The following is a 72,089-nucleotide window of genomic DNA, read 5'->3' as shown; positions in this document are numbered from 1 at the left end:
CTGCTCTGCCAGCTTGGCTTTCTGCACCAGGTCGTTCTTATCCATCTTTTAGGCTGAAAGACAAAAAAATAACCTTAAAATTAGGGGTATGGGGTATGGAAGAGCATTATTTATTTATTTAAATCAAAGCAGCAAACAACTCATTGAATATGGCAAATGGACCAAGTGGCATGGAAACCTCCAGGGTAGGTGACCTAATTAGGACATGAACAAGGAGGAGGTGGATCACTGGGCTTCAGATCGACAACCATTTTTAAAACTCAAACATTTTCAAAAACCTTAATAGATCTAAAAACTTAATCCAAAACAATCAATGTGTCATTATTTTATCCTTGAAGACTTTCAGCTCTTCAGACCCATCAGCAGGTCTAAGTGGGACCGTCGTACCTCCATCTCAGTCTTCAGGAATTACTTTAATGTTGGAGTTTTCCTCACCGTCATGAATCTACACATTTATCCATGACAGCAGAAGAAATACAGGTTATACTATTAGCTCTTATCAACTTTCTTCCAAATGAAAATTCAAAACTGCTGAGTTTAAGTGTTATTGGGGCTCAACTGACCTCTGACCTCCATGTGGAAGCAAGATGTTCTCTATAGCAAAATGAAAAACTGCCATTTTTGTTGCAGGCTATAGGTTTAATGTAGTTAAGTAGTGTTTTAATATGTCACCTTTTATTTGTTTTAACTGAAAAACAAACCTGACATGCTTTACATAGCAGTTATGCGTCCAGCCTGCACAGATAAGCAGCTGCTAATTTCCTCAGAAACACCTTTGTTGGAGTTCCTGTTACAACTGCTGGCACGCTGTAAACAATGACTCAAATATTCTGTTGTTAAGGCACAAAAAATTTAAACAAAGCAACAAAACAGAGTGAAAATATTTAGAAAAACTTCATCCCCCACATTCATCCAACAGGAACCCATAAGAGCTGAGAGATTCAGACATAAGAACCATTTCCCACTTACTACACCAACAAATGTAAACCTCAAATAATATTTCCTGCATTAAATAATTTAATAAAGCCAAAAACTACAAGCATTTGTGTAAATTGTGCATTTTATCCAAATACAAGTCTCTTTAAGGAACCTGGTGGTCATACGATTCCTTTTACCGTCAGGTCGGCATTTGCTCAACTAGTTAGACGAGGTATTATGTCATTTTGTTTCCATGGCTTTGACTCTGCATATCTTCAGGCAAACGCTGATGTTCTGCTGCAGCTGGTTAAGCATCTGGGCCTTGATAAAACACAAGATTTTCTCTGCAAAGGGAATGTGAAGCACCTTCAAAATGGGTTTTATTTCCTTAAGACACTTGACTTCTGTGCAGTAAGGTGCACTAATGTTAATAATTACCGGCTCAAAATGGGTGTTTGGTTAATTTATGCACATGTAGGGATTCATCACACCACCAGGTGGCACTTAAATCAGGAATTAAGCTTTTAAATCTAAAAGTAATTAAAAATAGCTTCAGATTGGCTTTCCAAGTCAAATTGATATTTGGCAATGAGAGTAATTAGTCAAAAAATACTGTAAAAATGTTTGAGTTGTCATTTAGCACAAAATAAACATCCCTCCTGAAAACTGCCAAATCCAAAACCAAACAAAGTGATTTGTGCTTTTAGCAACTGCTAATTAAAAGAAAGACATCAGTGGGACAAGAACAGCTCAGCCATTTGAAATGTGATGCTGAACAAACACCACAATGTATAAGAAAGTTCAGTGGTGTAAGATGCCCCACCTGCATGTCTTCATCACCTGCATGTCTTCATCACCAGTGTCATATTATCCAGACTGCGTTTCTTTGGACAGTCAGTCTTTAGCAACAAAGCTTTAATAGAACAGTGATCAGATGCATTTATACAACGTATGGGTATATGTTGGATCCAGTTTTTCATGTTAAGTTAGATTACAGATGGTTCTCTGCTGCATTTCCCTAAACTTTCACCACATCCTGTTTTATTTATTGCCAGATGGTGTTGCTTTAATCACGAGGGCAATTTGATGATGTGACTAAAAAATAAAGCTTTGGATTTTTGTATTTAGTTGCAGTAGTTGTGAAGCTGTACAGTTAGACACATAGAAAACACTTGTTCCATTTCTTTTCACCCTCAAATAAAAATAGAGTTAAATGATATACATTTTATATAAAATCCAGTTTGTGTTAAACAGTTTAAACAGGTTAAATTGACTTAAAGAGCTTAATTTAAATTTTTTTCCTATCAAAACTGATGGTTAAAATCTGTTGGTAACTCCAGTTAATCTCACAAGTGAAAAGATAAAACTAATCTGGGCAACTTATTGTGCGACCAATTATGCATGCTTCCTCCAGTTCTACAGGGTAATTAAACTCACAGCAGAGAAATACCAAAATCAATCACCTGATCAGATCGAGTCACATTCCATTCATTTTCCAAAATACAAAGTACCAAAAGCACCAGGCAGTGGTAAAACTATAAATTAAAAACTTGTTTTGCTCATCAGCAGATGAAATGCAATAGAGACAGTTGTGCTTTTTAGTGCTAGCTACATGCAGCATAAATAAAAAATACTGGCAGGGATGTGTTATTTTTGGCGTTTCAAAATGTGCATGTACACCTATTACTAAAAATATATTGCGTGTACTTTCACTTCCTCAAATCTAATACTAACGAAGACATACTTTCATACCTTGAGGAATCAATCGTTTTATTTTTTTATTTAATGGTTATTAAGTACGCAAGTAAGTAGTGGTTCAAGTAAAAATAGAGCAGAATTAATAAAGGAAAAAAAATGCATTAAATCCCTTCTGAAACACAACATGTTCCATGACTTACAATTCAAAGTTTTTATTTTAACTGTATTAAATCTGCATTAAAATACAACAAAAAAGGCATACATGAAATATACACGTTGCACGTATCTTCTTCTTCCTGGTGATAGCTTAAACACAAACATGTAAGGCTATTATTCAGATTACCTCTATATATGTAATGCCGCGTGTCCCGGTTTAGTTTTAAATAGATGACATTAATGACACACGGATCGAATAAAATTGATCGAACTGAGCTCCGATCATCCAGCACGCCAGTATCTCACTCTACACGTGCAGGGCTGTTATCCAACCACCTGGTTAACAGGCTTACTCACGCCGAAAAAAAAAGAAAAAAAACCCCAAAAGGCTCCATCTTCAAACCGCGGACAGGACCGAACACAACATAACGCATCGATTCACTAAAAGCTTGAAAAACAGCTACCGAGTCGGGAGCGTTCGGCTCCTCCGGCTGGCTCGGCGTGCTAACAGCTACGCCCTCCTTGTCGCATTCCCCTGCGGAATTTTAAGATGGAGAGATAGATTAGCGCCTACTAGCTTAGCCGCTAGCAAGCGGGACCTGACCGAGCGGCGACACCCAACCGAAGGCCCGATTCTCCAATCTGGGACAAATATAGCATTTCTTTCAAGCTAATCAAAGCGATTTGGAATTCCTAGGCAGCGATTTTCAATTTTCAGTAAAAAATAAACGTCGCATATGAGGCGAAAACTCCCGGGAAATATGGAGGGTGTGTTAGCTCGTTTCACTGCGCCATGACGGAGCTCAGCCATTCACAACCGCGCTACGTTTCTTATAACACCGATTTACATACAGCGATTGAGAACAAAATGTGCATTTATATAATCTTTTTAAAGACAGAGCTTCTTACAGGCAGTGCGCCGTGATGCGTACTTAGCACAAGATGCTAAAATTGTTCGGCTGCTCTCTCGCGACAGCTCGGCCGCTGCTAAGCTGTCAAAATGGCCAGACTCGAGAGAAGCTTCTCCCTCCCCACACGGTCTGCGGCTCGCATCGAGCCGAGCTCGTGCTTTCGAAGGCAAATCATCTGCAGCATACCGACTGCGCCGCTAGTACCAGCAACCGTGTCGCAAACGTTTTATAGCTTATTTCTCATTATCTGGTTACATTCTCTGGCCTAAATTCTCGCACCCAGCCCCAAACCACAATAGGCACCTTCCGCCGCAGAGGCAGCCCGCGGGACCACCGGTCCGACTGCCGTTCCCCTGTGAAAACTTAGCTTAGCCTTCATATTAGATGTTGCTCGATAAATACATTAGTAAACTCACATTTTGAGCGTATTATGGATCCTGATTTTATTCTCTTAACGATGGGAGTATCTCAAGCCGTCCTCCGTTCGCTGCTCGGGATATTCAGGGCAGTACCACTTCCGCCTGCTCTGACACTTCCGCTTCCTCTAAACCCCACCCCTCCCCCCGCCAGTATCTATGGCAACGGCGCCAGGGGGTTTCCTAACCATCTTGCGAGGGGCTTTGACGTCAGGAGGTCCATGGCAACCGCTACAGGATGACGTCCGCCAGTCTCCGTGGCAACTGTTTCCATGAGACCGTAGCTGTCGTATCTAAGTTCAGCATCATGTCAGCCAATGCGGCCTTGTGTGGGCAAATATTACATATCTATATAGTATATATAATATTTATAATACAAATATTATAGACATGTGTGTATATAGAAAAGCCTATTTCTAACTTGCTTTTTTAAAGATAAATTTTACAGAAACTTGTATTTAATAAATTAAACTTATATAAAGCTAAATACTTATCTTGTTTTAGATCCAGTTACCACACTATGGAAGATTTTAAATTCTAATTATACATTATTGTGTATATTATGGATCAGATCAAACTTTAATGTACATTTATATTATACACACAGACACACACACACACACACACACACACACACACACACACACCCACCCACACACACCCCCACAGCCCCCCCCCACACACGCACCCCACCCCATATATATATATATATATATATATATATATATATATATATATATATATATATATATATATAGATAGATATATAGATATATAAAATAGTCATGCAGCTGCATCCAAAATGCCAATAAAAGAAAAATAAATCACATTATGCCGATAGTTATTCACAGCAGCTATTCCCTGTTCGTCAATGGATAACATTTAAAATCTTGCGTCTATAAAGCACTGAACGGTCTGGGGCCTAAATTTATTTCTGCTAAGGCATGAACATGTAGACCACTCAGGTCATCAGTGACATCTTCACTCTGTGTTCCCAGGATGAAAACTATGTAAAGAAAGGCTGTATTTGGTTTCTATCTACTTGTGTGATGTTATTTTGTTAAAATGGACCCAAATCTGTGTGCTGATTTTGTGCCATGAAGCACTTTAGCATTTCTGAAGGGCAAAATGGTGGTAAAAAGTGTCCCTAATAACGTGTTTTGTCCAGACAACTAAAGATTGACCTTTGAAGGTATAAACGTGTTTTTTAGTGAAAAATGTAGAAATAGTAAAAGGTGTTATGTAATTTTACATTTAGTGATTTGCCTCCCCTCCATGAAATGTTTCTTAACTTCACTCATCACACAGTTTAAGTATTTCATAAAATAAGGTCAAAAATGTATATTTCCAAAATGATTTAGATTTTTAAAGTGACAGAAAGGAAAAGACCAAAATTTCCACAAGTTTGCATCCAGTAGCGAGTACAGCGCTTTGAAGCAACATTTGAGATAAACAGAATATCTGCGGATGTGTTTCAAAGCATCATACACATCACACAGCTTTCTTCTGTGGAGGAAAAATAAAACCTATGGAGAATTTAGAGAAACCAATTAACCTGACAGTCTTAGTTTTGGACTGTAGGAGGAAGCCGGAGTACCCGGAGAGAACACAGGCACGTACAGGAAGAACATGCGAACTCCATGCAGAAAGACCGCGGAAATCGAACCCAGGACCTTCTTGCTGCGAGGCAACAGTGCTACCAACTGCACCACTGTGCAGCCCCGTCCACATATCATGTGGATGTGTGCTGAGTGTGTGCGTATGGTTAAAAGGGGGGAAAAAGAGGAAGATGACGGAGCAAACATTTTACTTTTTAACAGTCTGCAACCAAGTTGAACTTGAATCGTGAAACAGATGGGTGAAACTGTGACACAAAGACACACATTGCTGGCTTTGACTCGGGTTGTTGAATTACAGCCACTTGAGTTGGGACTCCAAACAAACATCTATAGCATAACTATGTTCCCTTATTTTAAAAAGAATATCTCATTTGATATCTCAAGTGTCTTTATGACACTTGTAGTGTGTCCTGAAGAAGCACATTACAAGTTGTTTTTTGTCCCTATTTTTCAAGGGAAGCATTTGTGTTTGTAGGACTGTTATTGCTGTGACACACAGTCATACAGTTATTTAAAGAAGAAATAAAAATCAATTCTTATTGTCACTTTTGTCCGTATCACAATATTACCATAACATATAGCAATGAAACTTTACGTTGATATCGCTCAGCCCTAATATAAAGACACAAAACTTTATTTTCTTTTACTGCTTGACGTTAAATTAGTTTAAATGTTTTTGTAAGTGACATTAGGATTAACTAAATTATTTTCTTAATTAAAGTGGACAACATTTTTAATCTTTGTTAATGACAGAAAAACCCACAATGATCTCTGAAATAACTTGAAACAGACAAGGTAATAATAAATAAAGAGTTTCTGAAAACTGAAGACAAACTGAAGAGAAGGATAATTCAGAATCAGAACCAGAATCAACTTTATTGATCACCAAGGGGAAATGAATTATTTGTTGATAAGCTACTCCCATTCAAAGTATTAAATATTGAGGCTGAAATACCAAATGATAACTGTGTTCTTATAAATTTGCTTATCCTTATCTATAATCGGTTTTGTACTTCCTCATATTTCTCATTTTCCCCACTGAGGGGCAATACAGGATATTGCAACCATATTTTTAAAGGTTCTCTTTGTCTTTATGGTGCCAATTTTAATTTGATCTTCACATTATGTTTGATTGTTATTGTTGCATATAGTGTCTGTCTGCAAACCAAATGTATCTGTTCATGTAACACCAAGCTAAATAATTTAAAACCCCAAATCTTCATAACGTTCCTTCAGTGGGAGCAAACCTGTTACAGGAACTGTATCACTTCCCTAATTCCTCTGCAGTTCTTAATATTTTATTTAAAATTAAGTCTTTTTCAATAAGAATGGCAACATTAAACATTTTATTATCTTTGCTCCATCATTTATCATTGCTGAAAATCACTAATAGCATGGTTACGTAATATATTTCAAGAAATATTCACTCCATACTGGTGAAAAACTTACTCAAATGTTTTTTTTAAGTGTGTGTGTGAGAGGATGGAATAAACTAAAAGAAGAATATTATTTTATTTGTTGTTAAAACTCAGATAAAAAAAAAATCCCAGAGTTTTAGTTAACAATAGTGGCCACTAGATGGTAGCAAAGACTAGACTTACTGTTCTTCTTCTTGCCCCTACTTATAAAACCATTATGCTGGAAAGGAAAATAAAAATAGAGAAAATAAAAACATACTGCATCAATGCTGCAAATTTATTACATTCCGTTATAATTTTACATCCAGATTCACGCCTCACAGAAACTCCGCATCCTAAACGTGTTCAGTTAGTCGTTTTCTCTAAAGCTAAATCAGTTCACTGTGACCTAGAAGTGTGTTAAATTTAGACTCTTCCTCTGCGGAAAGCGTTTGAGCTCTCCACGCTCCGGATCCCTTTTTAAAGTCCAGGTCTTAAATGAATTCGTTCATCTTTTAGTGTGATGAAATTTCAGCTTTAATGTAGAGGCTTTAAGAACCAGGTTACAAGTGAACAGCGAGACAATAAAGAGAGGAAACTGCAGAGACGGCGTGCCGGAAGTTTTTTTTATGTTCGGATGGGAGAGTAACATTAAAAAAGTGTTAAAATATTTTAAACCTGTTAGAAGAAGATACAGATTTGGCTAAATTGGACCAGCAGTATTTATATATTTTCTCTAAACATTGAAATAAGATCAATATCAGATGAAAATATTAGCCATAGATGTGAAAATGTTCTAATATATGCACATCTATCCGAATTAGAAAATTCAGATTATAAAGTTCATACCTTGGAACATCATTCCAACTCAGCTTTTTGAATTAAAACCACAAATCCGCTTGTATTTCATTTTGATTTTACATGATACAGTAACACAAAGTAGCACATAATTATGAAGGGGGAGAATAACTATATGCCTTTCAAAAATCCTTGAGCTATAATCACTTGGCGAATCACCGTTTGCTGGGATCATAGATGCCATCCATCCATTTATCCATTTTCTTCCGCTTATCCGGGGTCGGGTCGCGGGGGTAGCAGCTTCAGAAGGGAGGCCCAGACTTCCCTCTCCCCAGGCCAGCAGAGAGACATCGTCCCTCCAGCGTGTCCTGGGTCTTCCCCGGGGCCTCCTCCCGGTGGGACTTGAACACCTCACCAGTGAGGCGTCCAGGAGGCATCCTGACCACCTCAACTGGCTCCTCTCGATGTGGAGGAGCAGCGGCTCTACTCTGAGTCCCTCCCGGATGACTGAGCTTCTCACCCTATCTCTAAGGGAGAGCCCAGACACCCTACGGAGAAAACCCATTTCGGCCGCTTGTATCCGCGATGTCGTTCTTTCGGTCATGACCCAAAGCTCATGACCATAGATGAGGGTGGGAACATGTAAATCGAGAGCTTCGCTTTTTGGCTCAGCTCTCTCTTCACCATGACGGACCGGTACAACGCCCGCTTACGGCAGACGCTGTGCCAATCCGCCTGTCAATCTCCTGTTGCCTTCTTCCCCCATTCGTGAACAAGATCCCGAGATACTTGAACTCCTCCACCTGGGGCAGGACACCCCCCCTGACCCGGAGAAGGCACTCTACCCTTTTCTGGCTCAAGACCATGATGGCCTCGGATTTGGAGGCACTGATCCTCATCCCGGCCGCTTCACACTCGGCTGCGAACCGCTCCAGCGAGAGCTGCAGATCATGACCTGATGAAGCCAGTAGGACCACATCGTCTGCAAAAAGCAGAGATGAGATCCTAAGGCCACCAAAACGGATCCCCTCAACACCTTGGCTGGTCTAGAGTCATAGATGGAAGTATTATTAAAATTATTATTTAAAAAATGTATTATTATTAAAAGCTCAGTCAGATTGGATGAAGAGGTACTAAAGGAAACTATTCTCTTCTGCTAAGTCAACAATTACACATTTTTAGAATTTTATTATCACCTGGTTCGAATCTCTGACCTAAACCTTCAGAGTCACATAAAGACAAAGTCGTCCTTCTGTCACCTGAAGAACATTTCCAGGATCAGAGGACTAATGTCTCAGCATCAGAGAAACTGATCCATGCATTTATCTGTAATCGCATTGATTACTGCAGCAGCGTCTCCATAAGTCTGCCTAACTAACTAATGCTAATGCTGCTGCTGCTGTTCTCACTAAAACCAGGAAGATAGAGCACACCACCCAGTTCTACATCACCCAGTTCTACACCACCCAGTTATCACCCAGATCTACAGTCCCTCCACTGGCTCCCAGAGAACAGACTTTAAAATGCTGTTGCTAGTTTATAAATTACTGAACAGTTTAGCACCACAATACATTAAAGATCTGCTGCTGTTCTATCGCCCTTCTCAATCTCGTTGTACTCTGTTGATGACAATGACAAATAAATCTTATCTTATCTCTTATCTTCCAGAACCCTCAGGTTCTGGTTTGGATCTGCATCCAGAACCAGAACCAAACATGGAGAAGCAGAACTCAGTTTTTATGCACCACAAATCTGGAACAAACTTCTAGAAAACTGCAAAACAGCTGAAACACTGAGTTCCTTTAAATCTATATTAAAAACCCACCTAGAAAAGATTTAGAAACATAATAAATGAAACATTGATCAATAATCTGATGTGTAGCAATGACAAAATCTAACGTTTCAATTGCTGATTGTATTTTCTCTCAGTTTTATTTTTGTGTTTTTATGATGTAAAGCACGTTGAATTGCCTTGTTGCTGAAATGTTCTATACAAATAAAATGTGATTGATTAATTAATTGATTGATCCCCTCATAAACAGCGTACTGATTTCTGAACAATTTTGGTTTAATATTTTTTCTACCTGCATGTTTCTTCTGAATGAAAGGAATAATCCTGGTTGCAGTTGTTCAGATCGAGTCCTGACTTGAAAACAACAGATAATCTGAGAAAGTAGACTAAGAACATTATTTGTAACTTAAATCTCTCAGGGTATTTTGGGTTTAACTTTATTCTATATTAACTTTGATTTAAAACACACAGCAGTCTTCAGTCCTTCTGATGATGATTTTATGCACTGCATTTTGAACGCTATTGCTTTTTGAAATGATTTGCATTTAAAGTTGACTTAATATTTTCATTTTTGGGATAAATAAGTAAACAGCCATGGGAACTGATCACCTTGAGCTCAAAGTGAGCTGCCTCCGACGTGTTAGTCACCCAGAAGTGACTGAGAGCTGCCTGCCATGATGGAGTCCAGCATCTCCAGTCTTCAATCAATGTGACAGAATTTTAATCAACATGTTATGAAGTCGTATAACTCAGGACTTGCTGGGGGCCTCAAAGCAGATGAGAGATCTACTGAAAATCAATGAAGTCACCATTTGAACTCCAAACTGTTTGCTCAGGGGGTGACGGCTTTTAAAAATAACAGCAATAAGACTGCAGTGTGGGCTATGAAGAATGAATGAATGGAAAGAAACAATGCAGAAAAGGTTAGAAAGGACAAAACTGGGGGCAACAATAACCAATCCTAATGAACGTCAGTCATTTGTTTATGACACTGATCATGCTGGTAGGGACAGAGAGGTCACAAATATTCCTCAAAACAACCAAGATTGATATTTGGACCATTTTGTATTTAATTAAAAGAAAACATTTAAAGGACAAATCCTCTCATTTTAGTTTTAGAGATACTCTCCTCTAAGAAACAAAGTTATTATAGTTTAAAACTGACAAAATAACAAAAACTGAAGTTGAAAAAACATTGAAATAAATAAAAGCCGTAATTAATGGGGAAACTATAACTAACTGTAACTATATTGGACATTTACAAAACTAAAACATACTGAAATTATAGATATAATATTCTTCATTTTTGTATTCATCAATCCATTTATTAGCCTTTCAAACTGATGTGAAATGGATTTTTTCCCCACACAAGCAGTTCACGTCAGCTGCCAGTGAATTACGGCGCTCTGTAATCCTGCTGGCGGCTGCGCTGGTCCACAAAATGGTTTTGGAGAAAACACCAGAGTCAGCTGGTTGTTCAACAGTAAAGTAACACACTTTTGAGTATTCACTTCCATATTTATATTATGAGTAAACTAATATTCTTAATTTCATCATTCAACCTTAAATATTAAAGATGTATTTTTCTCACATTTCATCTGTGAACCATATGACGTTATTCACTGCAGGACTGTGGGATGTTGGAGTGAAACAGGCGCTCTCTCTCCGGCCGTCTGGCTCTGGTTTTCAGGCTCCTGCTTGCCTCCTCAGATTAACATGAACAGAACAGTTATTTATAGAGCATGGAGAACTGGGGATTAGAGCCATTCCTGTTGTGTTTTGGATGCTCATCACTTGTTAGATGACTCAAGGTATGGAAGAGAGTACCTGTTTGTGTAAATGTGCAAAAATAAACTCTTTCTTTTATTGTTTTCCATTGGAAATGGAAAACACTTTTATTGTTTTCCATTGGAAAACAATAAAAGTGTTGAGCCAACACCAGCGAGTGTTGGTTCGCTGGTGGATTGGTTGTGTTTCATTTTCACTAAATAATACACAGATGCATTTCCACTGTGGTCTCATTTTTCTTTAAAGGTTTTATTGGTTCTAGTGGCCTTTATTTGACAGTGAACCAACAGGAAAGCGGGTAAGGAGAGAAGGGGGAAGACATGTGGCAAAGGTCACCAGGCCGGGAATCGAACCTGCGACAGCCACGTCAAGGACATGTGGGCCGTACTCAACCCCTGCGCCACCACAGCACACCCTGGTCTCATTTTTCTAAAAGTCTTTGCTTAAATGAAAACTGAAATCTACGACAGAACATTATTTTTTATTATAGGATAAGAAATTTTCTCTTAACAGTTTCTTTTAAGAAGCTGTGCTTGTTAATTATTTTAATAAGGACTATGTGAGGGTTTTTTTTATAAGAGCACTTTTCATACACAAGAGAAACACAATATGCTTTTAAAAGACAAAATATAAACAACAAAAAGAAAAACATAACAATTATTACCTAAACAAAACAAACAAAAAAATCAGGATTGTTTACTAAGCAAATTAAACTGATTTGAAAGAAGATTATGAGACACAGGAGCAAATATCAAATTCAAATCAGCATAAATTAGTGTGCTAATTTATGCTGATTATAAACTAACATAATAAAGGCTGAAAAATGATTTAAGATTAAAATAAAACTTAAGTCAAGTCAATTATAAGTCAATATAATTCAAACAATTTTTAAATAGTTAATTACTTAGAGCAATAAAAAAAACCCAAAATAAAATCAAATTAAAATGATATAAAACTTTACATATTAATGCATATTAATGCATATTTGGTGCTGGAGCTATTAAAACAGGCCACATCTTTTTATACATCTATAAAAAGTGTCCACATCTTTCACATCCACTCTGTGTTTGAAGAGAAAAGAGAAAAGTCTGGTTGTTTTTAAAACTGAAATAATTTTAACACGGAGTGAAACTTTTCTCATGAAACCGCTCAGGAGGAAATGTTTCAACATTTAAACAATACTTTTGTCATTCATTATCTGGTGATCTCTAGAAACAAATTCAGCTAAGATAAATGTTTCAGCTGTGTGAATACTTTTCTTTTACGAAAGAATGTAGGTTAAACTTGGCTGAATAAACAAAATGAAAACTGGCCTGATAATTAAGATTGAGTTCTAGTTTCTATATAAGATGAGTTTCTGAGGCCACGGCCCAGTTTCCACCCAAACTAGGCTGAAATGTCCTGAAAGGAGTTTCTGCTGCTCCTTCTTGACAAGCAGGTATTCAAGTAGTTCAGATTGTGAGTGTAGAAGTTCACTTCCATGATCCCACCATCTGAACCAGACTGAGGATTTTCTGAGTTTTCCAGACAAAGGAGGAAATAATCCAGTATTTTCGTTGCTTCATAATGATTTCAAAAGTGAGCCTTGTTGAGTGCTATTTAGCTGCAAAGCGTTGCATGTGTATGAGAATAAAACTGTCTGATGGGAACAGCTCAAGTAAAAAAACTCTCCAGGTCAAAATCTTAAGACCAGGGGAGAAATTCAAACCGCTTTCATTCCATGTCAGAGTGAAATAACCAGGTTTTAATACAACTTCAAAATGCAAAAATACAAAACAGGAACCGGAAACAAAAACATGCACTTGTGCAAACTATTCAAAGCTACATTTTAGTATCTTAGCTGATGAGACATTTAAACATTATCTTAAAAAGCCACAAGTCTGGCTTTCGTGTCATTTTGTGTTAGTCATTCACATTGTCAACACCTTCTGAAAGTAAAGGGTAAAGGTTTGTCTATCTTTGAAGGTCTTGTTGAGATGCTCAAGGTGTTGCAAGGCGCCTTCGCTGCCGATGCAGCAGGGCAGCCATTTTAAAATGAAGCATTCTGATGTGCATCGGGCTTTTTGTAAACACACAAACAAAATGAGACCTCCACTAATGCTGACTGAAGACAGGATCTGTCAGAGAAGGACCAGAAAAATCACCTTTAAAGGGCAGAAATTTTCCAGGCTGGACTTTGCAAGGCAGCACCGACCACTGAAAGATGGATGACAAAGAGCAAAAATATCAAAATCTTCCTGATAACTGCATATTATTTTGATACTCTCCGAAAAATGCATTGTTTTCAGAAAATGTAATGCTTTTGACCAGTTCAGTGTATGAATCCACAGCTAATCACACATCCAAGCTAAGCATGAACACACAGTCATGATCACAATCTGTGTTTTCACCTTGAAATAATGACCTCAGATGATGACAGAGCAGCAGAGCGTTATGAACCTCAACATCCTGGAACATCTGCAACATCTAACCTTTGAATTGAAAATGTCACCACCAGGAACAAAAAGAAGCTATTTGTGGAGCTGAGACGCCTGTGTTGTTACAGCCAGGAGAGGAAAAGCCTGGAGTGACACCATAAAGCTTTTCTGCAGCATCACATGAAGAAAAACATAGCACAATAAACATCAAAATGCAAACTTTATTTCAAATTAGTTAGTTTAAAATAAAGTAAAAGGTTATCTAAAATGCATCCTGTTAATATTTTTTATTTAGCTTTTTGATAGATCACTGAACTACAATGACTGAGTTTAAAGAGTATTATAACAGCTTTTTTTGGATGTTACTTAATTAAATTTGCATTGGAGAATGAGATGTCTTGAGAGTAAGAACCATAAAGAAGAACGTAATGGTTTGAGGGACGAGCCAAGTGATCCTTGAGTATTTTACATGATTTTTTCTGCCAGCCTGGGTTTGTTGAGACTTTAATCTGTTGGTGGGGATAAAGGAAACCTCAGGGGATCACAGGATGCTCATCCTGTGGGATACGAAATGTCATGCTAATCTTTACCCGCTGGATTCTGCAGGCTCTGGAATCAGGCAAACATTATGCAACTAAATGAACAAAAGCCTGATGACTATGCAGCCATATAGAATCTGAAAGCGGAAAGGCTTTCAGAGTGCACTGATAATGCAAAAGGCATGTTACTGTCATGGTGATTAGGATTTTGTGTCCTGTAGCAGTGTTTAGTACTTTTACTTTAGAGTTTCTTAATTTGTTTCCTCTTTTAATTGGGTTGATGTGGCTTTCTGGACGTCTGAGTGAGTTAAGTTGAAATAAGTGCTGCAGATTTTCATCTGATTGGTGTAATGCTGTTTTCTCACCAAACTGACCCGTTCCATGCTGACTCCTCTGTGTTCACCGTTTTTTTAGCTGATAAAGCACACTCAACACTGATATCATTGATTATTGCAAATCATTCTCAAAAACAAATGCCTCACCAAACTAGTAACAACAGTAGAAAACAAAGTGTGATCGTCAAGGTTCAGTCCAGGGTATACCTTCAGATTTTTACTTTTTAGCTTTTTTAGCTGAGGAATTTTTGCAATATTTGTAACAGTTTGCCAACATCTGTGTCCTTGACAAGTCGCTGCGTTTCCCTCTGTTCCTGCAGGAACTGTTGTCCCTTTGTGTCTGCTGTACAGTACACACACACACACACACATACACACATGCGCGCACACCCAGGCATGCATGCACTGACGCACACACACCTTCATAATCCAAACAAAACAACAAGAACACACACTTTCACCTGGATGAACTGATCCAGCAATAAAAATCAAAAGTTAAGACAAGAGTTTGGATAAAATCCATACCCTGAAACAAATGCTGAGACAGCGTCGCTAAATGTTTTATTCATTTTTGTTACATGTTATGTACATATTATATAAATCATGTTATTGGGACGGGTTTGTCTCCCACACTAGACCTCAGATAAACCAACTTTTGGCTCACTGTGCTGTGGATCCATTCTGTTTGCTATTTTTGGAAGTGAAAATCTGTTTCTGTCCTCCGCCAACTGCAGAATTAGATCAACAGACAATGTTGATGATTCTGCCAATAGCAGCAAAGTCGACGACATGCTAATCCTTTGTATCTTTGCTCGGTTGTTTACTTATGAAATAGTTGTTAACCAATCCACAATCTAAATGAGAACCAGAATAACCCACCTTCAAGCCTCTGGCGATTTCGTTGTAATAAAAGAATAAAACATATTTTTTAAGGTTACTCAGCACAACGCATTTTCTGTTTAGGCAGGCGACTTTTTTCAGGGTAACATTAATCAAAACAGTCATTATGGAGAGTTTCATGATTTTAAAGCAGTTTATGATAAAACAATTGTTTAATTTGTCATTTTTTTAATTAACAAAATGCATAAACAATTTATTAAACTAAATATGTCAATAAAATCTTTTTAATCAATATGTTACTAAAATACATTAAACTGAAACTAAGAAATGTCTCGTGATCAATAAACTCTTCTCTGATTGGCTCTCAGTAGGAGTGAGTACAGTACCCAAAAATTGTACTCAAGTAAGAGTAAAGATACTTCAATATATTTTTACTCGAGTTAAAGTATCAAAGAAATGACTCAAGTCAGAGTAAAAAAGTATTTGGTAAGAAGTCTACTCAAGCACTGAGTAACTGATCAAATGATCGATAATTTAATATTTAAAAATTACATCATCAGATGGACCAAAATATAAAGTTAAGTGGAAATATTGGTATTTAAAAAAAATGGCAATAAATCATACAAATAACTAAACATAACAAGAGAAAAATCTTCCAAATCATTTTCTTTCAATAAAAATCTATGAAACTTTAACATTCTGTGTCTGGTGAATTTTTGGTTAAAACATGTTTGTTTTTCATTCAGTGGGCAGAGAATCCAGAGTAGAAATACTTCAGAATAAAATTACTAAACTAAAAGTAAAAAAGTGCAGCGTAGCAAAAATATTTCTAAAAGTAAATTTTTCAAAAAAGTTACTCAAGTAAATGTAACTGAGTAAATATACAACCCAGCTGTGGCCGCCACTGCTTGGCGGAAGAACCATTTAATCAGCTCAGAATCGGGCGTCGTGATGTTTAGGCTGCAGGATGAAGACTTGTCCTTCTAAGCAGAATTGACCATCTATTGCAACACAACATATAACTAATACGTTTGACTTTGCGGTGAGCTTTGTTTTTCCCGTTTTTAGCAGTATTTGATGTAGTTTAGATCAAATACGGTATGATCAAAGCGGTAGTAATGCCGCTTTGTTGCAGCATTGCTACCGCCTGCGGAACTACATTGAGAAAATGCTTTTAAAATTTGAAGTTTAATTTAAACCTTTATAATTAAATTGCAGCTGGGTCGTGTGCACACTTATTAATTTCAAAAGATGGGTTGTTTCATTCGGCTATAATGTCTAACTGATTTTGGATTTTAGTTTTGCGCTTTTGACTCATTTTGTGGATGGTACGCTAACCGGAAGTAGGATTGTTTTGAACATAACTTCGCAGTTAAATTAATGACTTTTCCCAAGGAATACTGCATTGAAAGATCCATATGATTATCAGGTTATTTAAAGGGTGTATTGTATTAATGTTTTACCGGTGAGCTGATTTGAATGAATTGAATTGTTGTTGATTGTTGTTCTGGCTCTTATAGGTCAGTTTTTTTCTGCCTTCAAATGAAAACTGAATAGAACCGAACGGAACCGATGGTGAGCTGGTGGGACTTTTCTTTAGTTCCAGATATGTGGTGCATAGAAGCTGAATGCTGCTTTTCCATATTAGTTTCTGGTTCTGGGGATTCACACCAGACCAGAACTCATGGCAGAACCACATGAGCTTGTAAGTATTCCCATTAAACACACAGTAAGCCTGTATGCACAAATCCTGGGAAGAAAACTACACAGCACCTGTCAACAGCAGAGCATTAGAACAATGAATACTTTAAGTGAGACATTTTAAAAATTTACAAGCTTCAGTTAATCATCAATGCATCATTCAATATTTCTTCTGAGAGGAAAGTCATTAGGCAGTGCATGTTGAGATTTTCCATCTTTTCGTCTGAACTACGTCTGAAAACAACTAATGAACTACTTCACCATCTACGTCTGGAGATTAGATTCTGAAAACGATGCCTCCATCCACTAAATGTAAATCAGAAGGATTTGCTTCTGTAACAAAATTAGATATATTTATATTACACATAGAATGTAGAAACATTTTTTAAAGAGTAACTATCAGATTGGGGAGTTCATTGATGTAACCACTCTGTAATGCAGTTATTTATGTCTTCACAAAATAAAGAAAACAACAGCCGTCCCTTTCTTTGCTAGAGATGCTTTTATTGATTTGCTTGTTTTCTGCTCTTTGTCATATGATGAGTGGAAAGAAGTGAGTTTTAGAAAGATAAAACTACATGGACAGCTGGGCAAATGCTGCGCTGTGTGAAAAGATCACGAAATTTCTAAATGGCTGCTTCATGCCAAACCTGAACAATAAAACCAAAGGTGGAAGGTAGTAATAAAAAGTTATTTTGCCTTAAAGAGAAAAAACTGTAGATACAGTATTGTAATATTTCCCAACCTGAGTGCCTGTCTGCAGGCTGCCAGCTCACTATATTAACTTTGGGTTTATCTGAGGTAGAGGAAGAGAAGAATAAATGTCAGGGAAATGTTCCAGACTGAATCCACTTTCACTGCTGCTTAGGAAGAGTATATCTATTCAATTTGATGAAATCAAAGTGACCTATTGAAACTGTACAAATAAGTGATATAAAAATATTTTTACTTTGCTCTTTCCTGTCATTGTGGTTTCCAAACAGGCAAACTGCTGTTTTACTTTTATAAGAGGAAACTCACTTTAAGTCCTTCCTTATTCATATAAATTCTCTGTAATCTTAATGAATGGCTTGAAAAGTACATGAACTGGTTAAGTAATGTACACATTTTTAAGAAATTACCCCACATTGGAGGGACATTACCAGGATTTTAACAACTGGATCAAGCAAGAGATGACTAATGTTAATGTCTGCCTCGTTAGAGATGGAAAGGTTTTAATTTTGAGACTATAAATGCAGACATGGAATTTATAGCAAACCATTTTAAATCTTTCTTGTTTCTCTCTAGAGAAAGTTCTTTGCACAGAAACGTTTACTGTACTTCAGGTAGAAATGTAGGCAGAACCTCTAGCTCATGTTCCAGATCGCAGGCTAAAGTTTTATCTTTATTTGTGAAACATGAAGTAAACTCTATTTAGTATTTCCCTTTTTTGTGCAACACATCTCGAAGTTGGAAGTTCGTCCTGTGTGAATGAGTGAAATGAAACAGAACAAATAATGAGAATAATTTATTAGCTGATTTAGAAAAGTACAGCTTCAAAGTGTTTTCCCTGAAGGCATCATTAACTTTGACAGGTTCATTAGTGAGCCCACCATTCAAATTAATATTACACACTCACTGACTCATCTTTAAATTCCTTAACTGCCTGCTAAGTTTTTCACAAAAGATCAAATTGAGTAGCTGGTGCAGTAGAGTTTTTTAATTTGTGTGGATTCACTTTACTGGCAAATTCTTGATTTTATTTAAATCTCTTTGGAAGTCCATGGGGGAAAAAAAAGATTCGCTTTTGAAAGGAAGCATGGAAATTTTACAGAAAGTTGTGATGAAAGAGGAAAATTACCTCTTTCTGCAGTGAAGTTTTGTCCAGATGTTTGCTGACAACCTCTGAAGGGAAAGAACTGATGTGCAATGGGTTGAACATTTTGTTAAAAAGAATGAAATGTTATCCATGACTATCGAATGCTAATCGAACCTGGTCTGAATTCAGGCAACAGACCATTTGGCTGGGCTAACTGATTAGTAATTAATCGTGTTAATTTGTTTTTTTCCCCCAACAGATTTATTATCCTACAAATCCTACCTGGTGACAACTTTAGACAAATTCAGAGACTAGTTTCATCCAGAAGGAGAAGTAAATAGTGGATTTTATTCACTTATTTTTACTGTTTATTCTTCACATGAAATGTTTCCTTTCTTTGATTTTTGTATTCTTTGTTGCTCTTTTACACAGAGATAATGAATAAAGAATGAAGTTGAGAAAAGGCAGGAAGAAGAAACTGACCCACATTCTCCTGGGAATTTCCCAACATATAATTGGTATTCAGTCTGCAGAAGAAAGGTTGAATGCATTACCTCACATGTGGAGCTCAGCATAACTACACAAAATGTGACAGATACACTCACACACACACATGCACTGTTTTGTAATCAAAAAACAGGTAACAAATATAATTACAGATTTATGCTGAAATACGATGCTTTTAAAAACTTTTTTACAATCTGTTGTTTCCTAGATGTTGATCTTTTAAAAATTGTTCATGCGTGAAATTTGTTTTCTGGAGCAAAAGAATCGGATGAAAGAAATCTGGAATCCCTTGCTTTTCCTGAAACCACAACCTTGATTTTAAAAACATATTTTCTCAAGATAAGCATTGTTGTTACAGTAATATCATCAATTTTATCTAAATATATTCCGGTGAAACCAAAAAAAAAACAAAAACAACAACAAGCAAACAAAAAAAACCCTACATTTTACAATACATAAGAGTTATGCATTGTGAAAAATGTAAAGTTTATCTAGTTCTTCCATTAGTTATTATAAAAATCTATCTATCTATCTATCTATCTATCTATCTATCTATCTATCTATCTATCTATCTATCTATCTATCTATCTATCTATCTATCTATCTATCTATCTATCTATCTATCTATCTATCTATCTATCTATCTATCTATCTATCTATCTATCTATCTATCTATCTATCTATCTATCTATCTATCTATCTATCTATCTATCTATCTATCTATCTATCTATCTATCTATCTATCTATCTATCTATCTATCTATCTATGATAATTTTTTTCCCCTCAAAGACCACTAAATGTTATTTTTATATATAACTCTTGGCATTGGAACTGGAAGATTTATCCAAAATAAAACATAACATCCAAAGACAATGAATAAAATTGAGATAAAAAACACACAACTGAAAGCCTAAATAAAATGAATTAAGATCTACTTCTTTTGATTTATTGATTAGTATTTTATTGTGCCAATGGTCGGTCTGTTGCTGCTCCTGTAGCAACAAATTGATTGTTGTTAATCTCTTGCGGTTTAGTTCTGATTTAGGGGAAAAGAAAAGTTAATTTCTCTCTGTTTGACGTGAAATGTCCCATCCAAACTCAACTGTTGCCACTAATCAAAATATTCATAACAGTCAATCATAAAACACTACATAACAAAGCAAAACACCACACATTTTGTAGAAATCAAATCTCTTAACCAAAACTGCCTTCTTCTCTCCTGATTGTAAAACAAATGACTGACCGCGGTGCAGTCAATCATAAAACATTATATAATTAAAATGTAATTATTTTTTAAAAGTTTTCAAGTCCCTGATGTGCCCACTGAAGTTTCGTAGTTTAGTTTGTTTGGGATCCTCATTCATCTGCCGCTGTCCCTGTTCACACATCACTGCATTACATCACTGCAACTAGTTTTAGAAATTAAAAACAAAAAACCCGACATGGAAGCCAACATGGCAGAATACATTTAATTTTAGGTTAAGTACATAATTAACTAGTATAAAAGAAATTTGATAGCTTTCAACTTACTAAAATATTGTTTTATATGTCTCTTAATTTTTTCTGTCATTAAATAAACATCTGTTGGCATTACATCCCAGAGTTGGATATCACAGAAAAACAAAGAAAATGTGTATTCTCACTACATAATATATTTAGAAATAAGATCACAGTTCACAATATTTTTGAAAAACACAAACGAGTAGCTTAATCTAAGTTTAACCAAAAGGCTTCCTAACATTTAATTTTTTTCTGTGACACTTGCAGAATAATGACAACCAAGTACAATATGAGCGGCTTTATTTTGAATAATTTGAAGTCCATTAATATATTCTGTAAGTCCACTAAGCCAAATTCAAATGAGACAGAATGAAAGGTTTGAATAATTTTTCTTACGGCTTTTAATGACATTATTTCTGTACTTTGCATAATAATTTCTAACTCTCTACCCGTTCTAGTAATGATACGGCTGATTTGTTAAATCCATGACAGTATGAAGTTTTGAATGACGCTCAACAGGAACATCAACTACTCTGTTTTTGATTCAGAAACAATCATTTTAATTTTTGCCACATTCAAAACTTTTTAAGCTATAATCTCTTTGTCTTTGGTGTAGAGATGATGTTTGTTTATTGATTTAAAATCCTCTTTCTCCTAGACGGAAAAGTTATGGCAACCTTTTTCTCTGCAGTTTGTTTCTTTTTGTCTTTGAGGAAGGAACAAAATTACCTTACATCCGTGAGTATTTCACCTCAGACCTAACTTGGTCTGGACTGGCTAGTAAAGCTTGTGCTGCTAATTAAAACAAAACAGATTGCTACATTTGCTGGGAAACTTTGGTTGGTTAGAGAATATTATCCATGAGTTCTCACCCAATAAAACGGTGGAACCAAGTAGCAAGAGCTGAGGACAGGATGTGTTCAATCTGTTTCCCTGTGGTAGCAGAGGTGGTGGACATCCAGGTGTAAACACAATCCTCTCCTTCTCCACTTAGCTGGAGGTTAAGAAGAAACTGTTTTCACAATAAAGGCTCAAATTTCAGAGTAAAAGTCCTGTTTACCTCCACAATGATCTGCAGGCTGTGAATGCACAAAACCTGCAAACTACTTTTGTGATCCAGCTTACTTTATGATTAATTAATGTTTTTCTGAAGTTTTTTTTTCATCAGTAAATGGCTGAAGAGCTTACAGTAATTTGCTCACATATTAAAAGTGACGGTTATTGAAAAATGTTCAACAAGTTCAGAAAAGGAATGTGTGGGAGGGCTGGTTTTAAATGTTAACACCATCTATTAGAAACATGTTGATCTCCAGAACCAAGACAACACAAACACATAAAAAACTAAAATAATTCAAATCTCTTCTTTTCCCCGTTAACCAAAGCTGCTTTCTTCTCTGTGGCTGAAAAACAACTGATTCACTAAAATGGCTCATCTCGTGTTTTAGAGAAATTGAACAAATCCCTTTTGGTGTGATGAGAAGAGACAATGAAAGACAGAAGAAATGAAAGAGAAAACAGGTGATGAGAGGAAGAGAGAGAGAGAAAGAGTTTGAGACGAGCAAAACTGGAAATGGACAGAAAAAGGAAACGTCGACACATTTAACCTTGAGAACAGGAAGTTAAAGGTTAGAGATGAGGAACAGTAGCAACAGCTTATCCTCAAAGACTAATCAATGTCACCTTTACATCTGCATGCCTTCACACACACACACACACCCACACACACCCACACACACACACACACACACACACCCACACACACACACACACACACACACAAAAACACACGCACTGACACGCACGCACGCACGCACACACACACACACACACACACACACCCCTACACACACACACACGCGCACACACACACACACACACACACACACACACACACACACACACACACACACACACACACACACACACACACACACACACACACACACACACCAGATGTTGGTGCACAGCCAATCTCCTCCTGTTGTTTAACAATCCATCAGACACAAACACACAAAGATAACACGATTTATGGCTTCTCTGCATCTCTCCCTGGTTTCTGTCTGCTTTGTTCCTATTTCTCGCTGTGTGTACGCTGTGGTTATATAATACTCCATGTATGGTGATGTTGCTGCTTTCAGTGTTTATACAAAAATATAAGAATGTACTCGCATGAATACGTGAAGCCTGTAATACCGTGGAGACAGTACGAAAAATACCTGGATATTTTTCTTTAAGTTTGTTTTGCAGTGAAATGTGTAAACTTTGCAGTGAGAACAGGATAAGGATGACGTGTCTCCTAAAGCTGGTACAATCATAATGTCAGAGCTATTTTTAGTCAGTAAATTTGAATGTGATTGAGTTGATTTACTTCAGTAACTGAACAGAATAATGTTTTCAGTATTTTATTTTTGTGAATTATGATGATTTTCTGTTTAATTAAAACCAAACATTTAATTTTTCAGAAGATTAGAATATTAAACCATGCCTGTAGAAACATTTTTAATACAGAAAGTTGTATTAGATGTGTAAAAAATATGATTAATACCCACTTAAAAATGTGATTTTATTCTGACACAGTCTAATTAAATATATATTCTATTTTATTGAATGCTACTTTATTTTAGGCTGGGATGGTGCAAATATCTTAGTTTATTTAAAATAAGACAAAATTAGCTTACAAGTAACTTTTCAACAAGATGTATGAGCTTGTTTTAAGTCAATAATTTCTTAATATTGATGAAAAAATACTATTTCACTTACACACAAGACAACTTTCCCACATTGTAAATTAAATAATCTGACAAATGAACAATAATTTGCTCATCAATATTAAGGAATTATTGACTTAAAACAAGCTCATATTTGTTGCTGAAAATAAATTTGCACTAGAAATTAGACCCCAAATACCTGGTAAGATTTTGTGTTTCTGCAGGTCTCATTCTCAGGTTACATTTTTCTTTTTGCTAAACTGCAGAAAAAGAGTAACAACATTTTTATGAAGATGTATGTGCACAGAGATGGTTCTTGCTGTTCTTCAGCTTCGATTAAATTCATTCTTGCTCATCTGACCAAGACGTTCCTGCGCATCAATCAGATTCTCTGTCAGGGAGCTAAAATTGTACTCCTGTTGTACAATTGTACATCAAATTAAAAAAGATGGCTGACAACAAGCTTCAGTTTCCTGCACTGATACTGCAGGAAAATATTTCACTAAAATGTCTCACACTACAGCCATAAACTGCAGAAACATTTATAATAGAACCATAGATAATTTAGAGTCCTTTCTGTCGTTGGGGTCTTTATTGTGTGCACAAATCTATTTGGTTTGGCAGAGCTCACCGTGACAAATACACACACGCACACGCACACACACGGCACCAGGGCTACCTGGTGATCCATTATGACACGATTATATAACATCTTTATCTGCAATATCTCGCTACGTCTCCACATGGCCACACAAACACATCAACACAGACAGAAAAGCAGATAAAAACTAACTTCAGTCTTTTTTTGGTTCCTCGTCTAATATAAACACACACAAAGACACACATGTATGAGTCCATGCTGACCGGCCTTCTGTCTGTTCTGGACAGACCCCAGAGACACAGCAGGACCGACAGACTGACGTGAGCACGCAAGTTTGTGTGACATAAGCATAATCTGAAAAGCCTCAGCAATCATTTAATGGGAAAGCGTTCGGTCTTTTTCAGACAGCCACAGAAAAATGTTTCATCTGGAATCCTGCGAATGCTCGGATTTAGCTCAAAGAATCCTCCAGCTCACCTGCTTCATGTTTTCTCACAACTTCGTTTATCCCACCATTTTTTATTTTTCTTTTTTTTTCAGATTTGCCTCACAGAAATATAATCAGAAAGCCTAGAACACAACCGATACCAGCCAGGACTTTAATAACTTTAAATGCATCAGTCTGGATTTACATAAATTATGTCATTTATGTTTTACAATCAGCTTTCAGCTTAAAATTCAAAATCTACATTCAAATGAGGTTTTTATTAACAGGACTGCTTTTAAAAAATGTTTAAATGTTTTATTCTGCATGATCTCATCTTATTGATACCAAACATCTCCTTCTCTGACTTCTATAAACTGATATTAATGCAATCCAATACAAAGTGGGTTTATTCATTTATGTATTTCCTGGTGGTGTTTTATGGAGAATGCTAACTTTTTGGAAACAGATTAACTCAGAGAAAGCAAAAAAAAAATAGAGAATAAGTGTATTTTATACAGCTTTGAAAGTTTCAGTTATAACACCAAGTGACGGATTATGATGGAATAACACACATTCAGTTGCATAATCTCTGGTCTACATGGCTGTATGTATGAAAGCAGAGTTGGAAGGATTTTAAAATTAATCAATGCAGAACTGGACAACCCCCCCCTCCCCCCCGCTATATTTCAATCTATCCGCCTCTTCCATATATATTTTTTTTAACCTCATAAAAAAAAAAAATTCTCAGTGTGTTTCTTAATTTTTTCCCCTCTTTCTCATCCCGTCTCTCTCAGGGTGATCTTGTCATCTCACATCAGTGTCATCTGATCCTGACGCGCAGGCTGGTACTTGCAGTTGCCGTGGCAACACGTCGGTTTGGTTCGAGCCGGCACCCAAACACAGGCTGGATGTGACCTTTATATCACATACTGATCACACTGTTAAGGTCAGGGTTTGGATGGGCTTAGCTCTGTGTTTTAGCCAGATTATCGTGTCTGAAATGTCTTTATGGGCCAGATTCAGTTATGGAAACATTCAGAGCATCGGTGGAGGTGGAAAAGATGGTCAACAAACACATAAATGCAAATATTAAGCATATGCTACTGAGGATTAGTGCTGTATTCAAGATTTTGATTTGATTTCTAAACCTTCTGCAAAAGCAAAACGATCATTTTAATCACATTGTCTTAAAGGGGCAGTATTAGGTAAAGTTGACTTTTTTTTAGATTTCCATCATTCTATATTGTCAAAAACATACCTGGACTGTTGCTTTCATTCTTTCATGCATGTTTGAGAAATCCTTCAATCTCCATGGCAACCATTCAGCTGTGTAAAAAGCCTGGGTGGACCTAGCCCCGCCTTCAAGGCGCAGCTCCGCCTCAGTTTCCAAGCTTCTGCCTCACAGAGCAGCTCCTTCAGACTAGCCAGCAGCAATTAGCACCTGGTGGAACTGCTGAGCTCATTATAGGAGCTACTTCTCAGAGCAATGCAGGTAAAATGTTGTTAAAGGGTTAATAGAGGAGCCATGTTGTGATGACTTCCTGAAGATGAAGTTTCAGAAAGAGCAGGAGTTTTAAAGAAACAGAGACCCAATTTCAAGGCTTTAAATTACAAAGTCAATTTTCTTTTCAGTCATATTTGATTTATAGTCATATTTAGCACTTTGAGATTTCTTTGAAATGTAAGGTGCGTTACAAATAAAATGTATTATTATTATTATTATTATTATTATTATTATTATTATTATTATTATTATTATTATTATATACAGCATTTTAACAACTGAAGGTAACATAGTTACTTAATTATGCTATAAAATGGCACTTTGTGCCTGAAAACACATGATGCTGCCCCTTTCACAGATTTCTTCTCCATAAACAACAAAAGGGAAGAGCTGGTCTGCATACAGCCTTCACCAGCAATAGTTAGAGAACAATTTACCTAACAGTTGCGTTTTTGGACTGTGGAAGAAAACCCGGAGAAAGACCCTAGGCTGTGATTCAAACCCAGGACCTTCTTACTGCAACAGCGCTAACAACGCATCAAATGGAAAATAATGTGGATGAAATTGGTAGTAAAACAACCATCATTTCAAATAATCACCAGGAAACTAGTCAATAAAATGGAGTGAGGTTAAATCTGCTTTACATTTATACAGACACATAAACAAAACTCAAAGGGAAGACGACGTCTCGCAGAGAAACAGATGGAGGGAAAAAGCAGAGAGGAAGACTGTTGGCTGATGACGTAAAAAAGCCAAAGACAGACGATGCGGCAGGTGTAGTAAAAGGTCAACGCTCCTGTGATAAGGCGAGCTTGGACAGCATGCTCACAGCCAGCAGTGGAGTGCTTGTCGACACAATACCAGTCCACTTCACTGGCCGCAGCTCAGAGGTAAACAGAGACGGAGTCGTCACAGCGTAAAGACTCTGTTAAAAGCCCTGAGAAAACAGCAGCATGAAAAACAGGCCGTGAGCAAAAATGACCAGTAAAAGTAGCAAAATAAAGAACTGGTTATTTATCTACTGCTGCCGTTTGGACATGTGATAAATTATGCAAGATGCCTCAGCAGCGGAGCATTGTGCGTCCAAATCCAGACCAAATCCAAAATAAAGTCAGATGATCAGACAAAGCAGGATTACTGATGAATAATTCAGAGGCAGGACTGGAAAGATCACTTTTTATTTCTCAGTTCAGTTTGTTACCAAAGGCAGTAACTGCATTAGATTTAACATGTGTGGGGATAAATCTGTTACCACCCAAACTAAATGAGGAGAAAGTGTTAAAATAGATTAATCTTTTACTGCAGACTCCTAATCTCACATTGAATAATTTGGAAAAACCAACCTTTAATTTAGTTGAGGTAAAAAAGAAAATCTGTGTCATGTTATATAGATAAAGTCAATTAGAAGTCCCTAGAAACTCAGTGGAAGTAAATAAATGCTATTTAAATAACATCTTTCACAAGTCAAAAACCACAAAGTGCTTCATAATAAAAACAGACAAAACACAAAATGATAATTTCATCTCCTTTTCTGCTGGACTGAAATAGATTATTTAAAACATACCTAGTGATCTGTGCACACTTTGCTTCATTTGTTAAAACATTAAATGTAGTTTCTGATGGTCTTGTCTTCTGTCCTGAGCTGAATGTAGAAAACTGTTTCGTATACTTTAACCTTGTAAACGTTGACCTGCTCTACTTTAAAAGACTAAACTGATGTTTCCGTTTGGGAATCGTTTTGCTCTGAGAAGATGATGCTAAACTCAAAATTCACCAAAATGTTTTCCGGTGAGTTTCCAAGTAAAGATTCTGTATTTCACATATCATTTCACTCTAGTTTGTTGGAGCTGCTGACTTCAGCATCTCCACTGGTGACATTTTCATAAAAGCAACATGATATATTAGCAGCTCGCTGTTCTCTGACCAGCCATTAGTCTGACTGACATTGTGGAATAAACTTTGGTGGCTTACATATAAAAACTTGGTCATTTCTGCCAACTTTTGCTTGTATATTTCTTATGTTTCTGTGTGTGTGAGTGTGTGTGTATAATTACATGTGAGAAAAATACATGAGTCACCACATTTCCTCTGTGCTGTTGTGTGAAGTTGCTCATTTGTCTCAGTCAGTGCAGCATGTGTTTATTTGTCCCGGTGTTTGTGTGTGTGCATGTGTCGCCTATGGCTTCTATCTATGGAAGCAGAGAGATGAATGGAGCCCTTCGAAGCGATGTTGATTACACAGGCTCTTTCCTTCCTCCTTTGTCTTTCTGCTGCACAGAAAGCAGGAGGAACAGGAACAGGCAGAAAGTGCAACGGCAGGCCAAGAGTGAGAAAGGAGGAAAGAAAGAAACTCCTGAAGGAGAAGAGATTACGGGAAAGGGACACGCAAAAAGTAATAAACGTTTCTGCAGATAAAATGTTAAAACAGCCATCAGGATTTCAACAAAAACAGAACCTTTGGAACCATCGGGTAACAGATGTGCATGAAAAAAGCTTGTTGTCAAACTTTGGGAGACTTAAAGAACCACTTTTATGTTTTTAACAAAAAGACATTTTGGCCACTTTTCTAGAGACAGGTCAGTCCACAGTTTCTAAATTATCTGTGTCCTGGAAAATAAACCCCTGGACGGCCTGATGGAGAGCAACTTGCTGATTTAATATCTTGCATGGCAGATGTCTATGTTTTATTATTGTTTCTTTACTAAACCTAAGCTAGTTTTAGCGTCGTTTCATAGAAAAGAGAGTTAGGGGTTTTTACCCCGTGACTGCAGAGGCAAGCTTTTGCTCAGCTGTAATTTGAGTCCTGTCTTTAGACTGTGTGGATTTATTTAAACAGATGTCTATCTTTTATTTTCCCCACTTAAAAATCCTCTAATTGAATTATATTTTATATTAGGAAAGTAATTATTCCACATGTTCCAGGGCACTTCTCTTTCAGACTGCAGGTTTACTGGTGGTTAACAGTTTCTAAAAGCAGAACGGGAGGCAGATATTTTCATCTTTCATAAATACATTAATGAATTATTTGCAGTTATTGTTGCCATTGTATTACTGCTCCAGTAACTTTGTTCACTCTGGATATTTCATTTTAACAGAAGTGGTCCTCCTGATTGATCTCAACCAGGAAAAGGTTTTGACAGAAAGGTCAACTACATTCACCTCTGATCTGTTCAACCCGCGTTAATCAAACTCCAGTTCATTTGTCTAGAAAGTCTGGTTTGTTTGGTGTGAATGCTAATCAAACTCTGGTTTCAGTTTGATTAAAATTAACTCTGGTTTGGTTCAAATGTATGTGTGAACTCCAAATGGACCGGGGGCCAGTGCAAAACCAGGAAGTGGACTGCAACGCAGGGCATTCTGGGTAAATACAGCTGAAACAAATGCGTTTGCTTAGCGTTAGAAGGAGAAATGTCTCGTGGTCTTCAGCCTAAGACTAAAGAGAAATCCTCCAACCACTAAAATCTGACGCCTCCATTTTAGTTTCTATTTGGTGAAGAAGGAAGTTGCTCTCAGTGTCTTCAGAGGTTTTTGTGTCGTTTCCTTCAGCGGTTCTTGGTGCAGCGCCCCCACAGGCCAGGAGGGGAACAGGTTGGTTTAACTCAGAGAACCACAGCAGCTGGAGATGAACAAATGTTGCAGTTTTGGTCCCAATGGAACCGAGTCTACCAGATTATGTGGTGTAAAAACTCCTTAGTGAACTTTCTGTTCTGTATGTCGGTGAAGGAACTCTGCCCCAGTGCTTCTGTCTTTTTGCCCAGGCTGTCTTTTGTCCTCTCTGCCCCTTACAGCTAATTGAATGTCCCTTTCCACCGTCTCTACATCCTGAGTCAGGAGGTTGTGTTGCTGCTTTTGTGCTCATTGTATCTGTGTTGTAATGCATGTTTTAAATATCTTTGCTGAAAAAAATGTTTGATCAGTTAAAGGAGGCAGTGGAGAGACACTGTAAACTTGCACTGCCCTTCACCGCCTTGATTTCCTCTTAGCCACACCTATGTTCCCTCATCCATGTTTTGATTGGTCCAGCTGCCAGCAGCAGTCTAACTCTCCCTCCTCCATCCCTCTCTCCTCCATCCTCCCTCCCTCTCTGTCTCTGCCGCTCACCAGTGAATGAGTCCGCTCAGAGTCTCGCCGTTCCGTAGCGCAGCCTCTTCCTCTCTTTCTCTTCCACCGTTCTCTCTGTCCTTCCCTGCCTTTGGAGCAGACAGAGGAGCATCGGCACGGCAGCGGAGCCACACAGGAGCAACGGAGAAGCCTGGAAGCAAACGAGCTTCTGAACATTTCCAACATCAACAGATGCATCCAATGTGAAACAGTTCCAAAGGCAGACCGAAGCAACAGATTGCTCTTTAGGTGCAACTGTTGCTGAAACTGATGGTGGCCCACCTGATCTGAGACGAAGCTGGCATCTGCGGATTTGGGAAGACAATTTCTCTGAATGAAAGAAAAGCACTGACTCTGCCCAAAGCAGGAGGAACCAGCACTGCTAGGCACCGAGAAGAGAGGTATTTGATTCATTTGGGAAAGCAAGACGGTTCATGCAGGGCGTGAACATCACCTTTACCACCCCGTCGTTCACCCTTTTGCAGAAACCAAAGGTAACAAGTCATTTGGATGTTCAAAATAGATGGAGGATGTTAGTTCCGAGGTAAGCTGTGAATCGAGAAGAGCAACATCAAGTCTAATCGGTGCAAAGATGCAGGTAAGAGCCACCAAGTGACGGCAGTAAATCCAGCAGGAAATGACTTCTGAAGACCACAGAGGGTAAAAGAGCAGGATGTATACAAGTACCTACTGAAGAACGAAACCAGGGAGACTTGCAATGACTGGCAGATGTTCTTCTCCAACAAAAACTGTATGAACACGAAGAAAGAAAACATTCGTATCTCGCTTCACTACTTTCTTTTTTCTAGGATGTTTTGCACCTGTGGAGCTTGCTTCTTTAAAAGCATTCAAGCCTTTCCTCCTCCATAACTTTTGCTGCAGCTAAATCTGCACCGATTGAAGTCGGTGTTGGCGTTGTTGTTCCGACTCTTCTTTTCGGGGTGAAGCGGATCTGCCGTGGGGGCAGCTGACAGCCGTCCAAGACGCCGCGAGCCGTACTCCGCGTGAAGAATGCCCAGCCGCGCTTGGCCAAGCCGGCCGACCCGGGCCCGACGGCGGGCCTATACATGGAGAGATCGCAGAGCCGCATCAGCCTCTCGGCGTCCTTTGAGGCCCTCGCGATCTACTTCCCCTGTATGAACTCCTTCGACGAGGACGATGGCGGTAAGTGGGCATGAACACACACAGCAGGCTTGTTGCAAAAAGCAATTTGTCAATTAATCAATTAAGAATTTAAAATGAACTCAATAATTTCCATTTGCACGAGTTATTTTTACTATTTTTCTACCAAAAGCTGGATGATAAAAGTCTTCAGTCTGGTGTTTTGGTTGCCATTTTCTGAAGGTCAATTTTGTCCTTCTAAAAATTTGTTTTATTTGTTTATTTAAAATGTCTTTCTCTTTGGGCTTTGAGTATGTGTTCTTGCATCATTGTGCCTTTACCATTAAATTACTTGAAAACGGTCTCAAAGCAACAATATTATCGTTTATCGCGATAACTTCTGGGACGATTTATGCCCAGAAGTAAATCATCTTCTGGGGATAAGCAAAGTATCACCTTTGTTGTAATATTTCTCGATCCATTCAGCTTGTTGTTGACCTGACTGTTTTCACAGTTCAGATGTTTTTAAATGACATTTTAATTCCAATATTGGATCAGCATTTTTAAAGGACTTTGGTTTACATTAAAAATGCAAGTTTAGAAGTGGAGCTAAAATCTTCAGCTAATGACAGGATTATACCTGAATCTATCATTTATCCACAGTAAAAAGTAAACACCAGTTTTTGTGCCTCCAGCTGCAGGTAAAGATGATGAACCGTTTTGGATTTCACAGTATCAAACAAAAAGAAGCTTAGATGAACTAACTGGTTGTTTCCTAAACTGGATGATCCATTTTCATGTCTTGGGTTTAGTTGACCACTTTCTGAAAACAGACATTCATTTTTACAATCAGATGATTCTACTTTAGTGACAGACATTCTGTTAAAATCGAGACATTTTGGATAAGTTTAGAGGAAGAGGAGGAGCCTGTTGGTGGATGAGTTTATGATGATGTAATGCTTTTTGATCTGGACTGGTATTATTGCTGAATTTTATTACTCCTGGTTTGTCGTCACACTAATCGGGTCTGGAAAACAGCAGTAGTAGATAATCTTTTTGATGCAGTCTCATGTGAGAGATGAAGAAAGATTTTTACTTGGATGTGGTTCCAGTGGCATTTAGAGTAAAGTTTGAAATGTATTCTGCACATTATTCAAGACTGGAACATAATGAAATGAAATGGTGAAATATCAGTACCATACCAATAACAGGTTATAATAACAACATCAAATGGTACAGAAAAGCGCAGAACGATTCGCACCCTTTGAACATGTTTTGCTACATTACAACAACTTTCTTTATTTTATTGGGATTTTATGTGATAGGCTCAGAAAGTTGTGCATCATTTAGAAAGTGGAAGGAAAATGACTCATGGTTTAATTTTTTTCACAAATGAATAACTGAAGAGTGTGGTGTGCTTTTTCACTCTGATTCCCTGAGTCAATGCTTTTCGTCTGTTTGCATGTTGCAAAACCAGGACAAATCGCCTAAAAAACAGTTTTTACCCGATGGCAATCATGGCACTAAATTCAAAGGCATAAGAACTTCTGCTCTTGACACCACTTTGTTAAAAATGTAGATTCTGTTGCAACACCTCCAGGCGCTGCAACCATCTTCTGATGTCTCTTTATTTCTCATTTTGTACCATTTATTTCTTTATCTTTGTATATTATGAATATACACATAACCTGCATCTTAACTCAAGTCGAGCAAATCTCAATCTCATTGTAATCTGTTGATGGCAATGACAAATAAATCTTATATTATGTGAATGTGAGATAAAAACTCAGCAAAAACTGATTTTTTTCTTTTTTACAAATTGTTTTCAAATCATTTGCATAGGCTTCATAGTTTTGCCATTATGGTAAAACAAGGTACACGTTCTGGAAATCTTGAGGATTAAAGGTATAAATATTATAACCTGACCCTGCAGCGTCTCTCATGCCTGTGTAAGCGCTGCTTTTTGCTTCCGCAGCATTTCTCGATCCGGCGCTGAGCGCTGCAGCCGAGCAGCTGATGCGTTGCGTGTGCAGAATGTCATGATATTTATTATGGCTGCCATGTTAATCTCTGTCCCAGTGCTGCAACCACAAGCCGTGTAATGTTTCTGGGTGGTTCCTACTTTAAAGTGGCCGTCAGAACATTTTCTCGTGTTAACATCTTAGTCGTTTTGATCACGTTTTCTTCTGTCCTGTTGCCTTTAGAGGTCACCAGCAGACCAACCATCCCAGATACACTGCTCCACCAACCCTCTGCTTATCGTGCTTCACCACATCCACAAGCCTCCCTGGTCTCTGTCGCTCCTCCTTGGCAGCCATGCATCCACCATCACCTATCTAACATGCCTCTCCTTTGCACATCTAAGCTAAGACTAGTTGTCTCTAAACAGCTCCATTTGATTCTTTGATTCAGTTATTTCCATTGTGGTCACTCCCAAAATCAGAACATCTTATTCTCTGCCTCCAAACCAGATTATAGTAAATCTCACTACTGTCATGTAAACCTTTTCTTTCATTCTTCCACAGACTCATCTCCTTCACATGATGATTCTTTTCTTGTTTTCATTGACTTTCCTCCTTCATGTTTCCAGAGAGTTCACTCTGTTTCCTGAGCTCCCTGCTGGTTCTTAGTTTGATACTTTAGATCACAGGTGTCAAACTCCAGTCCTCGAGGGCCGCTGTCCTGCAGTTTTTAGATGTGCCACAGGTACAAAACACTGGAATGAAATGGTTTAATTACCTCCTCCTTGTGTAGATCAGTTCTCCAGAGCCTTTAATGACCTAATTATTCTATTCAGGTGTGGTGCAGCAGAGGCAAATCTAAAAGTTGCAGGACAGCGGCCCTTGAGGACTGGAGTTTGACACCCCTGCTTTAGATCATTGCAACCACAGATAATGAACAGGTACAAATGGTCAAACTGGATTAATATTGATCAGAGAAGAACATTTAAACTGCAGATATTACCTGGCAACATTGGTGAAATCAGTGCAGTTGACAAACTCAATGATCCTCTCAATCCTTTGGAAGGTCATCTTCTGGTGCCGATTCTGCAGAACTTCAGCGCAGGAGTCCATGCAGCCAGAGGGGAAATCATTCCTCATCCTGCTTCGTTTGGCAGACATGGACTTATAAAAAAGATACTGAACACCAAAAAGGTGACTGGAAATAACTTGTAACAAATAAAATATGAAGATCAATTCAGATTTCTTTTCGTCTGTATGAACACTAAATCTATAAAAGATATTTCAATTTCTTCAAGCCCATTTTCTGCACTCTTGATTTGGATCAAATTAATAATTTGGCAGAATCTGGTAATTTCTCAATGTGCTTAGAAATCAGAACAATTAAATCATAATGTGCTTTTAAGATTAAGCTAACAGTAATCTGTGCGTAATCAACATGAATAGTAATTTAATGGATGACGAAATGCAAGATGGCTGTTTATAAAAATAAGTTCATATTTGACACTCTCTCCTTAGAACATATTAATACACTTTACTACTGTTCTTCTTTTGCTTTTTTGATGCTTTTGTTTTCAATTTATTTTGTTTGAATATAGCTTTGTTAATTATTTTATTACACTACGTTCAATAAAGTCAAACAAACTGAATTAATGTTTTTACATGTTTTTTTTTTTACAGATATGTCTCGTTTTTATTTTTAATATAAATATTTACTGTAAATGACACTACTTCACGAATTCTGTCATAAATCATCAGCTACATCTCCTGTCGTGCATGTTGATTTTTTTTTAATCCTTCCATCAGATGAAAATTAGCCTCATTGGGTAAATCTGGCATATTTACGTGTATATTAATAATTGATTAATTTACACTGTCCACTTCATGAAATAAATAAAATTCATAGCAACTTTTTACAACCTTTAAAAAGTTTTATACCTTGATACTGGTAACCTACTGAAGCCCAGTTTACAAGTGTATTTTTAAACTAACAAAGCAGAGACACACAGATGGTGTAAGAAAAAAAAACTGATCAGGTCATTACCAAATAAGGTTTATTTTCATTGATTAAAATAAAAACAATGCTGAGCGTTTTGTTTGTGGAGTTTTGCTTTTTGGAGGTTTTATTATCATGTCTGGACACAGATTGTGAAAACGGGACTTTATGTGCTCAGATACACAGATGATGCTCAGCAGCTACACACAGATTTGACAGAAGTGTATGAGGTAATCAGAGCGAAGCGGCAGGCCGTGGTTTGTGGCTCTCAGACTAATTAAATGCTAATATGGTTGCTGATTGTGGCTGACTGCAGCTAAATAGAGGCCTGATTGCAGGTTAATTCTCGCTCTCCGCCTCTCTGTCTCAGCGTCTCTCTGTCAGACTTTCATTCTCTCCGAGTCATTTGCCCTCCATGATTTGAAAACCCGGTTTGCAGGTTAATTCTGTCCTTCCTTCACAAATTGCCTTTTAATTGCTTTACCACTTGTTTTCTCTCCACTCCCATTGCTCTCCCTGGTCCCGTTCACGCCTGCGTTTGCACCCGTCTGCTGCAGTATTCATAAAGTTGGGATGAGTTGAGAGTCGGTTTTAAAGCTTCAGACATGAAATGAGATCAAGCACCTCTGAAGGGAGCGCGGCCAGGTTGTGGCTACATTTTAGCAAGATGTACGAGGATGAAACTTTGACCATAAATAAATGATCAACTGCTGGTTTGTGCACTGCTACTTTGAAACCCACATTTATTCATACTGTCTGTGAGATTTCTAAACGATCCCCTGTGTTAGAGTCCGGCTCTAAGGCAGATTAATTTAACTTATGCAGCATTTCCAGTTTAACTTAGGCCTGTCACAATAACAAATTTTGATAAACCATAAATTGTCCCAGAAGTTATTGCAATAACTGATAATATTGTAGCTTTTGAGACCCTTTTTGAGCAATTTAAAGGTAATAACGCAAGAACACCGTCTCAAAGATCAATAAACATTTAACACTGCAACTGGAAGACATTTTAAATGTCCAAAAAAATAAACAACAAATAAAATGAACATAGTTATTTAATTGTGCTATAAAATGACATTATGAGCCTGGAAAACACACAATAGCGCCTCTTTAAGCTCAGCAGCACATTGAGAGGTGGAGGAAGGAGTCTGGAATCGAACTCACAACCATTTGATTGTAAGACCATTCATAGGTCATGATCAAAAGTATTTGTCTCTTTGTCTTTAGCTGCTCAGCTCTCACTCTCAGTGGCTTCACCCTGCACACAGCAGTAACTTGTTTTGATTGGTAGTTTTGATTGTCCAATCACATGGGAGAATTTTGGATCGTACCATTCTGTGAAAACAGTGGGGGAGGCAGGGGGTACAAACATGGCAGTCCGCTCCAGATTCTGTCCGATTTCTCAGGAGGAGAGTGTCACAAAAACAACAAAAAACAAACTTCAATATGACTGACACAAAGCGACACCTGGTTGCAGTTTGAAGATATTTCATAACATCATAATAAATTATTATTCCGTTTACTGGATGTGTTTGTAGTGTTAAATAGAAAGAAAGGTTGAAATAAAATACTACACAAAGTGAGAAACCCTGTTTATGTAACAGACCAAATACTTAAAAGTGAAGCATAAGGCATTTTATAAATTACTGAACTTCATATTTTCCACGTTAAACTAAAATATGAGGCTACAGACAATAATAAATTAGAGTCGGCTCTTAAAAAGTGAAAAAGTACAGAAATCACAGCACTATGCAGGCAACTATTTTTAGTTCAACTTTCCCTTATTGATCAAAAATGATTTCTTAAAACAAGATGACTTCAAGACGTGATACAAGAATAAATGAGAATAAACATATAATATTAATGCTCATGTCTCTGTAATCTCACTGATGCTCGCTCTCACACGCTGCCTGCTGGATGTGGCATCTAGCACCTCAGGTGTTTGATTTCTACGTGACAGACTGACTGTGGAGATGAATCACCTGCCTTGAGTCGTAAATGTAAGACATGACAAATTGAATGTTCACTCAGGCAGTCATCGATCCCTGTTTCATCGCCCTGATCAGCATTCAGTACCTCTTCATCTGAAGAACAAACGTTAAAAGGTTCCCAGGAATTTAATTTGTTTCTAAAAACCGGAGCTGTATTGGTCTCTCTCATGTTTCACTTCTCATTGTCAGTTTTCACACATTTTTGTTGAATGTACACTTGTTGCAGTCAGCTGTGTCTCTGTGCATGAAAATGGAGCGAAAAAGGAGGGAGAAGTGTTTGAGTTTAGCTCAGTGAAGCATTTTATTCTGTTTCCTCCTTCAGGAGAGGAAAAGCCAAGCTCTGCTTTTCTGGTGGGTTTCTTCCTGTTTGGCTGCTAAATTATGACCCGAGGTAGCAAATCAAACTGGTTTTATTTCACGATTCTGGGAAAACATTATTCACTTTATAGCAAGGTTTATAAGTAATGGCTGAATGTAGTTAAACTAGACCTTCATCTTTTATAGGATTTCTGATTGCTTTAGGTGTGAACCAATAAAAAATAATTCTAAACACTGAACTTCAATGTTCAAAAATAAAGATAAAGCAGAATCACGGCCTTTGATTTTATCCTGTTATCTGTCCTGTTAGCTGAATAGACACAGGAAATCAGGCGTTTGGGGCATGAATGTGATAAAAATATCAGCGTTAAGCAGAAATAATTCAGTGAGAATTTCTGAAATTCACACAGAATCCACTGTTATGAAATTAATCCAAACCAAACAGTTCAGATGTGGAACCACAAATTCATGCTGCAGATATAAAATATAAATCGAATTATTCCTGGAAAAATGTAGCTGTTTGTTCAAGTTCTGCAAATTTGAGCTGTAACCCTCTGATCCATCATATATTGACTATACAGTCTTCCATGATTGGGTCTTTTTGGACCCGTTGAAATTCAGACCCATTTCAAGGTGGTTTTTTAAAATATATATTCCACTAAACTTGAAACATTTCAAAGGAATTATATCTGGATAAAATCCCATTTTTCTGTGCAATATTTATCAAGGAACGGATTTCTGGCAGCTTTTTGGTAAAAATGTTATCTAAATATTTCTCAAACACAGTTAGAAAAGTAATTTCGTAGTTTCAGAAATTCGCAGGAAGAATTTCAACAAAAATTATTTACCTAAAACGAGTTTATGAAACTTTCAGTGTGTCATTAAGATGAGTTTACGGTTTAATGTAGTATTACTGTTTTTGCTTGAGTGTCCTGCAAGACAGAAACTTTTATTCCGATGAAAATGTAAATATCTGAAGGAAAAATATTCTCCACGAAAAGTTATTCATCATCTCTTTTTCTAGTTATACTCCTTTTATGTAATATGACTCAAAGAGTTTCAGCTGATTTACTTTATTTTCTGTAAATGGATTCCCTCTTCTGTCACTTTCTGTGTATTGAAAACTTTGATTATTTCATTTTTTATTTATCTCAACTTTATTTTCTAAACTTAAACCCACACAGAGGCCAGTCAGATGCAGTGAGGGAAGCATAAAAATAAAAATAAAGAACAGCTGGAAGGCTCCTACCCACTGGGCTGATGAATGTTGTTAATGTTGTATAGGATCAGATAATGAGACAGAAATTCATACGAAGCTGATGTCAAAGAGTTGAAGCGTAGTGAGGAAAAAGATGTCAGACTGAGAGAAAACAGATAAGTCTCTCGAGTTCTTCTGAGCCGAAGAGACGACCCAGAAAAGTCAGGATTAAAAAATGGACTGCTTGGAAAGGAGGTCTACTCTATAGGGAGAAGGAGGAAGAGGAGGAGAAAAATGGGGTAAAGAGGAGCTGCAGGTGTTCATTTGTTACACTGTATGGCAGCCAGGAGGGCATTTTTCACTGTGTTGTAGTTTAATCCAGGAACAGCAGCTGTGCTTGTTTCCCACCATGAACTCCAAAGCTGCAAAACGCAGCAGTGCACATCAGCGGCTCCACTTTCCACTGAGACGTTAAAATATACACCAAAGAGAGCCGGGGGGGCAAGCTGCTGATGCCGGGGGGCGGAGGGCTGGTGGCTGCAGATTCAAGTCCTTCCCACTGTACACTGCTTACAGAAACATGAGACATGGGTTATTTAAAATGAAATATTTAGTTCTTAGAATGTTCTTTATGGCTAATCATAAAACATTGAGCATTATGTACTAAACCTACCTGAAATTCATTTAAAGGGGAAGTATTATGTGTTTTGCAGACACAGTGTATAAATTTTATACCATAATTTAGTAACCATGTTATCTTCAGTTATAAAAATGTGATATATATTAGATATGACTCAAAATAAATTTGCTGATGTAACGCCTTGAAATCGGGCCTCTGTCTCTTTAAGAAGCTCCTGGTCTTTCTGAATCGCCGCCTTCAGGAAGTCATCCCAACATGGCTCTTCAATTAACAGAGATATTAACTGTCCCTCATGTTAGGGTTAGGGTTAGGTTTAAACGACTGAGCTCAAAGAAATGCACCTAGTTTAGTCAAAGGTATGGAGAAATGTGTGATATTTTTGATTTAACAAGCTCCAGTGACGGCTATGTTGGCCAGAGAGACTCAAAATCTGCTTTAAATAAAAATCAGGAGTTTTTCCCTTTAATATGATGCCAAACACTTTGACAAATATCCAACTGGACATGCACCAGAATCAAAAAACAGAATTTGTCCAAAGAGATTGTTGACCTTCTGAGCTGATGACCTGTTTGCATCCTGATGGTGGATGTTTTATGCAGACATGATTACAGACATGGAAGAGTGAATAATCCTACAGAGTAGGAAGCAGCAGGGTAAAACATAAAGCCGAAGTGAAACTGACACAAGCTTTAACGGGAGACAAAACCAAACAAAAGGATCCGTGAGATTCCTCTTTAAAAGGGCAATTGGAAAATGATTCACTTAGTGGCACAGCTGGTGGAGAGCCGGGCTTTGTGTGGCGGTGACAGGAAGAAAACCTGGATATGTTGATCCGACAAACTTCGACATCCACATCCCATTGTCTCTGGTGACAGCTTAAATCCTCTCCTTCTGCTTCAGCACACACAACATTGCTCTGGTTTGTCTTTTAGAGGTGAAATATAAATATTAATCAAGAGTAAAACTAGATTATTTGAGCTATTTTTTCCTGGAGTTTGTCTTTTTACCATCTTCTCTCCCTCCTTTCTTCTGTAAACTCATTGATAAACATCGTCTCTGTTTTCTGGTCTGACTGCTGAGGATCTTTGCTCTTTTATCTGAAGACTCTGTTATAATTTTCAGCAGCAGACTTCAGGGTTTGACCTGCTGAATTAATCAAACAGTTACATCAAATTACTTAATTGATACGCAACAAGGAAAAAACAATGGATCTTCATTCAAAATAATTACATTCTTTATTAATCCTACTTCAGGTTAATTTTTTGTTCCACAAACCGTTGCCTTTCTCTTTTTAGCTACTTTGGTATTACAGAAGGAGATACATATTTATTTAAAAAGAGAATTTTTATCCATACTGGGGCCTTTGCTGAAACTATGTGAACAATATGACATTGTTGTTAAAATGTGGAAGAGGAAACTTTCAATGTTTTAGCTTTGGATAAATTTATGCAGATTGTTGGTAATGAAAATTTTATTTTTTTGGTATTTTTTCCTGGTCCATAAAAAATGTAACAAAAACAAGCATCCAGTTCATTTGTGTTCATTTTCTTTTAATTCAAAAATAAAATGTAACAAATGCTGATGATAAAATACATGAACAGTAAATCTTCTGATGTAGATATAAACTGAATGTCCATATTTATGTCCAAGACCTTTACAGGGAATGCAAAGAAATGAAACTTTTCCACATTTTGTCTTGTTAAAACTCTGGAAGTTCATGCAAAGATTTGAAATGGGTTTAAATGGAACATAATCTCAAATAAAAAACAGAAAATGTAGCATTAAATAGATTTTAATTTGTTTTCACTTCCTTAAATTGGAGGAGCCTGAATGCACAGTTTAACCTGAAACTGTTCACCTCAACAAAATTAGATTTAAAAGTATTATCAACTAAAACATTGATAGAAATGACACAAAGAAAATGTTCAGAGTTTATTCAAATAAACCTTTATATTGTGTGAGTTTAGTTTACTAATAATGAACGCTTAATACTTACCTTATTGAATATGAAGGACTCAAACTATTTGGGTGTGATTGTTTACCAAGTAAATAAGTAATACCTACAACAATCACATGTCTGGCCTGTTAACCAGCAGAAGTTTGTATTTTTCTGTGTTTGCATGTGCAGCAGCTCTCCCATGTTTCACCAGGAGTAAATAAATAAATACACCTGGCAGTTCTGGCCAATGCATGGTAGCCTGCTGCATTATGGGCCGCATGGCCGTCCAAAAATATGGGAAAACAGAAGGGAGTAAATTTTCTGAAAGGTTTTTCTCTCATATATCCTGACAGTTGGCTTTTGGTTTTAAATGCATTTATTTAAAGCAGATGGATATGGGCTGGAAATTATGATGAGAATTTGTAAATATTCAATGCACCATATGGAATTTTTTTTATTTAACCTTTTATGAAATATATATTCACTGTGTTACTTTAGAGAAATATCTTAAAGGGGAGCATCTGGAAAGTGTTTGTATTATTTTATTTGTGCACTTTTAAGCGCATCCGAACGGAAGATTCATCAAAAAGTAACATTATTTTTTAAGTTTCTTCACTCAGTTTACCTTAATTTATCATAAATTTATCATGTAACACAGGGCCGTACTTTGGACACCCCTGATGTAACGCTTCTTTTGGAAGAAAACAAAATCTTTCAGGCTTGGTTGCTATCAGTTAATTCAACATGGACAACAAATACAGACGAGTTAAATCCCTAGAGACGTTACGGACCGGCTGTTGGTAAAATGGCTGCCCTGTAACTCAGAACATTTCAGGTTCTGTTGGTTCCCATCTGTACTGAACTCATCGCTGTAGCATAAAGATGCTGTTTGCTTTGATAAGATCTTGGCTTCATGAGGCTTAGATGTTATAAACACAGACAGAAGATTTTAAAGCTGTCATAAAAAAACACCAACAATCCTCTTTTTCAGACGCTGTTCATTAGATTCACTGTCTGGAAGTAAATGATCTGGGTGTTATCAAGCTTTATTAACGAAGCTAATTGAATCTGATACTGCTCTGATTTGCTGACTTCACCTCCCATGTGTTCAGACATCAGAACATTTCAGTTTTACCAGACCCCTTCGTCACTGACATTCAGTATGATACTAATTGCATTTTCTGTTAAACATCTTATTTACAGAAAAAACAAAGAGCATTAGCTGTTGTGGTAGAGCTCCTTCCAAATGACTGCGCCGTGATGTGAGCGTTCCTCTGAAGTAGTGAGGCATAAAGCTGATGGCTGAGCTGTAAAAGAAACACTTTCCTCCTCCAGCTGTATTTTACGGCTAAATGGAGCCTGTGGTTATTCAGCAACGTGTTGTCTGCTCCTCACTGAGCTTATGAGTGTTTGGAAAGCAGTCAAAGGGATAAAATCTGCTGTCATTATGTAGCTTAAAGATACAAACACTAAATCTGATATTGCTCTTCATGGATTCCTCCATTTTCTGCACAGCTGGTTGTTTAAAACTCTTCACAGTTTAATGCGACCTCGTCTTTGACTAAACAACAGCAAAACCAATTCAACTTCCTTCAGATAACTTGTGTTTCAGTGTCTGTGTTCATTTATCTTCTTTGGAAAACTTGTAGTTGGAGAAAATCTAATGTTTAGTGTATATCATGCGGCTTTTTCTTTTCACCTCATGGGAGAATAACCACTGGATGCAAATTATATTCTATTTGAAAAAAGAAACAATGCAACTTTGAAACATCTGAGAGTCCAATTCAACAACCAAATGCTCTAAAGGCCACAGAGTTTTACTTTTTCCATTGGCTCCTCACTATAAGGTCACTGTCTTTCTCTAATGGCTATCCACTCAAAAGCTTCCTGTACTTCTTGTTTTAACGAAGCTATTAGAAGATGATTTTTATCAGCAGATTGCCTGATTATGGGTTTAAATAAAGAAAAAGTTCAACAGGTTTTCTATGATGGAGGGTGAACAGAAGATTGATCATGAGAAGTTGATAAAACAGCATCTTTAATTCATGCAGGTTTGCTCAATTAGATGAACATACCATTAAAATAAATTGATATTTGTTTATTTTTTTTCTGAATTTTTGCAAATCAGTTCAGTGATGTCACTGAAAGGATATGTGAATATTTTCAGATTCCACCTGGAAACATCCATTATTTTTGTACACATCATATTTTATCCTGGAGAATGTCATAGATTGTGGAGTTGGTGTCATTTGGTGGTTTTTAAAATCTATGTGAAAATGTTATTTTGTAGCTCCTGACTGCATGTTGTTAACAGTAACGAGATCAGGTGTGTGTACAGCTTTTCTAGGATGTTCAATTTATTTTTAATCAGTCAAACAATCTCATCTTTGCTACCAGTTTAAGGAAAGTCATAAAACACTGGAGCATGTTGATTTATTTACATTTTATCTGGCCAAGTTTGTTTGACATAATATCAGGTTTTTATATCAGGAGAATATATGAGCTTAACTTTGATGTTATTTCATTGTGACTCCAAAACTTAGGAACTTTCCTGAGGAAAACATACAGTGCTGAATTAATTTGATATTCTGATTGAATTAAAGGATATTCATCTCAAAAGACATATTTGAATTAATTTTCCTGCTTCATTATGTTGTTTAAAGCCACCAACTTAAGATGAGTTAAAAGTAAAAACCAGCCAAAACCTGCCTGGTGCAAAGGTTCGTTCTCTCAGCGAAGATGAATTTAGGCTCAGATGGAATATAAAAATCAGTTAATCAGTTTGTTAAATTGCCCCAGTGACAGAGCACTTAATGTTCAGAAGAGCAGAAACGTGTCATCATTCTCTGATTATTGTGCTTATCGATGCTGTCGTCCCTCTGTTTGATCTCTCTCTGTCTTCGTCTCTTATTCCTCTCTGCTGTCACTCAGATTCTTCCTTCTACTTATTAATTTGGGCTCCATCTCTTTTGGGTTTTGCCATCTTGACAGATTTTTTTTCCTTTGGGTCCGTCCTTCTCTTCCTGTTTGCCTCTGCCATTCTCCGCTTTTTTCTGTCAACATATAACCAGCGATCATATCTAAGTTTGCTTCTTCCCAGAATATTGTATATTAGGTCATCAAAAAAGAGATGAAAAAATGTCAATATATTTCATATAGGAAGAGTTCTCTGCTTCACGCTCATATTTGGAATAATGTCCCACCATCTCCAGCACACTAAACAACATTTAAAACAGAATCTTCTAATTTCTTAGATTTAATCTCCACGAGATTCCACACTTAAAATGAACATTTAAACACACTTTTATCAGAGTTTGGGATCTGAGAATCAGCAGTCGGGTTTCTATCTGTGTGTTTATTAAAGATTTTATTTTTGCTTGAAATCGTTTTTGGCTTAAAATATTTAATGCACCAAAGTGGAAATGGAAACACTTTTGCTGCCAAACCCTTTCCCACCCTGTGGTGGATCAAAACTTAATACAGTTAGAAGTTTTTCTTCTAACTGTATTAAAATATGAATAAAGACAAAGGCGGAATCAATTAATTAACTGAGTGGTTTTTCAAAATAAATTTAATATCCGCTCTTTTTAATAGGCTTTTATTTGAAAGTGTGTTCCAGCCATAAGTTGCAGTAATATTTATTTTGCTGATGATCTAAATTCTAACATTTATTTTGTTCCTGCTCTTCGCAGTCTCGTTACTGCAGCTGTTGTTGCTTCAGCAATTCGACTCAGAGAAAACTACAAACTTAAACCCCAAATAAAGAGAAGTCTCTCCATCTACTCAGCAGAATAAATGAAATGTGTCCATCTGAACAACAAGGTTTACATTCAGAAAGAGGCAGATCAGTTCAGCTGCTTTAACGTCAAAGTAACTTTTAATACTGCATGGAGCCACAGTGTTGGCCAAATATACTAGGGAACCAGAAAGCCAGGCTCTTTACTAGTTAACACTTAGTGCAGTCCAGGAAGTTCTTTGCTTTGTGAGAACACATTTTTTGCAGAGCACTCAGCACTGCTGTTAATTTTATAAAACGATCTGAAAAATGCTTACCTACCTATAAGGCAATTAGCTCTACGTCTGAAACGTTCTGCTTTGTCCACCCTTTCTGCCGCCAAGAAGTTTTAACAGGCTGCTTCCTATTCATCTCCGGTCTTAGTCATCGCCAGTCATCATCTGTAGCGCTTCAACCAGGAAAGAAATGTCTTTTTTTAGTGCTTCACAGGATCCTCTCCCTCAGACAAGCAACTTCTGCCAGATTTTCTCTTTCTGTAATGAATAAGCCGACGGTGGAAGAGCAAATCTACTGCCTGCATTTACACGATATGTCCACTGTTAAAACACTTCATGTCTTCTTGCTGCAAAAATATAAAATAGACCAAAGAACGTCTGGATTTCTTTGTCATAATGTGAACTAACAGATTGAGGCAGTTAAGTAAATTTAGCTCAAACAAATCTTCCCTCAGGCAGCTTTAGATGTCTGTGTCTTCTTCCTAAGCTCAGGGTGATAAATTAGGCCAACCTAAAATATATCTGCTGCTTTTTTTCTCAATGTGGCCCAAAGGAGGAGAGTTTGTTTTTTTACCCTTTTTACCACATGGAGCATCAAAGTAAAAAAGCTTTGGAGGTAAACACCGCCTCAGGTGTGGAGGAGACCGTTTTAAAAAATGGCGTACGATGTCTTCATGACAGCAAAACAAACAAACAAAAAAAAAATCTAACAAAAACAGGACATCCATGCTTAAATCTATTTTTTTCTGCAGAATGATCTGTCCTAGATGGAGGTGATACAGTTTCATGTGACTAAGATGTGAGTCATGAATTGATTGAAGCAAATGTCAATTATCAACGACGTCTAGACACCACAAAACGCAGATCGGTCAAATAAAAGGTTTCTGTCTTATTGAATTACAATCTTATCTGAAGACCAAAACTTGATAAAAAAGGGTTTGAATGATGACAAATCAGCAAACATGGATGTTGGTTTTCAGTTCCAAACAGCAGAGATTCAAATCTGAACCAACAGAAACTCATCTGCTCACATTGATGTGACCAATTTAGGAAATTTATCCAAGCAAAAAGAAATCTTGAATGTCTTTCTTCCCCTTTTCTTTTGCTGGATCTACTGCAAAAGGTTTGCTAAAGTCCTTCTGTACAAATGCAAACATCTATTCTCTCCGGTTTTGGGTATTTAAAGTGATGATTTCTATGGAAAATAAATCTCTGATGAAGTTGTTTTGAAGTCTTAAACTTTTACTTCAGGCTGGAAACGGTCAAAGAACTCAGGAGAAAAGACAAAGTGAACGAATAAATTAAAGTTAGAGATATAAAAAATTTGATTCTTTCCTAGAAAAACGTTGATTCTCTGCCAATAAAAAAAATGATGAGCCTTAGAGAGGTCAATGAGTTTAGTTTGGAGAAAAGAAAGGAATAATTGATTACATTTTTGCTAAAAATAATCAAACTTTTTTGAACTTTCAAGTTGAACTCCCCTCCTGCTTTTTCCTACATGCTGCTCTTTAAAAACATTGAAAATATAATAGTAAGAATTATTATTTTTCTGATTGTAGCCATTTAAGTCATTATTTCTGTACAGCATTTTATTCTGAATAAGTTTATTTGTGCTTGAGTGCATAAAAAGCAGAGAGTGATCGTCATCCTTTTGCTTGCCTGGTTTCTGTGCGGTTGAGTTGGAGGGACATCGTTCCTAAATCTGATTACAGGAAACATGAATCACTGCTGAGTCTGAAATGATCATTATGAACTGACTCTCCTGTTTAACTAATGGTAGATAAATAACTTTGTCTTCATTTTCAGTTACACATCGGACAAATACAGTCAGGATCCTTTATGAGCCGTTAAACAGGAGATTTGTAATTTTCAGGGAGAGATTCTGATATTTAGAGGGAGAAGGTGGGAATCCCATCTGGGTCCTGCTCTAAGAGGCTGAAGTCAGAGTCAGTGTGACACAGCTGGATACTGCAGCAGGTCATTTACTGAGTGGAGTTTAAGCATCCTGCTTATCACACACACACACATGCACACCCCCACACACACGCATACACACTTAGACATGGCTTATGTGGGTCAAGTGAACACCATCAGAATGGGGAGTCCTGCTCCTCCTGGTGCGTTTCTCAGAAAAAGTGGCAGCTTCATATCTCTAATGATAATAATTGATAAAATCTCTCCATCACAGCCCATCTGACCGGGAGAGAGACAGGTGACCTCATCATACGAACCAAACAATCACAGAATATGTTCTCACTCTGCGATCATCATCTCCATGTGAAGGAAGAAGTAAAAGAAACGTAATAAATTAGCCACGATAATAATCCAGCAGCAGTACTTTTTAATTTCCTGTCTGATGAATTTGTCATGTGTAATGAAAGGAAAAGTAGAATATTGCTCAAAACTAAAAAAAACAAAACATTGTAATAATATAGACCATTCTATAATAATATTAAATATAGTTAGCTTCAAGCTAAATAGTTAGCAACCTAAACAGTTGGCTTTGAACCAAATATTTAGCTATTAGGCTAAATATTTAATTTGCAAGATAAATATTTAAGTTGAAGCAAAATCCTTAGCTAATATGCTAACTGACTTGTTGATATCCTTTGTCAACAAGTATAATACATCAAAACATATTAACAAGCAAAATATTTAATTTTCAAGATAAATATTTAAATTGAAGCTACTTTTTTATCTAATATGCAAATTAACTTGCTGATAACTGGAGATGGACTATCAAAATAAAAAATGCATGAGGCAAACAACGATGCTAATAAATAATCTCTGGCTGGTGAGGAGGCGCTGGCATTGTTCACTGCTTTCATTTGTCCACTTCTGGTTATTGGCTAGAAAATCTGCATATTAGCTGAATGTTAACTAAATATTCAGGTTGAGGCTAATTATTTAGCTTGCTAGTTATTTAATTTGGAGCTAAAATTTTGCCTTCTAACTAAATATTTAGTTTTAACTATGGCATTTATAAATGAATGACTAACATGGTGAAAATATGTTTTTTTCTTACTGCTGTTAATTTTTAACTTTCCAAACGGCCTCATGTAAGCTAGTTGATATATTTTAAATAAAGCATCCAAACCGCTAAGATTATCTCTGTAGAAGAGTCTGTCTGAGCAACTTAGGCCACGATGTGTGACCTACCTTGCGAGACGAGGTAGGTCACACCTTGTCTCGCAGTCTTCCTGTCAGTCAGTGAATTTGGCCAGATAAGTGGAATGAATGGAGAGCAGCTATTTCAGTATCCGTTCTGCTTTCATTAATGTCTCTGCTGGGAGACAAACTAATGAGTCCCAGCTCGGTGCTTCTTCACCACAACGTTTGTGCGTCACCTTCAGACATTTTTTTGTGCTACATCACAGCGGGTGCTCCACATTGCACACTGTGAGCTACATTCACGGCAAACGCAGGAGGCTGTTTTAGATTGGAGTCGGTTTCAATTTCTTTCCTTTATTACAGCCACAGAGAGGATCAGACTCGTGGAAATCCGCTTGCTGATATGTAAATACATTTGACATTTAGGGTATTAGAGAAAATTGTGTTCACCTTTTTAAAAAGTGTGATTAATCTAAAATCACATTAGATGAGAATTACACAAGGAATTATGAAATTACAGCCTTGTAAAGATACACAGAGACTCAACCGCTTTTTAACCTTTACTAGATTCTGGGAGCTTGGACAACCCAGGACTGACCTGATTGGGGGAATCAGAGCGACAAAGAGGACAGAAAACATTACGCTGTAATAAGACTGCACCAGACTTACGACCCTGAACATCTGGAGACAAATAAAACACAACAGCTGGCAGAAAGTGCTGTGGATTGGCTTTCCAAGCAGATGCAGACTGGCCAACATCTGGCCTCCTTAAGCCTGCAAATCCTTCTGTTTCAGCCTAATTGTTTAATATGAGTGTAAACATCAGCTGAACCACTTTACAAAAGATAATGATGATGATAAACTGTCCTAGCAAAAATAATAAGCATCTAAGGCAGCCTTTCTCAAACTGTGGTCGGCGGGCGCCCCCTTGTGGTCCGCAGGGTACTGCATGTTTGCAGTGATGTTAGCTTAAAGTGCGACGCCACAGCTAGCTTAGCAAAGGATTGTGTTTTAAAATAACGATGGATAAATGTCTTTAAATCAGGTCACTCACTAGAAAAACCGATGATGCCGGTGGAAAGAAAACAAGGCCAGGAAGGAAGCGAAGTTACACTGCTGAGAGTTTGACGTCGTTCAGGAACGATTCGATTCCTTTGAACGACTCTATACCGTCAGTCACAGTTGGTCAGAACTGTTCTTTGTTTTTTATGACTTTGCTTGCTCATAATGCTCTGTTCATAACTATTGTTATGTTTTTATTCAATTAAAAATGATTATATTAAATTAATTAAATAAAAATAAATAAATACTATTGATAGAAATTCCTGGATAATTTTAAATGTAGTGGTGCAGAAGAGGAGTTTTGTTTCTGGCAAAGCAACTCAAGTCCATTTTTCTTTTATTGTGCTTCTAAATGACCAATATAAGCACAACAACACTTGGTAGGAAAGAACAACTTATTTAGTCATTTCCATGTGTCTGACATCAGAATCTGTAAGAAACTCAAAAGACGCGTTCATTGATGAACAAAGAAAACAACAGACTAACATTTTAATTTAAGGTAATATATGTTAGCATACTGTTTTATTGTGGAGTAATTTCAAGTGAGGTGGTCCGTGAGTGTTTATTAAATAAGTTAATGGTTCTCAGCCTGTTTGACAAACTGATCTAAAGCATAAGCAACATAATGTCTAAAGATCTTTTCTTCATTGCTTGTTATTTTTATTTTTGTTTATAGAGAGAAAAGAGAAAAGAAAAGATCAATGTCCATCCCCATCCAGTCCAGAAATTCCCAATATTCCCCAAATATTCCTCATCGTCCAACAAGAAAATGAAACATTCTTCCCTTTCATTGTTTATGATTCTCGCTTTCTATTATAAGCGAGAAGAGATGGTGTTTTCAGCTTCATTACTTGTGACTTCTTGAATTAACAAACATGTTTTGTGACTGTATGAGCAAAGCCAGTCTGTAGCTCTGCAACAAAAAAGCATAAAAATGCTGGCAGGCGGACAGCGGCGTAGTTAAAGCTTTGCGGGTCTCATTTAGAGTCGCAGACAAACAGAATCAGCCCACAAATGTTACAGATAAGAAACCTGTCAACCCTTTAAGCACTAATCATTTATCCTGATTGCCTGGTAAGATTGCCTTTCGCTCTGATTCTGCTAACGGATGCTGATTTGGATTAAGGTGAACAGCGGTAATGTCCCATCAGTATCCTGAACCAGTTGCTCAAAAGCTGCTGCTATCAACCCCTAATAAGACTTATACTGTACCACACTACTTTGCTTTATGAAATTCATGTGACAAATGTGACTGAACAATTTTGCAAAGAGTAGTTGGCAAAAAATGATGTCAGTGGGTGTGAAAAGCTGGTGGAGACATAATTTAACAGACGTCCAGCTGAGCCTACAAAGTGTTGACGAACACCTGCCACAATTTGGTGATTTCTTTGTTAGAATCTTTGAGAAACATGGATGTTATTGTTCAAAATCTTGCACAAATTTGTATAAAAAAATGCCATTAAATTACATTAAGTGTTGTGGTTGTAATGTCACAAAATATTTTTTTAAAAATATATGCACAAATACTTTTGCAAGCCGCCCCAGAGCAGTTAGCAGTCAGTCAGAAGAGTGAGTGAAGGTCTGCACAGACGGCAGGTTTTAGGTTTGAATGAAGTGAAATACATGGAGAGAGAATAAAGTGGCCCGATGTTTAAACCATTCATTGGTAAACGTAGTCTCAATGCTCAGGGTTAAAATCCAGGGTAGCCAAAAACATTTACTAAAAAGTAGCGACGCTCCAACATATTTTTACTCAAATAAAAGTAAAACGTAGCCAAGAAATTATTCAAGTCTACTTGGTAAAAAATCTACTGAGTCACTGAGTAACTGATCAAATTAATATTTAAAAATTACATCATTAGACAGACAAAAATATAAAGTTAAATGGAAATGTTGCTATTTTAAGGACAAAAATCACAATAATTCATATAAGTTACAAGAAATAACACAAGAAACATTTTTTTTAAATAATTTTTTTTCAGTGCAAAATTTAGGAAACTTTAACAAAAACTGCAGGTGTGTGTGGTGAACCTTAAAACATGTTTGTTTTTCATTCAGTGGGTAGAAAATACAGAAATCTTACTCAAGTAAGAGTAGAGATACTTTATAATAAAATTACTCAAGTAAAAGTAAAAAGCACAGGTTAGTGAAAACACTCCTAAAAGTATATTTTTTACTCGAGTAAATGTAACTAGTTACTATCAAACTCTGACTAAATCTTTTCAAACTGGCCTTAAATCCTGAAGGTCTGATTCATCGGTGAATAGAAACCATCTGGGCTTCTTGAATTTATTTATTTTCCTTTCCTATTAATGTAAAAATAAATCTACTGTTAAATTTCAGCTACAGCAGTTGAAATTAGAGGCCTTAGTCAGTGACTTTCTTCATCAGTATTCACAGAATGTGTTTGTGTTCAACAGCTTAATAAATATTAAAAATCAATGTTCAGGGCTTAATTTTGGTGGGATAAATCACAGTATCTGTTATTCACCAGGGCAAACAGGAAGAACATCGCATTTGGAAAAGATAAAAACCCAGAAAATCACGACATTCTGATGAAAATCTGTGTTTTTCTGTCATCTAACAGAATAGAAAGGGAAGTTACTCTTTGAGACTCATGTAACTGACTTTACCCAGTAATGTTTGTCTAACTCTGGTCTCTGAGTTTAACTGATGATACAGAACCAGCCGGAGAGCTGAAGCAGTAACCCAAATCTACTAAAGTGCCGTCCCACAAGAACGTGATAGAAATAGCTCCATTCTAGGTCACTCTTTAATAATTGCAGAAGTAACTTCCTAACTCGGCGCTTCATTTTCGCTGAAGCACCGAGTGAAGTTGACTTCAAACTTCTTAAATCATTCTTTGAGATTTGTTTGGTGTCTCTTGAATTTTTTTAAAACCCAACCTAACGTCGGGTTTCCTCACCTTTATTACTAAAAAGACGCTACCATCATGTTGAGAACTTCTTAATCTTTTGATCTGGAAATTTCCTTTTGGTCAGAGAAATGGCCAGTAATATCAGCCGCTCATTGATTTTGTGCTCTGCTTTGCAACAAGATGTACTTTCCTGATCTAAAGAGGGACTGAATCCCTTCGTCCTCCCTCCTGTTAGAGTCACTTCTCATCTTTCTTTCAGATCAGGTCACAGCAGAATAAACACACAAACAGCTGAAACTGAACAGCAGATGCAGGAAAATAAATCCTCAACACTGCAAAACTACAAAATCTTAGCAAATAATTTTGGTCTAGTTTCTACTGCAAATATCTTAGTTCATTTGAAGAGAAACAAAACTAGCTGGAGCTTGTTTTAAGTCAATAATTCCTTCGTACTGATGAGAAAGTTTTAGTTCCACTAGCAGATTATTTAACTTATGACAAGATATTTTCCCAGCGTTATAAGTGAAATAATCTGCAGACTGAACAAGTTCTTTTTCATCTATATTGAGAAATTAGTGACTCTAATCAAGCTCTTATATATTGCTGAAAAGTTACTTGCACCAGAAAATAGACCAAAATACTAGGTAAGATTTTGTGTTTTTCAGCGAATGCAGCGTTTTCTCCTACAATCCCCAAACTCTGAGTTTAAATGTGAAGTTAATTCAGGATCATCTGTGTCTGGTTTCCTGCAGTGGACACAGATGGCAGGAAGTTGAAGGGAGCCATCCAGAGGAGCACGGAGACGGGTTTGGCGGTGGAGATGCCGAGTCGGACCGTCCGCCAGGCCAGCCACGAATCCATAGAGGACAGCATGAACAGCTACGGCTCCGAGGGGAAGTGAGTAACCACAGGCTGCCTGGCCAGAAGGGAAAACTGCTGCAACACTAAATGTCTTTTAAAATCCTTTTTTTAAAAACTGCTGATTCTAGATATTAACATTTCCAAATAGATTTAAGTGTTTTTGACAAAGTTCTCCGTCTTTGTCAAATCTGGTACTGAAACTATTTTGTTAGAACAAACTATTAGAACAAAAAATCAAAGTCAATATTTGGAAAACATGGTTTAAAAAATTTCTCTGTAATTCTCCTTATTGTTTAAAGTCTAGATTTGAATCTAAAGGAGGAGCTGAGTTACAGAGTTTATTCTGCAAGAGAACGTGATTACAGACTAATCTAAATATTGGCAGTAATATAAAATTTACATTTTAATAAAATGTAAATTTTATTTTACTTTTCAATAAAGATAACTGGAGTGCAGTTTATCTCTTGAGTTCACCTGAAATAAATAAAAAAGCTGCAGCTTCCTCTTGGAGCCGTGACCACAGGGTGACCACAAACTTCACAGAAACAATTAGAGAATTATTTTGTTTCTTAAAGGTCAGACCTGGTTTCCAAGTGTTGTGTATGTTGGTTCCTATCATCCATCTGAGGAAGATGAGTAATAACAGCATACAGTAGTACTACTACACATACAAACACGTGGACACATGCAGAGCTCTGCCAACCTGGATACCAGCTCCAGTTTCAACAGTTACATAACGAGGCAGACAGACTGGCTGATGTGAGCGTCAGGGTGTCAACAGAAACATGGGCTGCTGGGAAGCAGCAGTAGAGAGACTGAAAGTCGGTCTGAATCCACATTACTTTACACAAATTTACAGAAGAGGCGATGCATAAAATTGCTAAGTTTGCGCTGCACAATGAAAGAAAAATGCAGTGATGATATGAAAATCCTAATGTGTTTATTTTGGAGCGTCGTCACCAAGTTCCTCTGTTCATCAAAGGTCTGGATGTGGAGAAAAACAGAATGATTGTTTTGTATAAATACCACATCAAACTGACCATAATTAGAAAAATGTCATTTCACATCATGCAAACAATTTGAAACAGAACAACAAGGAGAAAGCCGAGGCGTAGAGAGGAGCAAAACTAAATCTGAGTAATCAATCTAAGCCTGTTTGACTCAAGCTGCGTAAACTATTCCTCAAATTCAAGTTTTTATGGTCATCTTGCAAAATCTCCCTTCATATCATATCCTAAATGACCGCTGAGCTTTATTAAAGGAGCAGAACGTTACTGTTACTGTAATGTAGTATCATCTATAAATGGAGATAGGAACAAAAATAGAGATTTATAAAAAAATATACTTTCATTTTCCCTTTAAGAAATTACTGAAAAAAGTTGATAGAAATGTAGAAATGTGCAAGAATGGCCACACTTCACTTTTATTTATTTACATTTTTATAATTGACCCCACAGAAAAGTGGCAGAGCAAACTGTTAGTGCTGCAGCAGGTCATGATGGTGGTACTTACAGCTAACTCAGTCAGGTCAGGAAATGTGACCCAGCACAGCCTGTGGATTATTATTAACCATCTTCTCTGTCAGCCTGCTGTATGCGAGCGCGTCCTCTGGAGGCACATAGGCATTCAGACCAGGGGCGCTGCCAGAAATCTTGGGTCCCATGACAAAAAATTTAATTGCCCCCGTCCTCCCCACACAGCTGCTGTTACAATTTTTTGAGTCTATATGATCCATCAAAAGCATCACAATTTTATAGGCTTGCAACTGCCTTGCTTTCTTTGGTCCAATACTGATAACTAACACAATATTTACTGCTCATGAATTTCACATCCAACAGTTCGCGTACATTTGCAAGTAAGTTGCTTAAGTTTTTTCTATTAGTTTTAGATACTGAAATGTCTCCCAACAAGCAACAGTCAAAAGCAACATGCAAAATGTACATGAAGCAATTCAGACTTCTCAAAAATGCTGTGTAGTTGCATTTTCTTCAAGCTGCAGTATATAACTTTAATAAAAAATATGTTTTTCCATATTTGTTAAAGTTGTCACCATGTTGTGACAGTTTGTTATGAGATAATCTGTGAAAACAATCAATCTCCTTCACCTCGTCCCTGAACTATTATTGCTATCTAATGTAATGCAGCATTCTGGCCAAAACAACCAATCAGAACCAGGAGGAGGGTCTTAGTGCTGTCAATCAACTTCATTCACTCACTGCTAAATGTGCTAATGGTGGAGAAACAACATATTACAGGAAAAGCATTTATCTGTCGTCACTGGTAGCTATGCTAACTAGGCTATGCTAGCTGCAGCATTGCAGGGGCAGGAAGAATGAGCAGCACCACATGAGATTGTGATTGACAGCACTAAAACTCTCCTGCCACTGGTTGTTTCTAGATAGCACTTTGAGAAAGCAGAGGAAATAGATTTTTCAGATTATCTCTCATACATATTGTCACAACATATGTAAAAAATATTTTTTATAAAAGTTACATTCTGCAGCTTTAATTTCTTTAGAAGAGGAGAGAGGACGGGTCAGGAGGGACTAGAGCTGCTGACTGACTGACTCACCTGTTGTTAAGTGGTAAAAGATACAGGGACAAGTTAAATATATGAATGTCTGGGTAATTTATTTCCTTAATTCATTAAATGTTAGTGAAATGGAGGCAAACAGTCTGTAGCTAAGCTAACTATGCTAAATGGTTGATAATCTCACACAGTCTACCCACCTCTCGGAGAAAATCTGGGTTACAAATTGACACTTTTACCCTTTTGTCTCTCTATTTTTTGAAAACTTGACTTTATTATTTTTCTTAGCAGCATAGTAACAGCCACAGTCGTTCTTGTTTTCTACTGACTGCTACTGAACATCGTCACCGTTAAGCTCCAAGCAGGAACGAATCATTTCCTGCAGATCCAGGAGGTTCAGGACAAATGTCTGCTGTTTGGTCTGGGAGCAACATTTCATTTTTACTGCTAAAAATAATTTTAGAAAACACAATAGAATTAATTTTGTAATTGACAGGGCCCCATTTTTTAAAAATTTCTATGAACAAAAAATTAAAAATTGTGGAGGGCCCCCTGTTGGTCAGGGACTCTTGGAATTGTCATAACTTTCCCCCCCTAAACAGAAATCTTTATGGATGACTAAAGAAATAAGTTTAGTTTGGGTTGTGCCTTGGAATCAGACACTGATTGGGTCCTTACAAATGATTTTAATAAACTCAAAACACTTTATACTGAAAAACACTTTTATGCACAAGAGTGGCAGGAATGGTAAACATCACCTTCTGGTGTTAACGAGTACCTCTAAAGAGAATCACAACGGGAGACCATCCAGGTTCAGTGATGAAGCATCTCAAAGATAATATTAAATACAGACCAATGGACAGGAAAGTTCAGTAAAACTTAAAAGAATAAAAAACCCCACAAACAACAGAATGGAGTTGTGTAACTCAATACTGTACAAATTTATATACTTTCCTAATAAAAACCTTTTAAAATTTAGAAGTTTTTTAGTTTATTAATAAGTAAAATAAAACTCCAAACCAACAAAACGCTAGAAAAACATTGAGGAACAACTTATGACTGATGAAATTAAATTACATTTTTGTGAATACCGATTTGTGCAAAATCTACAGGTTGATTTTGATCCCATTGTCATTTTTCAATAGAAAAAAAACTTTTAAAAATAAAGCTAAAGGTACCAGCTGTAATAAAAAAGAACTTTATGTATAAAATAAGTGATTCATATCTGAGCATGCTGCCAGCGTTATGAAGATGAATTGTTTAAATCATCCGCAGTAAGGCGCTGCTGTTTCCGTCAGACGTTTGGCTCAGTGCGCTGATTGGAAAGCTCTGTGCATGGACACATCCTGCAATGAATAAGCACTTTGTCAGCCAACACCATCCAATCACATTTATGGGCTTATTGATTAATGATTGGGGTATTTTAGTGTGTGTGCTGCTGATGGCGGCGATGAAGCTAAAACTAAAAGGTGGAAACTGACTGAGCTCCAGGCGGATCTGGCCTACAAAACAAAAGCAGCTCATGATTAGGTATGGTGGAGGACCTATGATGCTGATGGCCTGTTTCTCTAACAAAAGGAACATAATTAGAGAATATGGCATAATGAACGTTTTAATACACCAGAATATTTTAAAATAAAAGTCTGGAAACCTCTCATGTTTTGGTTGACAAACGACCCAATTCAGAACAGACTGAAGGAAAACGGAATATTTTTAATAAAGAATAAAGAAGTTAATTTATAGGGAGGAAAACCACAGGAAAGCAGGTCCAGAAACTGATTAAGATAAGAATCCAAGACCAAACGCTAGCTGCATTTCCATTCATCGTGATTACAAAAATAAATCCGGTTCAAGTTTTTTTACAAAAGTTTTTGTTCTAAGATAAGGTGTTTATTCTGCCATGTCAAAATTAGTGTAATTCACAAAACTCCAGTGGAAATACTTTATTTTTCACATGTGATCAACAACCAGATGTTACTACCGACAAAAGACGAAGAAGACGACAGGATGATAGCGCGGCAAGTTTTTAAATGATTTATCTCATAAACAAACTTATTCACATGGGATTGTAAACGCATTTTTATTTAATGGAAACATCACAATTGTGAAATTGCGTTTTTGCACATAGTGGAAGAGCAATAAAGTTGGAAATGGAGTTGCCAAAATCCAGACTTTTAAATACTGAGGAGTTTGATTACTGACAAGATGTAGGTGGTTGATTACACACCGAGTGCAGCTGGGAGAAAAGGGGCCAAAAAATGAATTATAACACAGAAAAAAACTGAACTGGATTTTTTAAATACTTTTTTAAAATGTCTTTATTTGTAGTTGTAGCTAAACGAACAATAATAATAAGTCGGTTGACATTAAGGAAATCAGAATAAAGAGTGTAGTAAACTGACCAGAACAGAGAAAGTCTCGTTAATGTCGTCCATTTTGAGTTGCGCTCTCTTGAAGAACCAACCAGCAGCAGTGAGTCCCATAAGGTCTGAAAGGCCGTTTTTAGGGTTTGCTGTTTGTTTACAGCATGAGCTTTGCATTGAACACCAGATTGTGTGAAACAGCAGCGTAATCCCCAGATGTGCTCCACACACACACGTAATAATCTGAAGCTCAGGATTTTATCACCCTGTAATTCCCAGTTGACCAGTGCTGCCTGACTTATTGCAAGCCAAACCATTTTTTCAGGGCTCCAGAAAAGATATTTCAGCTTTTTCAAATCTGCACATGTCAAGTTTTAAACTGCATCATGGATCTATTAAATTCTGTTAAGGTTGTATAACAACCCACTGACGAGAGGATTCGTGATTATCACAGCTATTCATAATGATTTGATGTTTCAAAGGTGCATATAAAATTCCTCTGGGCTGATTATTAGCTGCCATTTTGTGTTCAATGTAAAAGATTTGCTTTAGGGATAGTTATAGAGGAAAACATGGTATAAAAGGAAGATTTATAAAGATAAACAGAGGTCCACAAAAATTAGACTGATGAGACGGGACAAGGTGAGAGGAAGATAAATAAGGTGAACATTAAGTTTGTTCCTGTTTGATCTCTCTCCATCTGAGAGCATTTGGTCAAAAGGCCAGTTGGCTGTCACAATGACAAACTCACAGGAGCAAAACTGATCCACATCTTTGGACATAGTTCTGATTAATGGTGCCTCTGCATGGGGTCGGATTATGATATTCCACAGAGATCGGCCTATTGTGTGTCTCCAGTAAATATACATTGAAGGAGTTTAGCTAAAATGCAAACCAGTTAAAAAAACAACCACAAACATGCCACTCTGGCACAGCTGCTGCAGAAACACAATGAATATTTTCAAAAAGCTTACAGTTATCAGAGTTTCAGTCCATATCTTAAGGAATGTGTGCACAATAACCTTTAGTACCGTATTCATAAACAATAAAAATCTGGAGCTAATGGAGCATTTTGTATTACCTGTATGAAACATCTTTCAGCATTTCCTCAACTTGTTCTTCTGTGGCTTTTTGTGGTTATGGAACTGTTTATTATTGATGTTAATTAGTTTTGGTCTAAACTGTAATGTAATGGCACTGCAGTAACTGAAATATAGATTAAAATTTTATGACTTGCTTTTGTTGCTATGCTTTTTAACATTTGCCTTACTGGTATTTTGTATTTACTGCTCCAAGTTGTCATCCATGACACACAATATCTATGAAATGAGACGACACTACAGTCACTGCACTGCATGTCGTTTATTTATTTATTTATTTTTTTTACATTTCATCATTTATGGATTAAGAAACAGGAAGAGAAAATCCAGATTCTGTCCTTGACTCAACATTTCATGCTGGATGTTTTGCTTCAGTGTTTTCCTTTGTTCTACTTCTACACTCTGTAGTCTTCACATAAAAGATGAGCAAGAGATTTGCTGTGGTCTGCTGACCACAGAACACACACACACACACACACACACACACACACACACACACACACACACACACACACACACACACACACACACACACACAAACACACACACACACACACACACACACACACACACACACACACACACACACACACACACACACACACACACACACACACACACACACACACACACGTTTATAGTCCTGGCAGTCTGCCACCAAAGCACTCTGATCTGACTCTTCTGAATACTCAGATAAAATAGGGTCACATAAGTTCATCACTACTTATGTAGTGACTACCAAATGTCTGAGTTTGTTTTTGGAGTTTAATCTGTGTTGGACCATGTGTGATAAATGGTTATTTCTTTTTTTTACTCTTTCATTTCACCTTTGTTCTCTAGTTTTTGCATCTTTTTTCTTCTTCCACGTCTTTGCCAACATTCTGGTTCCCATTTTTTGCATTTTATTTCACTTCTCTGTTATTACTTAAACCACAATCACCGAATGAAGTTTTAATCCCGGTCCTTTCTGCTCTCCCCTCAGTCTTAACTACAGTGGGATGTGTCTTGCATCCGACGCCCAGTTCAGTGACTTCCTGGATGGGATGGGACCGGCCCAGTTTGTTGGGAGACAGACGCTTGCAATGACATCCATGGGTGAGAAAACTTCAATGCTACTTTCCAAATCATGATTCAAAAATGTTATTCCACATCAGAAAGAAATCTGTCAAGAGAAGAATTAGACTGATAAATCACTTGATTGTTTGATGTCACACATCCTGCATATTTGTGGATATAAACAAATAAAAATGTTGGATTGTATTTGCTCACTTTGCCTCACCAATGTTCTCCACATCTTCCACATGGTGTCACAGATCTCTCCAGTCGATTTCAGTCAATTTCAGGTGATTTGTGTCAAATTTAGCTCAGAATTCAGATTATTCTGTGTTGAAAACTGAAATCCTTCTTCATCTCTAGTTTTCTAGCAGAAACTTGAAGGTTTTGCATTAAAACTCTTCATGACTTCATCTACCTTGACAAAACTACACATGACAAAAATTAACCCGATATTTTGCATGCTGAGTTTTATTTTTATTTGAATCACAAAGACATAGCATTTTAACAGGGAGTGTGCAGACTTTTTATGTTTGCTGTATTTTTAATCTCTCAGCTTGGAGTTTGGAATGAATTAGAAGTGATAAATCGTGAAGTCAGAAATAATGCTGTGTGCTGTGAGGCCATCAGGATGAATTGAAGGTAAACGGCTTTATCTCCTGGAAATTAAAAAGCTAAGCCTTATTTTCTAATAAAAACATATTTAGTGGTTGCTGAAATCATTTTGCTGTGGCTCAGAGTTCTCTCATAAATCTGAGCTGCAGTATAGTTATTTATTTGCTGGTAGTCTGCAGCGGGTTCATTTCACGCAGACTGTCCTCAGCAGCAGTGTTTTACTGTAAGTGGGTCAGCTTCCTCGCTGGCAGTCAGACGGCGTCCTTGGACCAACAACAGTTACACTCACTGGACCGGTTCCACTCCCAACCTTCTGTCCAGTTCAGCATTATATAATGTCAGAGGACTCAAAATAACTGGGAGATGATCTGCGCTCAGTCATTTACAAAGAAATATTTGTCCTTTTGAGCCGTTTTGCCACAATTATTCATTATGGACGGAATGATAATTTTATCACAAATCAAAAACAGCTGTAATGTTGAATTGGAAGTAAAGAAACTTTCATTAACAGAACCAAATTAAGTTAAGTTTGATTGAAGAACAGCTAAAGTTTCTGTATTTTTCTTCTTTCATGTCAGAAATTCAAATCAAATGTTTGAATTGCAAGCGGTTATAAACGGGTTCCAAGCCCTAATAATTAATCAGTTAATGAGTAAATCAATCAATCAATCAAGTTTATTTGTATAGCACATTTTGGAAGCAAGGCGTTTCAAGGTGTTTTACAAATAAAAACACAAAATCACACATTTATAAAGAAAACACTATACAGACACAACTGAACAAACATCACATTTTGATGAGTCATCACTAAAATTATACACATCAGACATTATTGGTTAATGTTCATTTATTATGGTTCAAAAGTAACTCTACTTTTAGTCTTGATGTAAAATAACTCTGTTTTCTGGAGGTTTGTTCCAGAGCCTCAAACACTTTCATTACGTTAGCTTGATGAGTCATGAAATCTTAAACGTATTAACCTTCTGAGCATCGCCTTCGAATAATGAACTTCTGTTATTATTCATGCAGGCGATGTAGAAATCGGCCTGACGGAGAGGAACGGGGGTCTGGAAGTAGAAGTTGTTCAAGCGAGAGGACTCACCATGAAACCAGGCTCAAAGGCACCTCCAGGTAACGTTAGCATGGCCACTGGATCAAACAAATAAAAGCTGCTTTTCCCAGGATTACATGGGAGCCATCACACACCGGACTGAGGATGTTTCCAATAAACAAGATGCTTGACTTTAATTTCTGCCATATTGAGGACAAGGACGATTGTGCACAAATAAATCAAAAGGCAGCACACAGCAGCAGCTGCACACAGAGCAGCCTGCAGGGTAGGCTAAAAGGGGGAAACTATTTTTCATAGTTTTGGGAGTTTGCACACAGAGCAGAGAAAGCTAAATGCACAAAACAGGAACAGAATGACTCACAGAGGTTTTTCACCCAGGAGATTTTACAGCTTGGGCTCAAAACTTTCTGCTGCTGATCACTTTGAGTCATGTTTAAAGTTAGTTTACTTGTCATTATGCTTCAAGGAAAGCTGTAATATTTGTGTTGAACTAAATCTTTTTCAAAAGACAAAAAGTATGAAATCAGAATGTATTTAGTGGCTGGACATTTTTAAATGGAATACGCATTAGTAATTTAATTTAAATGAAAAAAATCATTTTTTTGTTGGTCTTTTCATCATGTTTAATGTTTGATTAAACATTGATTTATTTAATAATCAAATCAACTGATAAATCATATCTCCAACTTTCCTATCCATTAAACCTTGAATAGTTTATTGTCATTATAATTTAGTTATTTAACAAGTGGAAAGTTTTATTTGTATTCACAGTAAAGTGTTTGCACAACTTAAAATAACAAACATAATTCTGATTTTATGATGTTACAACAGATTTTGCCTCATCAGCTTTTAAACATAACATGATATTTTTTAGTAGCATTCCTCGTGTGTCTTATCTTTGTAACATTTTGACAGTTTCTCAGAATTAGCCTGATTTGTTTTCTTCTGCTGAAAAATGCCCTTTATAATTCAGAAGAATAATAAAAGATATTTATGAGTAACTCATTTTATGCCACAGTTTCCCCCAAACTACAGACAGCTGGGTTTGTTCTACCCTTTTCTGAGTTGCCAAATGTTTTTCAGAACTTCCTTAAGGCGAACAAGAAGTCGGTCTGTGAATTATCTCCTGAAAAAAAAGAGAAAAATTTGTTGCTCAAATTTCTCTTTCCTTATATTCCAGCGGCGTACATCAAAGTTTACCTCCTGGAGAACGGAGTCTGTGTGGCCAAGAAGAAGACCAAAGCAGTGAGGAAGTCTCTGGATCCTCTCTACAATCAGGTCCTGGTCTTTTCTGAAAGCCCACAGGGGAAAGTGGTGCAGGTAAGAACCAACAGAGAGGAACAAAAACAGAGAATTCAAAATATCTTAAATGAAAACATGGAAACTCTGACAATGACCAAATCTTGTTTACAACTGAACTGGAGTTCAATGTTATTTTCTTCAATTTTAGCAAAATCTAAAATGCATGATTCATACTTTTGTCAGCATTTTTTTATCTGCATTATTCCTTTTTTCAGACTTTGGCATTACGTTTTAGTAATGTTCTTTTTTTCGTGTTTCCATGCTCCACTTCATGTTTCATAATGTCTTCATGCTAGCTCAGTGCATGCCCCACGTGAACACGGTTTCACCCTGAGTGTTTGTGTCAGGCTTGCTCAGTAAGAAGCCGAGGGAACCAGTGATGTGTTGGTGGAGAGGCCTGCAGCTCTGCCTCCAGCTGCTCTTCTGCTCCTGTCACCGGCTAATTAGCCGCTAAACGCCTCCCTCTTAATTATCTGCTGTCTGTGCTGCTGTCCTCCGAGTTTCATCAAACTCATTCACACTTGATAATGAAAATCGCTGAAATCAGCAGCACTTTTCAATTTGTCATTTCCTAATTTAGCAAATCGCAGAGCTGCTTAAGACTACACGGAAAATCCATTTAAAAAGCTGCTTTAATTGCCTCTGTGACAGAGCCAGTTTGATTCGTCAGTTCGGATAAAACACATTGCGTAACAAACAAGCGTGCTGTAATTTTTACATTTAGTGAGCCCTTTTTGAAAGTTTAGAATGTTTTCTCATAGATTTGTTAACTGAAAGTAATTCCAGGAGGAACTGAGACACTTGATAAAAATGTAACATTTTTTACCACAAGTGTTTTCCTTAAACTGCAGAAAATTGCTGTGGTTGAAATAAGAGAATAGAAACCAACGGTTAGGAACAAGAGAATCATTTCTTACAGTCCTGGACTCAGAGTCTCAGTGGAAATCATTCGCAGACGTTTGGTATTCTGTGATGCAGGGAGACACAGGACCTCCACATGAGGCGACGTATGCGCTGATGGATATTGATTATTTTGTCCACCGCCTGAGAAGAACTGCGGCTGTCTGAGTTGAGCCCCGATGTTATCAGGATGTCAGGGGACAGAGGACACCCAATGCACAAATAAACAGCCTGCCTAGTATTACAAAAAGAAATGCTCTGGATTGTGCTTACACACCTGCATACATCTACAGTATCTACTGTGTTTGGAATTTAAATTTGACACCAAGTTGTGAGTTAGGTTCCAAAATCTCGTCCACAACTTGAAATGACTTGTTGCTTTTACTGATCTGCAGCTTTTTGTTTTGTTTCAAAGTGCAAAGTAAAACCAGAGTATTAGTAAAAGATAAATGCACTTTATTTACTATGTATTTCCATGAACCATAAATAATGATCTGTAAGGATTTATTAGTCTAAAGTGCATCAGTTTTAATAAAAATGAAGTTTCAGTCTGAATTTAAGCATTAATAACTGTGAAAGAGACATGATGCCCCATCCTGCAGTTTTGTTAACGTCCTTGTGGTGACAAGATTAATTTATCAGTGATACTTTAGAGCTCTAATAAAACCAAATGTGTCCAATGTGAAACTATCCAAGACTTTTCTAATGAAATTTGCTTCTTTTGAAACGATCATTGAATTAAAATGGGAAAATACTGGCTGACTTCCAGCTCCACATACGTCACATAGAACCAGAGGCAGAAACAGATCAATCTAAATATTTTTGTTCACATCATTCCAGGATTATTTATCAGACCAATATGTTAAAAAATCACAAATATGAACTGATACTGATGTTGGTGCCGATATATTGTGCATCCCTAATAACACTTGTACACAACTGAAATATTCCAAGACTTTTTGTTGATCTAATTTTTCAAAAACACTGCTGGATGTCTCCAGCTGTGCTAGTCACACCTTTGTAAAACAAAACAAAAAGTTAACAGATTGATAACAATCAGCCTTTTTATCCCCATTTGTTTCTCACCTCTCCTTCAGGTCATTGTTTGGGGAAACTATGGACGAATGGACCGCAAAAGCTTCATGGGCGTAGCTCGAATCCTATTGGAGGAGCTCGACCTGAGCACCATGGTGATTGGCTGGTACAAGTTGTTCCCTACCTCCTCCATGGTGGACCCGACTATGGCGCCACTCATCCGCCACTCATCTCAGATGTCTCTGGAGAGCACCATTGGACCATGTTGTGAGAGATCCTAAGACTCAGGAAGGAAACTGAGGAGTTTCCTGTTGCTCAGATTCGACCGTTAAACTGAGCCTGAAGAAACATTTTTAAACCCTGTAGCTCTGCTCCTGGCTCAGCTGGTCACCACTTCACCTGCACCAGGAACAAGTTAAGATTCACAAGTCTGTCCGCTCTGGGGAACGATCAGAACTGATAAATCACTGCGCAAACCAGCCGGTTATCCTGCATTCATTTGAAATATATAATAGTTTTGAAGCAGATTGTTTCCTGTGACTCCTGGGAACCGCATTTCTTTTATTCTCGTAACCGACCATCCTTCAGACTCTAAGGGAGATTTCTCTCCCTTCAGATCTCTTTGATGGAAGGAAAAACCAAACCCTCCTTAATGAGGATACTTCAAAGCAGAGCTCGGCTGCTGACATTGATCACGTCCTATTGGGACTCGGCGGCTCCGTTTGCTTCAGCTGCCCGCCTCCTCTGCAGCCTTCATCAAACTCTCATTCCCAGGGCTGCTTGTTGTCTTTCTACGTCCTCACTGGAGAACGGACGACTCCTGATAAAATCTCTCAGTCCACCGTAATGTTTGAGAAACCAGTTGCTATCGATAGATGTGTATGCAACAGGACTAAAAACACTAAGGTCTAACTTATTTGTTGCAACATACCAAGAAATACTGGATCCAACCACATGAGCTGTTTTTTGTTTATTTCTGTGCGTTCCACATTGGTTGAATGATCAACTCCACGAGATATGTGGGCGATCCCAACATGGCTGAGAGCTGTTGTCGTTTCTGGAACGATCCGGATCTTAACCTGAAGTTAGGAATGACGACTGCTGCTGGTTTCTGTGCACACAGTTTGTTAGAGCCTCATATCATAGCATTTAGCTGGCTCACCTGTGGACCTACGTTACAGGGCTCAATTGTTCTCAATCCCCAAAAACTGTTTGCAATCTGCTAGTGTTCACCCGTCACGAACTCACATGACATCTAAAGCGCTTTTCAGTCTATTCAGTTGATGTTATGTTGATTACAAAGAGAAATATACATCCTTGCTTATTATAAGAAAGTGACAAAGTCAATTTATTCTAACTAGGGTTTCAAAAATCAAGGCGGCAAAGATTTATTTTTTGTAAATTGTGAATTATAAACGTCCTCCAGATTCTGTCCTGGTGCGAAAACTGAAACCTGCAGCCAAGAGCCCCTAAATTAAATGGAATTTTATGCATGCAGTCTATTCTACAGGATTATGATTTTAATATAAAGTGGCTAATGTTAAATGCATGACATTAGCACATTTACATTTAGCTGAGTCCTTACACGGAACAAAATGTACCCGGCATGAAGCAGCTAGATGTATTCTGGGTCTAAAATAACAAATGTTTGTTCTTTAATTATTACTGCTCTGCTTTGGTTCGTTTTCACTTTGCTCGTGCAAATCACACTGAATGCAGTGGCCGCTATCACTGGAAAAAAACAAGAAAAGTTCAATCTTGGTTGCTGTGAAGAGCAAACAGCTACCTGTGAACCCTGGCAGCTGCAGCAGCTCTTTAGATAGATTTCTAACATTCCTCTAGTCCCAGGGTCTCAAACTCCAGTCCTTGAGGGCCGCTGTCCTGCAACTTTTAGATGTGCCTCTGCTGCACCACACCTGAATAGAATAATTAGGTCGTTAGCAAGGCTCTGGAGAACTGATCTACACCAGGAGGAGGTAATGAAGCCATTTTGTTCCAGTGTTTTGTACCTGTGGCTCATCTAAAACCTGCAGGACAGCGACCCTCCAGGACTGGAGTTTGACTCCTGTGCTCTAGTCTTTTTTAAGCTTTGGTGAATAACAGTTTCTGTTGTGCCAATTTCTACCAGCACGTGTCTTCTTCCTCTTCCTCAGTTACCTTGTGGCATGTGCCATTGTGAGGGGGACAGCAGAAAAATTCACTCGCACCACCTAACAGCAGCATTCAGGCTGCGCAGAGAAGCGTCCCTTTCATTCTAAATTAAAGCCCTGATCCACTGAAAGCCAAGCCACCTGGTGATTAGCCATGCTTCGACTGAAAACCGGAGGGAGGAAGAAAGGGAGGGAGAGGAGAGAGAGAAAGAGAGCATGAAATGTTCTTTGCACCATCCAAACAAAGGATCTGTCTGGAATGACGTCAGGTGTTACAGACTTCAAAAGAGAAGGGAGAAATGGGATGAACGTAAAGGGACCACAATGTGCACACTGTAGAGAAATTTTATTGCAGCAAAAACCATTTATTTGAGCACTTTAAGATCCATAATGTCTCCTTTCTGTGTACATATTACCACTGTTTGTATCTTTTGGTGTGAGCCAAAGTGAATCTGTCACGACTTTGTTGATAAATGTTGAAACACAAGTGGAAGGAGGTGGTGATATCTTTGGTAGATTTTTTTTCTGAGACTGTAGCAGTAGCTGGTAGCATCTGCATGACAGGTTAAACATTTCTACTATTAGCACAAAACTTGATAAGATTTAGCATGAGCTATGAGCTACACAGAGGCCACAAGCATCGGTTTGAACTGAGGAACATTCCTATGTAGCATTTTTATTTGTTCTTTTTTAAGATGTTTTGGTTTCAGCTGCTTTCTGTTAAAAAAATAAAACTAACTCATCAAGACTTTTTACATTTTTTTTGTTAGCTAGAAGCAAAATTTTGAAATAAAATCCGTTTGGTTGCCATAGTCACTGGATGAATTCCTCTAATTCAAGTCAGTTTTTCAGACTTTGTAAATGTGGCCTCTGCTTTGCCAGTAGCATCGTTCCAAGCAAATTCCTTTCACTCTGTGAAGCAATAAAGCATCCAGTTTCATGGCTATTCATGCATAACAAATACACAAGTTATGATTTCCATCACCAATTTACCAAAAGCCATTATGTTCTCCAGTGGGATGTTTATGCTTTACATGTCTGTGGATTGTGTTGACACTTTGCAAAACCCCACAATTATACATAATTATACATTTAATTATGTTTAAACTCCCAACAAAAATGCCACTAGAATACTGTGTATTTAAACATTTTAGGAGATTTCTTTTAGCCCAGAAATCATCGCTCTGATTGGTCAACGTCTCAGCCCAAGTTGCAGCAGCTCTGAAGGAACTGATTGACTTCACACTGGGTTGAATCCTCTGCTCTCATTTTGTGGAAACACAAAAAGAGATTTAGCTTTGAAGACAATAATCACTATGCCTGAAAAATGAAAGGTGTTGTGTTGTCATCTATAATTACTGATTTGTCTGGAGAGAAAGAGATGAAGACAAAACGTCCAAAGAAAACAGAGAATCCACGTCTACCAGTTCTTCAGCTCAGTCAGGAGACGTTTGATGGATATTTAGTATAATAGTTCATATAAACTAAATTCTGGCCACCTTGTCAAGCTTTGCATTGCTTTGCAATTGCTCTTTGCTCACCGTTGTCTGAAACTGTTGATGCATGTGCAACATGAGTGATTGTTTTCTGATAAACCCCTTAAATCTGTTTTCAGACTGGATATAAATCCTGCAGCAGTGTAGAAATACACAACGCGGATTTTCTTTGGAGATTATTGGGTGGCTCTCCTTATGATGATCAAGTGTAAAAGTTTTCCAGCAGCTCTGAACAAACAACAAACCTTGAGAGCAAAGTTGTGGTGGTTTATTGTCAGAATGGTGGCAGCTGAAGTTACATGTTTAAGACCAGACAACATCTGATTTACTACTTTACCCATTTCCAACATATTCCAAGGAGAGTATTGACCAGCGGAAAACTTTTTAAAAAATGTATTTTATCTTAAAATGCAGGATGGTTTTGCAAAACAACAAATATCCCCAACATTAAGAATTAACTGATGACTGGAAATAAAAAATATAACAGCAGGTATTTTTGAACGTTGGGATATGCTAGTGAATCTGTATGAATCTAAAATAGACATATTTATATTTACATGAAATAACTGCAGACTGTGACCCAGGGAATGTGTTTATGCTTTGTGCCAAAATTATGATGTATTGAAAACTAATATCCCAAGTGATCCACAAAAGGAAACAAACTTCTGCATTCCTGACTTTAACTTCAGAAATAAAGTCAGATGCTGTTCCTATTAGCTCAAAGCTAATCCTGTACCCAACAAAAATGTCCCGTTGCTAGTGTGAGTGTCTAGTGAACTAGATTTAGAAATAAGACCTGATTAATGAGAGTTAAACTTGTAAAGATTCTTCATGTCCACATCATTTACTAACATGCATTCATTGGGCCTGAGGTGAAACGTTGGTAAGCTTTACTTGATTGTAAAACCTTAATATCTGGTTTGTATTGTGTGACATGTCTGCAGTAAGAAATGTTTATGTGCTAATAATTTGAAGGAAACAAAATGTACATCACCATCACTGACAGAATCAAAGCCAGTTAGAAATGATTGTGCACTTTTGTTCATAAAAAGCTGCTTATTTGAGATGCTTTGTCGCCGAGGTCTAACGGATGAGCTACTGAAATGAAATGTTGCAGTTAGCATACGTCTCAGCAAAACATTATGGTTTCCCTTTGATTCTGTCACTTGAATGTTAAAATGTAAACTTTATCAATTGCAATGTAAATAGAGGCCTTAACACACATGATACACAATTTGTCAGGGCTAAGGACAAAGAATTGTCATATTATCGTATCCAAACAACAGAAAACAAGAAAAAAAAATATTGTATCACCATTTCAACCCATCACCAGTAGAATAGAAACTATGGAGGTTATTATTTTCATGTGTTTTCAAACAACTTTTCCAGACTGATACTTCACCCTAGTTGGTTTTAGCCAAGATGAACTGCACTTTATTATTATTATTATTATTATTATTATTATTATTATTATTAGTTTGTTATGACATTTTTGAGACCCATGTTGCTCGCCTGTTGAAAAGCAGTGGACCATTTATAAGAACGTTTCTGTTTGCTGCTGTTTTCTGAACTTCTGTTCGGTTGCAATTCTGCAAAAGACAGTAAAACACAGGAGACACTAAATATCTCATATCTAAATATCTCATGTTAAATATTTGAATTCACCACATGAAATTTGTGTCAAGCTGCTCTCAGACTTTCCCATGTGATGCTTTTTCATGTTAGCACTTTTAGTTGCAACTGATGTTATGTAAAATTATTCCAACCAACAGTTTACAGAATTTCAATAAATTGTAACTGTTACTAACTACTGATAAATTATAATGTTTTGTATTTTAGTAATGATAAATAACTATAATTGGTTAAATCAACTATTCCTTTTTAAGGATAGTTTGATGTCTTGGCAATTACACTGTTACATATATATACAGAAATAATACACAATATATAAATTGGAACATATAGTTTTAAATCATGATAGAGAAAACATTCAGATTGAATTGTTTAGGGAAACCTTTGATGGAAATTTGTCTGTTTTTTGCAGAAAATGCATCTAAGACGTGAACTGGCTTTAAGTTTAACAAACATTGCTCATGAAAATATCTTTCTCATCAAGCAACAAGAAATTTGAGTATGTTTTTTCATTTTTTGAGTGGCAGTGTGTCATTTTGAAAGAACATTTCAGTGAAGGAGTGGGAGGATAAGCGGGTTGGTACAACACCAAACACTGGCTGGTGGAAGATTTCCTCTGCTCTGCTGCTGTGCAGACGCAGCGGTTATTAAACTATACCCCCATCTTCTCTAAGCAATACTCATAAAAACGTTCCCCTCATGCCATCTGGAGCATCCTCCCATCTGATGTGTCCCACATAAGCATGAGCGAAAACATTTTCAGGCTGTCTTACTCTACTGAGAATCAAAGATGAAATCATCTTTCATCTATTTTCGTCCCATTTTGCCAACGTCTTTGTGATTCAGCCTCTCAAAAACACGCAGATGTTCGGTACTGCTCTTACGATACGAAGCCATAATATTTCCATTCACAGCCTTAAATTTTAATGTCAGAATTATTTACATTTCCAAACATTTCTGCCTTCCACACCATATGTATAGTACTGGAAGGAGATGTTTTGGTTTTTGGGAGGGTTTTACAGTTTTACAGGCCTTTTTGGTGTCGTTAGAAACATGTGTGAGCAACTGTGAAAGCAAAGCTGATTATAAATCTGTTTCCTCCGTCTAGAGAGCATTTACCCAGGGATAGTTTGCCAAGTATGTGTCTGTTTTACGCCTCACCTTCACTGGTTTCAACTGTCTGTAGTTTCTAATGTTAAATATCTTCACTGGATACAGTTTCCATTTGAAAATCCTGTTTCCTTTTTTAGCTTCACTTGATCAACATCAACAAATGTTTGCATAAACCAGGTGTTAGCG

The 72,089-nt window shown here is 37.2% G+C and overlaps 2 protein-coding genes across 2 annotated transcripts in view; one reads left to right on the top strand and one right to left on the bottom strand.

The window, feature by feature from the left end:
* The window catches only part of LOC102237816 (14-3-3 protein beta/alpha-1-like), a 13,716-nt gene extending 9,496 nt beyond the window's left edge, over positions 1–4,220 (bottom strand). Inside the window, exons 1-2 of the mRNA XM_005810638.2 lie at positions 4,100–4,220; positions 1–53 (exon numbers count right to left, since the gene is read on the bottom strand). The exon at positions 1–53 is cut by the window's left edge and continues 108 nt beyond it. Coding sequence (XP_005810695.1) covers positions 1–45 — 45 coding nt within the window. The 5' untranslated portion in view covers positions 46–53; positions 4,100–4,220. The remainder of the gene's footprint in view (positions 54–4,099) is intronic.
* A 26,240-nt stretch (positions 4,221–30,460) lies between these two features.
* On the top strand, positions 30,461–67,435 carry rims4 (regulating synaptic membrane exocytosis 4). The gene is made up of 6 exons (XM_005810639.2): positions 30,461–31,636; positions 53,434–53,578; positions 60,518–60,630; positions 62,233–62,334; positions 63,456–63,595; positions 65,575–67,435. Exons 1-6 carry the CDS (start codon positions 31,540–31,542, stop codon positions 65,791–65,793), a joined length of 816 nt encoding a protein of 271 aa, XP_005810696.1. The 5' UTR covers positions 30,461–31,539; the 3' UTR covers positions 65,794–67,435.
* Positions 67,436–72,089: the final 4,654 nt, after the last annotated feature.

This window comes from Xiphophorus maculatus, chromosome 20 (genome assembly GCF_002775205.1).
Source record: "Xiphophorus maculatus strain JP 163 A chromosome 20, X_maculatus-5.0-male, whole genome shotgun sequence".
NCBI lineage: Eukaryota > Metazoa > Chordata > Actinopteri > Cyprinodontiformes > Poeciliidae > Xiphophorus > Xiphophorus maculatus.
This window is presented reverse-complemented; position numbering and strand designations above follow the sequence as displayed.

Excerpts from the sequence above, each read along its gene's own strand:
- rims4 (XM_005810639.2), top strand. The coding sequence starts at position 31,540 with ATGGAGAGATCGCAGAGCCGCATCAGCCTCTCGGCGTCCTTTGAGGCC. Across the intron at positions 53,579-60,517 it reads AGCTACGGCTCCGAGGGGAA|TCTTAACTACAGTGGGATGT; the intron begins GTGAGTAACCAC and ends CTCTCCCCTCAG. Across the intron at positions 60,631-62,232 it reads GCTTGCAATGACATCCATGG|GCGATGTAGAAATCGGCCTG; the intron begins GTGAGAAAACTT and ends TTATTCATGCAG.